At 39.8% G+C, this 72,089-nt stretch overlaps 1 long non-coding RNA gene and 1 pseudogene across 1 annotated transcript; both read left to right on the top strand.

Annotated features, from left to right (window-relative positions):
- Positions 1 to 26,168: 26,168 nt before the first annotated feature.
- On the top strand, positions 26,169 to 28,493 carry LOC109640163 (uncharacterized; annotated as a pseudogene).
- Positions 28,494 to 29,129: 636 nt separating this feature from the next.
- Positions 29,130 to 30,194, top strand: LOC138407665 (uncharacterized). The gene is made up of 2 exons (XR_011240995.1): positions 29,130 to 29,226; positions 29,846 to 30,194. It is a non-coding gene; the product is annotated as an uncharacterized lncRNA (long non-coding RNA).
- Positions 30,195 to 72,089: the final 41,895 nt, after the last annotated feature.

A 72,089-nucleotide genomic window follows, 5' to 3' on the forward strand; every position in this document is an offset into this window, starting at 1 on the left:
ATATTACCAGGAACATGTAATGGGCCTTTATTTTGAAAATAAGCCCCCCCCCATTATAATAGAATGTTACTAGGAAGTCTATACAGAGCCTATATTTTGAATATAAAAATAAACAACCCTCCCCCATTGTAATATAATGTTATCAGGAAGTCTGTACAAAGCCTTTATTTTGAAAATAAGCCCCCCCACCCCCCATATTACAAGGAAACATGAACAGAGCCTATGTTTGAGTGTATAAATAAGCCCCCCCACCCCCCCCCATAGTAACTGGATATTACCAGGAAACATGTAATGAGCCTTTATTTTGAAAATAGCCCCCCACCCATTGTAATAGAATGTTACCAGGAAGTCTGTACAGAGCCTTTATTTTGAAAATAAGCCCCCCCACCCCCCATATTACAAGGAAACATGAACAGAGCCTATGTTTAAGCGTATAAATAAGCCCCCCCCATCCCCCCCCATAGTAACTGGATATTACCAGGAAGTCTGTACAGAGCCTTTATTTTGAAAATAAGCCCCCCCCCCATTGTAATAGAATGTTACCAGGAAACATCTAATGAGCCTTTATTTTGAAAATAGCCCCCCCCATTGTAATAGAATGTTACCAGGAAAGCTGTAATGGGCCTTTATTTTGAAATAAGCCCCCCCATAGTGATAGAATGCTACCAGGAAAGCTGTACAGAGCCTGGTTTTTCAAAATAAAACCCCCAGATGGTTACAGGATGTTCCTAGGGAGCTGGAAAAATAGTGGATTTTCAAAATAAAACTCCCAAATAGTTACAGGATGTTCCTAGGAAGAGTAAAAAAAAGCTAGAATTTCAAAATAAAATCCCCAAATTGTTAAGGAATGTTTCTAAGAAGCCTAAAAAAAGCTGGACTTTCAAAATAAAATACCCAAATAGTTACAGAATGTTCCCAGGAAGCCTGAAAGACGCTGGATTTTCAAAAAAAAAACCCCAGATGGTTACAGTATGTTCCCAGGGAGCCGGAAAAAGAGTGGACTTTCAAAATAAAACTCCCAAATAGACACAGAATGTTCCCAGGAAGCCTGAAAGATGTTGGATTTTCAAAATAAAACCCCCAAATAGTTACAGAATGTTTCCAGGAAGCCTGAAAGACACTGGATTTTCAAAATAAAATTCCCAAATAGTTACAGAATGTTCCCAGGAAGCCTAAGAGATGCTGGATTTTCAAAATAAAATCCCCAGATGGTTAAGGGATGATCCTAAGAAGCCCAAAAAAGTCTGGACTTTCAAAATAAAAACCCCAGATAGTTGCAGGATGTTGTCAGGATGCTTGAAGGATTCTGGATTTTCTAAATAAAATCCACAAATAGTTACAGAATGTTCCCAGGAAGCCTGAAAGTGGCTGAATTTTTAAGATTAAATGCCATGGATGGTGATCAGACCTTATAACATGGTTTCTCTCTGTCTCTGAAATTGGTACAGTCTCTCTGTCACCGACCTGGATTCATGCATGATTATAAAATCAAGCAACATTTGGAAATGTCTTTCGCTCTCACCGTCTCTCATGTAAACCTGGATAATATGTCTCTCTGTACGCGAGCATCGGCGACGAGCACAAGGCACCCATTCAAAATGTCTCGGCAGGAGAGATTTTCTAGTTATGGGTGCCTTGCCAGCTGGGGGCTCCGCCCCCAGCTGGCAATGCATTGCATGGGGCAAAGCCCCATGCAATGCATTGGCACTTATATTATTATTCCTCGAACTTTCGGGTTTATTATTCTTCGTTCTTCTTCCGCCGTTTTTTTGTCCTACTACTCCTCCCACAGATTTCATCGCACATACTCGAGACCTATAAAAATACATGCGGAAATACGTCGAATCGTGTGCTATGACTTTTCTAAGAATTTCGTCCAATAATTCGCTCAAAAATCTCGAAAACGTGGCCGAAATCGACGAATGGGACTCAAGGTCTCTCGCCCTAAAGAGAGAATCGGCCAAAACGGGCGTTTTTCAGCCACTTTTTTTGTCTTTAAACACTTCTCCTAGCCACAAACGGAGTCCGACAGACATGATTTTTACATCTGGTGAAAGTAGAGTTTGTTTCCTACGCACACATGCCACTCTGACATCTCTCGGTCCAGTAGTTTAGGCTGAGTCAATTTACCGAGAAATCTTTTCCGGTCTCACCTCTCCATTGACTCCCATGTTAATTTTGGGAAAAAAAGTCAGAAAGGAGAAATACAGAAAAAAATTTCTAACTCGCTCCCACGGCCTCATTTCCGAACTCTCCCCCGCCAAAACATATCTGTACGTTCGTGGAAGTCTTGGGATTCTCAAAATGTTTTCATTTCTCAGATAGGACCTACAGTTTTTGAGTTACAAGCTTTTGTTTGAAGAGTGGCGCTAGAGCAGCGCCCTCTACCGTTTTCATTGACTTCAATGGAGATCACCAAAAAAGATTCCTGATGAGAAAACTAAATTTCTAAATCGCTCTTACGGTCTCATTTCTTAACTCTTATGAAATAAAAACATATGTGGACGTCGGCCAAAGTCTTGTGATTCTCACAATGTGTTCATTTCTCAGATACGACTTATAGATCTTGAGTTAGAAGCTTTTGTTTGAGGGGTGGTCTGAAACCAGTTTTTGTCTCCAAAGTGTGCGCGCAGCAGGTGTTCCTCATCTAATCAGTGAGTAACCATAGCAACCCCATAGACTGTCAGAGGTCAAGTCTCCTCTATAAATTTACTAGATTCAAAGTTTTTGCCACCATCCGCTTTGGCCCAGTGGTTAAGGCACTCGGATCATGTGACGTAAGTCTGGGTTCGAATCCGGGTGTGGCTGGTGGTTTTTGCTAAATTTTGGAGCATATGAATAAAAGTAAAAATAAGCCCCCCCACCCCCCCCATAGTAACTGGATATTACCAGGAACATGTAATGGGCCTTTATTTTGAAAATAAGCCCCCCCCCATTATAATAGAATGTTACTAGGTAGTCTATACAGAGCCTATATTTTGAATATAAAAATAAACAACCCTCCCCCATTGTAATATAATGTTATCAGGAAGTCTGTACAAAGCCTTTATTTTGAAAATAAGCCCCCCCACCCCCCATATTACAAGGAAACATGTACAGAGCCTATGTCTGAGTGTATAAATAAGCCCCCCCATCCCCCCCCATAGTAACTGGATATTACCAGGAAGTCTGTACAGAGCCTTTATTTTGAAAATAAGCCCCCCCCCATTGTAATAGAATGTTACCAGGAAGTCTGTACAGAGCCTTTATTTTGAAAATAAGCCCCCCCACTCCCCATATTACAAGGAAACATGTACAGAGCCTATGTTTAAGCGTATAAATAAGCCCCCCCATAGTAACTGGATATTACCAGGAAACATGTAATGAGCCTTTATTTTGAAAATAGCCCCCCCCATTGTAATAGAATGTTACCAGGAAGTCTGTACAGAGCCTGTATTTTGAAAATAAGCCCCCCCATAGTAATAGAATGTTACTAGGAAACATGTAATGAGCCTGGTTTTTCAAAATAAAACCCCAAGATGGCTACAGGATGTTCCCAGGGAGACGGAAAAAGAGTGGATTTCCAAAATAAAACTCCCAAATAGTTACAGGATGTTCCTAGGAAGCGTAAAAAAAGCTAGATTTTCCAAATAAAACCCCCAAATAGTTACAGAATATTCTGAGGAAGCCTAAAAGATGCTGGATTTTCAAAATAAAACCACCAGATGTTTACAGGATGTTCCCAGGGAGCCGGAAAAAGAGTGGACTTTCAAAATAAAACTCCCAAATAGTTACAGAATGTTCCCAGGAAGCCTGAAAGACGCTGGATTTTCAAAATAAAAACCCCAAATAGTTACAGAATGTTTCCAGGAAGCCTGAAAGATACTGGATTTTCAAAATAAAACCCCCAGATGGTTACAGGATGTTCCCAGGAAGCCTAAAAGACACTGGATTTTCAAAATAAAACCCCCAAATAGTTACAGGATGTCCCTAGGAAGTCTAAAAAACGCTGGACCTTCAAAATAAAATGTCCAAATAGTTACAGAATATTTCGAGGAAGCCTAAAAGATGCTAGATTTTCAAAATAAAACCCCCAAATAGTTACAGGATGTTCCCAGGAAGCCTGAAGGAGGCTGAATTTTTAAAATGAAATCCCATGGATGGTGATTAGACCTTATAAAATGGTTTCTCTCTGTCTCTGAAATTGGTAAAGTCTCTCAGTCACCACTCTGGATCATGTGATCAAAATGCATCTTTTATACATGTCTTTATCTCTCACTGTCTCACTCTCTCTCCCAGGGTCTCTCTCCTTCCTCTCGAACTATTACAGTCTCTCTCTCTCTCTCTCTCTCTCTCTCTCTCTCTGAAATTGGTCAACTCTCAGGGTCTCTGTCCTTCGTCTTAAAGGAAATGTCTCTCTGTACGCGAGCATCGGCGACGAGCACAAGGCACCCATTCAAAATGTCTCGGCAGGAGAGATTTTCTAGTTATTCTTATTTCTTCTTCCCAAAATTTCGTCCCGCTACTCCTCCCGCAGATTTCATCGCACATACTCGAGACCTATAAAATACGATGCGGAATTACGTCGAATCCTGTGCTATGACTTTTCTTAGAATTTCGTCCAGTAGTTCGCTCAAAAATCGCGAAAACGTGGCCAAAATCGACGAATGGGACTAAAGCTCGCTTTCTCAAAAGAGCGAGTGGCCAAAAACGGGCGTTTTTCAGCCACTTTTTTTGTCTTTAAACACTTCTCCTAGCCACAAACGGAGTCCGACAGACATGATTTTCACATCAGGTGAAAATAGAGATTGTTTCCTACGCACACATGCCACTCTGACATCTGTCGGTTCAGTAGTTTAGGCTTGAACATTTTTTTGAAAAATCTTTTCCGGTCTCACCTCTCCATTGACTCCCATGTTAATTTTGGGAAAAAAAGTCAGAAAAGGAGAAATACGAAGAAAAATTTCTAACTCGCTCCCACGGTCTCATTTCTGAACTCTCTCCCGCCAAAACATATCTGTACGTTCGTGGAAGTCTTGGGATTCTCAAAATGTTTTCATTTCTTAGATAGGACCTATAGTTTTTGAGTTACAAGCATTTGTTTGAAGAGTGGCGCTAGAGCAGCACACTCTAACTTTTGAATGGACTTCAATGGAGATCTCCAAAAAAGATTCCTGATGAGAAAACTAAATTTCTAAATCGGTCTTACGGTCTCATTTCTTAACTCTTATGAAATATAAACATATGTGGACGTCGGCCAAAGTCTTGTGATTCTCACAATGTGTTCATTTCTCAGATACGACTTATAGATTTTGAGTTAGAAGCTTTTGTTTGAGGGTTGGTCTGAAACCAGTTTTTGTCTCCAAAGTGTGCGCGCAGCAGGTGTTCCTCATCTAATCAGTGAGTAACCATAGCAACCCCATAGACTGTCAGAGGTCAAGTCTCCTCTATAAATTTACTAGATTCAAAGTTTTTGCCACCATCCGCTTTGGCCCAGTGGTTAAGGCACTCGGATCATGTGACGTGAGTCTGGGTTCGAATCCGGGTGAGGGTGGTGGTTTTTGCTAAATTTTGGAGCATATGAATAAAAGTAAAAATAAGCCCCCCCACCCCCCCCATAGTAACTGGATATTACCAGGAACATGTAATGGGCCTTTATTTTGAAAATAAGCCCCCCCCCCATTATAATAGAATGTTACCAGCAAACATGTAATGAGCCTTTATTTTGAATATAAAAATAAACAACCCTCCCCCATTGTAATAGAATGTCACAAGGAAGACTGTACAAAGCCTTTATTTTGAAAATAAGCCCCCCCCACCCCCCCATATTACAATGAAACATGTACAGAGCCTATGTTTGAGTGTATAAATAAGCCCCCCCATCCCCCCAATAGTAACTGGATATTACCAGGAAACATGTAATGAGCCTTTATTTTGAAAATAGCCCCCCCCATTGTAATAGAATGTTACCAGGAAGTCTGTACAGAGCCTTTATTTTGAAAATAAGCCCCCCCCATAGTAATAGAATGTTACTAGGAAACATGTAATGAGCCTGGTTTTTCAAAATAAAACCCCCAGATGGTTACAGGATGTTCCCAGGGAGCTGGAAAAATAGTGGATTTTCAAAATAAAACTCCCAAATAGTTACAGGATGTTCCTAGGAAGAGTAAAAAAAGCTAGAATTTCAAAATTAAATCCCCAGATTTTTAAGGAATGTTTCTAAGAAGCCTAAAAAAAGCTGGACTTTCAAAATAAACCCCCCAGATGGTTACAGGATGGTCCCAGGGAGCCGGAAAAAGAGTGGACTTTCAAAATAAAACTCCCAAATAGTTACAGAATGTTCAGAAGAAGCCTAAAAGATGCTGGATTTTCAAAATAAAACTCCCAAATAGTTACAGGATGTTCCTAGGAAGACTAAAAAAAAGCTAGAATTTCAAAATAAAATCCCCAGATTGTTAAGGAATGTTTCTAAGAAAAATAAAAAAAGCTGGACTTTCAAAATAAAATGCCCAAATAGTTACAGGATGTTCCCAGGGAGCCAGAAAAAGAGTGGACTTTCAAAATAAAACTCCCAAATAGTAACAGAATGTTCGCAGGAAGCCTGAAAGACGCTGGATTTTCAAAGTAAAACCCCCAAATACTTACAGAATGTTTCCAGGAAGCCTGAAAGACACTGGATTTTCAAAATAAAACCCCCAGATGGTTACAGGATGTTCCCAGGGAGCCAGAAAAAGAGTGGACTTTCAAAATAAAACCCCCAGATGGTTACAGGATGTTCCCAGGGAGCCAGAAAAAGAGTGGACTTTCAAAATAAAACTCCCAAATAGTAACAGAATGTTCCCAGGAAGCCTGAAAGACTGGATTTTCAAAATAAAACTCCCAAATAGTTACAGAATGTTCCCAGGAAGCCTAAAGGACGCTGGTATTTCAAAATAAAACTCCCAAATAGTTACAGAATGTTCCCAGGAAGCCTAAAAGACGCTGGTATTTCAAAATAAAAGTCCTGGATGGCGACAAGACCTTACCAGGAAGCCCGAAGGAGTCTGGATTTTCAAAATAAAAACACCAATTATTTACAAAATGTTCCCAGGAAGCCTGAAAGATGCTAGATTTTCAAAATAAAAACCCCAAATAGTTACAGGATGTTCTGAAGAAGCCTGAAGGAAGGGGAATTTGGATGGTGATAAGACCTTACATCATGGTTTCTCTCTGTCTCTCTGAAATTGGTCAAGTCTGTCACTGACCTGGATCATGTATGTTTATAAAATCAAGCAGCTTTTGGAAATGTCTTTCGCTCTCACCGTCTCTCTCTCTCTTTTAAACGTAATGTCTCTCTAAAATTGGTTTTCACGTAAACCTGGATAATATGCGTCTCTGTGTTCGAAGCAACGCCGGCATCGACGAGCACAAGGCACCCATTCAAAATGTCTCGGCAGGAGAGATTTTCTAGTTTTTCTTATTTCTTCTTCCTAAAACTTTGTCCCGCTACTCCTCCCACAGATTTCGTCGCACATACTCGAGACCTATAAAATACGATGCGGAATTACGTCGAATCGTGTGCTATGACTTTTCTAAGAATTTCGTCCAATAATTCGCTCAAAAATCGCGAAAACGTGGCCGAAATCGATGAATGGGACTCAAGCTCGCTTTATCAAAAGAGCGAGTTTCCAAAAACAGGCGTTTTTCAGCCACTTTTTTTGTCTTTAAACACTTCTCCTAGCCACAAACGGAGTCCGACAGACATAATTTTTACATCTGGTGAAAGTAGAGTTTGTTTCCTACGCACACATGCCACTCTGACATCTCTCGGTCCAGTAGTTTAGGCTGAGTCAATTTACCGAGAAATCTTTTCCGGTCTCACCTCTCCATTGACTCCCATGTTAATTTTTGGAAAAAAGTCCGAAAAGGAGAAATACGGGAAAATATTTCTAACTCGCTCCCACGGTCTCATTTCTGAACCCTTTCTCGCCAAAACATATCTGTACGTTCGTGGAAGTCTTGGGATTCTCAAAATGTTTTCATTTCTTAGATAGGACCTATAGTTTTTGAGTTACAAGCATTTGTTTGAAGAGTGGCGCTAGAGCAGCACCCTCTAACTTTTGAATGGACTTCAATGGCAAGGGCCAAAAAAGATTCCTGATGAGAAAACTAAATTTCTAAATCGCTCTTACGGTCTCATTTCTTAACTCTTATTAAATATAAACATATGTGGACGTCGGCCAAAGTCTTGTGATTCTCACAATGTGTTCACTTCTCAGATACGACCTATAGATTTTGAGTTAGAAGCTTTTGTTTGAGGGTTGGTCTGAAACCAGTTTTTGGCTCCAAAGTGTGCGCGCAGCAGGTGTTCCTCATCTAATCAGTGAGTAACCATAGCAACCCCATAGACTGTCAGAGGTCAAGTCTCCTCTATAAATTTACTAGATTCAAAGTTTTTGCCACCATCCGCTTTGGCCCAGTGGTTAAGGCACTCGGATCATGTGACGTAAGTCTGGGTTCGAATCCGGGTGAGGGTGGTGGTTTTTGCTAATTTTTGGAGCATATAAATAAAAGTAAAAATAAGCCCCCCCACCCCCCCCCTAGTAACTGGATGTTACCAGGAACATGTAATGGGCATTTATTTTGAAAATAAGCCCCCCCCCCATTATAATAGAATGTTACTAGGAAATCTATACAGAGCCTATATTTTGAATATAAAAATAAACAACCCTCCCCTATTGTAATAGAATGTCACAAGGAAGACTGTACAAAGCCTTTATTTTGAAAATAAGCCCCCCCACCCCCCATATTACAAGGAAACATGTACAGAGCCTATGTTTAAGCGTATAAATAAGCCCCCCCATCCCCCCCATAGTAACTGGATATTACCAGGAACATGTAATGGGCCTTTATTTTGAAAATAAGCCCCCCCCCCCCATTATAACAGAATGTTACTAGGAAGTCTATACAGAGCCTATATTTTGAATATTAAAATAAACAACCCTCCCCCATTGTAATAGAATGTTATCAGGAAGTCTGTACAAAGCCTTTATTTTGAAAATAAGCCCCCCTACCCCCCATATTACAAGGAAACATGTACAGAGCCTATGTTTGAGCGTATAAATAAGCCTCCCCATCCCCCCCCATAGTAACTGGATATTACCAGGAAACATGTAATGAGCCTTTATTTTGAAAATAGCCCCCCCCATTGTAATAGAATGTTACCAGGAAGTCTGTACAGAGCCTTTATTTTGAAATAAGCCCCCCCATAGCAATAGAATGCTACCAGGAAAGCTGTACAGAGCCTGGTTTTTCAAAATAAAACCCCCAGATGGTTACAGGATGTTCCCAGGGAGCTGGAAAAATAGTGGATTTTCAAAATAAAACTGCCAAATAGTTACAGGATGTTCCTAGGAAGAGTAAAAAAAGCTAGAATTTCAAAATAAAACCCCCAGATTGTTAAGGAATGTTTCTAAGAAGCCTAAAAAAAGCTGGACTTTCAAAATAAAATGCCCAGATGGTTACAGGATGTTCCCAGGGAGCTGGAAAAAGAGTGGACTTTCAAAATAAAACTCCCAAATAGTTACAGAATGTTCCCAGGAAGCCTAAAAGATGCTGGATTTTCAAAATAAAACCCCTAAATAGTTACAGAATGTTTCCAGGAAGCCTGAAAGACACTGGATTTTCAAAATAAAACCCCCAGATGGTTACAGGATGTTCCCAGGGAGCCGGAAAAAGAGTGAACTTTCAAAATAAAACTCCCAAATAGTTACAGAATGTTCCCATGAAGCCTGAAAGACACTGGATTTTCAAAATAAAAACCCCAAATAGTTACAGAATGTTTCCTGGAAGCCTGAAAGACACTGGATTTTCAAAATAAACCCCCCAAATAGTTACAGGATGTTCCAAAGAAGCCTGAAGGAGGTGGAATTTTAAAAATTAAATGCCATGGATGGTGATGAGACCTTACATCATGGTTTCTCTCTGTCTCTCTGAAATTGGTCTCTCACTGACCTGGATCATGTATGTTTACAAAATCAAGCAGCTTTTGGTAATGTCTTTCGCTCTCACCGTCTCTCTCTCTCTCTTAAACGTAATGTCTCTCTGAAATCGGATGTCATGTAAACCTGGATAATATATGTCTCTCTGTCCTTCGTCTGAAAGGAAATGTCTCTCTGTACGCGAGCATCGGCGACGAGCACAAGGCACCCATTCAAAATGTCTCGGCAGGAGAGATTTTCTAGTTATGGGTGCCTTGCCAGCTGGGGGCTCCGCCCCCAGCTGGCAATGCATTGCATGGGGCTTCGCCCCATGCAATGCATTGGCACTTATATTATTATTCCTCGAACTTTCGGGTTTATTATTCTTCGTTCTTCTTCCGCCGTTTTTTTGTCCTGCTACTCCTCCCACAGATTTCATCGCACATACTCGAGACCTATAAAAAAACATGCGGAATTACGTCGAATCCTGTGCTATGACTTTTCTAAGAATTTCGTCCAATAATTCGCTCAAAAATTGCGAAAACGTGGCCGAAATCGACGAATGGGACTCAAGGTCTCTCGCCCTAAAGAGAGAATTGGCCAAAACGGGCGTTTTTCAGCCACTTTTTCTCTGTTTAAACACTTCTCCTAGCCACAAACGGAGTCCGACAGACATGATTTTTACATCTGGTGAAAGTAGAGTTTGTTTCCTACGCACACATGCCACTCTGACATCTCTCGGTCCAGTAGTTTAGGCTGAGTCAATTTACCGAGAAATCTTTTCCGGTCTCATCTCTCCATTGACTCCCATGTTAATTTTGGGAAAAAAAGTCAGAAAGGAGAAATACAGAAAAAAATTTCTAACTCGCTCCCACGGCCTCATTTCTGAACTCTCTCCCGCCAAAACATATCTGTACGTTCGTGGAAGTCTTGGGATTCTCAAAATGTTTTCATTTCTTAGATAGGACCTATAGTTTTTGAGTTACAAGCATTTGTTTGGAGAGTGGTGCTAGAGCAGCACCCTCTAACTTTTGAATGGACTTCAATGGAGATCACCAAAAAAGATTCCTGATGAGAAAACTAAATTTCTAAATCGCTCTTACAGTCTCATTTCTTAACTCTTATGAAATAAAAACATATGTGGACGTCGGCCAAAGTCTTGTGATTCTCACAATGTGTTCATTTCTCAGATACGACTTATAGATTTTGAGTTAGAAGCTTTTGTTTGAGGGTTGGTCTGAAACCAGTTTTTGTCTCCAAAGTGTGCGCGCAGCAGGTGTTCCTCATCTAATCAGTGAGTAACCATAGCAACCCCATAGACTGTCAGAGGTCAAGTCTCCTCTATAAATTTACTAGATTCAAAGTTTTTGCCACCATCCGCTTTGGCCCAGTGGTTAAGGCACTCGGATCATGTGACGTGAGTCTGGGTTCGAATCCGGGTGTGGGTGGTGGTTTTTGCTAATTTTTGGAGCATATGAATAAAAGTAAAAATAAGCCCCCCCACCCCCCAATAGTAACTGGATATTACCAGGAACATGTAATGGGCCTTTATTTTGAAAATAAGCCCCCCCCGCATTATAATAGAATGTTACCAGCAAACATGTAATGAGCCTTTATTTTGAATATAAAAATAAACAACCCTCCCCCATTGTAATAGAATGTCACAAGGAAGACTGTACAAAGCCTTTATTTTGAAAATAAGCCCCCCCCATATTACAAGGAAACATGTACAGAGCTTATGTTTGAGTGTATAAATAAGCCCCCCCCCCCTTCCCCATAGTAACTGGATATTACCAGGAACATGTAATGGGCCTTTATTTTGAAAATAAGCCCCCCCCCATTATAATAGAATGTTACCAGCCAACATGTAATGAGTCTTTATTTTGAAAATAAGCCCCCCCCCCCATTGTAATAGAATGTTACCAGGAAGTCTGTACATAGCCTTTATTTTGAAATAAGCCCCCCCATAGTAATAGAATGCTACCAGGAAAGCTGTACAGAGCCTGGTTTTTCAAAATAAAACCCCCAGATGGTTACAGGATGTTCCCAGGGAGCTGGAAAAATAGTAGATTTTCAAAATAAAACTCCCAAATAGTTACAGGATGTTCCTAGGAAGAGTAAAAAAAGCTAGAATTTCAAAATAAAATCCCCAGATTGTTAAGGAATGTTTCTAAGAAGCCTAAAAAAAGGTGGACTTTCAAAATAAAATGCCCAAATAGTTACAGGATGTTCCGAGGGAGCCGGAAAAAGAGTGGACTTTCAAAATAAAACTCCCAAATAGTTACAGAATGTTCCCAGGAAGCCTGAAAAACGCTGGATTTTTAAAATAAAACCCCCAAATAGTTACAGAATGTTTCCAGGAAGCCTGAAAGACACTGGATTTTCAAAATAAAACCCCCAGATGGTTACAGGATGTTCCCAGGGAGCCGGAAAAAGAGTGGACTTTCAAAATAAAACTCCCAAATAGATACAGAATGTTCCCAGGAAGCCTGAAAGATGCTGGATTTTCAAAATAAAACCCCTTAATAATTACAGAATGTTCCCAGGAAGCCTAAGAGATGCTGGATTTTCAAAATAAAACTCCCAAATAGTTACAGAATGTTCCAAGCAAGCCTGAAAGATGCTGGATTTTCAAAATAAAACCCCCACATGGTTACAGGATGTTCCCAGGGAGTCGGAAAGAGAGTTGATTTTCAAAATAAAATGCCCACATAGTTACAGAATGTTTCCAGGAAGCCTGAAAGATGCTGGATTTTCAAAATAAAATGCCCAAATAGTTACTGAATGTTTCCAGGAAGCCTAAAAGATGCTGGTATTTCAAAATAAAAGTCCTGGATGATGACAAGACCTTACCAGGAAGCCCGAAGGAGTCTGGATTTTCAAAATAAAAACCCCAAATAGTTACAGAATGTTTCCAGGAAGCCTAAAATACACTGCATTTTCAAAATAAAACCCCCAGATGGTTACAGGATGTTCCCAGGGAGCCGGTAAAAGAGTGGACTTTCAAAATAAAACTCCCAAATAGTTACAGAATGTTCCCAGGAAGCCTAAGAGATGCTGGATTTTTAAAATAAAATCCCCAGATGGTTAAGGGATGTTCCTAAGAAGCCTAAAAAAGTCTGGACTTTCAAAATAAAAATCCACAAATAGTTACAGAATGTTGCCAGGAAGCCTGAAAGTGGCTGGATTTTTAAGATTAAATGCCATGGATGGTTATAAGACCTTACAACCTTACAACATGGTTTCTCTCTCTCTCTGAAATTGGTACAGTCTCTCCGTTGCCAACCTGGATCGTGTGATCAAAATGCAGCTTTTATACATGTCTGTCCCTCTCAGGGTCTCTGTCCTTCGTCTTAAAGGAAATGTCTCTCTGTACGCGAGCGTCGGCGACGAGCACAAGGCACCCATTCAAAATGTCTCGGCAGGAGAGATTTTCTAGTTTTTCTTAGTTCTTCTTCCGTAAATTTTCGTCCCGCTACTCCTCCCACAGATTTCGTCGCACATACTCGAGACCTATAAAAAAACATGCGGAAATACGTCGAATCCTGTGCTATGACTTTTCTAAGAATTTCGTCCAATAATTCGCTCAAAAATCGCGAAAACGCGGCCAAAACCGACGAATGGGACTCAAGGTCTCTCGCCCTAAAGAGAGAATCGGCAAAAACGGGCGTTTTTCAGCCACTTTTTCTCAGTTTAAACACTTCTCCTAGCCACAAACGGAGTCCGACAGACATGATTTTTACATCTGGTGGAAGTAGAGTTTGTTTCCTACGCACACATGCCACTCTGACATCTCTCGGTCCAGTAGTTTAGGCTGAGTCAATTTACCGAGAAATCTTTTCCGGTCTCACCTCTCCATTGACTCCAATGTTAATTTTTGGAAAAAAGTCAGAAAAGGAGAAATACGAAGAAAAATTTCTAACTCGCTCCCACGGTCTCATTTCTGAACCCTTTCTCGCCAAAACATATCTGTACGTTCGTGGAAGTCTTGGGATTCTCAAAATGTTTTCATTTCTTAGATAGGACCTATAGTTTTTGAGTTACAAGCATTTGTTTGAAGAGTGGCGCTAGAGCAGCACACTCTAACTTTTGAATGGACTTCAATGGCAAGGGCCAAAAAAGATTCCTGATGAGAAAACTAAATTTCTAAATCGCTCTTACGGTCTCATTTCTTAACTCTTATGAAATATAAACATATGTGGACGTCGGCCAAAGTCTTGTGATTCTCACAATGTGTTCATTTCTCAGATACGACTTATAGATTTTGAGTTAGAAGCTTTTGTTTGAGGGGTGGTCTGAAACCAGTTTTTGTCTCCAAAGTGTGCGCGCAGCAGGTGTTCCTCATCTAATCAGTGAGTAACCATAGCAACCCCATAGACTGTCAGAGGTCAAGTCTCCTCTATAAATTTACTAGATTCAAAGTTTTTGCCACCATCCGCTTTGGCCCAGTGGTTAAGGCACTTGGATCATGTGACGTGAGTCTGGGTTCGAATCCGGGTGTGGCTGGTGGTTTTTGCTAATTTTTGGAGCATATGAATAAAAGTAAAAATAAGCCCCCCTACCCCCCCATAGTAACTAGATATTACCAGGAACATGTAATGGGCCTTTATTTTGAAAATAACCCCCCCCCATTATAACAGAATGTTACTAGGAAGTCTATACAGAGCCTTTATTTTGAATATAAAAATAAACAACCCTCCCCCATTGTAATAGAATGTCACAAGGAAGACTGTACAAAGCCTTTATTTTGAAAATAAGCCCCCCCACCCCCCATATTACAAGGAAACTTGTACAGAGCCTATGTTTGAGTGTATAAATAAGCCCCCCCAATAGTAACTGGATATTACCAGGAAACATGTAATGAGCCTTTATTTTGAAAATAAGCCCCCCCCAATAGTAACTGGATATTACCAGGAAGTCTGTACAGAGCCTTTATTTTGAAAATAAACCCCCCCCCCACCCCCCCATATTACAAGGAAACATGTCCAGAGCCTATGTTTAAGCGTATAAATAAGCCCCCCCACCCCCCCATAGTAACTACATATTACCAGAAAACATGTAATGAGCCTTTATTTTGAAAATAAGCCCCCCCAATAGTAACTGGATATTACCAGGAAGTCTGTACAGAGCCTTTATTTTGAAAATAAGCCCCCCCATTGTAATAGAATGTTACTAGGAAACATGTAATGAGCCTGTTTTTTCAAAATAAAACCCCATGATGGTTACAGGATGTTCCCAGGGAGACAGAAAAAGAGTGGATTTTCAAAATAAAACTCCCAAATAGTTACAGGATGTACCTAGGAAGCGTAAAAAAAAGCTAGATTTTCAAAATACAACCCCCAAGTAGTTACAGAATATTCTGAGGAAGCCTAAAAGATGCTGGATTTTCAAAATAAAAACCCCAGATGGTTACAGGATGTTCCCAGGGAGCCAGAAAAAGAGTGGATTTTCAAAATAAAACTCCCAAATAGTTACAGAATGTTCCAGGGAAGCCTGAAAGATGCTGGATTTTCAAAATAAAACCCCCAAATAATTACAGAATGTTCCCAGGAAGCCTTAGAGATGCTGGATTTTCAAAATAAAACCCCCAGATGGTTACAGGATGTTCCCAGGGAGTCGGAAAGAGAGTGGATTTTCAAAATAAAACTCCCAAATAGTTACAGAATGTTCCCAGGAAGCCTTAGAGATGCTGGATTTTCAAAATAAAACCCCCAGATGGTTACAGGATGTTCCCAGGGAGACGGAAAGAGAGTGGATTTTCAAAATAAAACTCCCAAATAGTTACAGAATGTTGCCAGGAAGCCTGAAAGTGGCTGGATTTTTAAGATTAAATGCCATGGATGGTGATCAGACCTTATAACATGGTTTCTCTCTGGCTCTGAAATTGGTACAGTCTCTCCATTGCCAACCTGGATCGTGTGATCAAAATGCAGCTTTTATACATGTCTCTTCCTCTCAGGGTCTCTGTCCTTCGTCTTAAAGGAAATGTCTCTCTGTACGCGAGCATCGGCGACGAGCACAAGGCACCCATTCAAAATGTCTCGGCAGGAGAGATTTTCTAGTTATGGGTGCCTTGCCAGCTGGGGGCGGAGCCCCCAGCTGGCAATGCATTGCATGGGGCGAAGCCCCATGCAATGCATTGGCACTTATATTATTATTCCTCGGGTTTATTATTCTTATTTCTTCTTCCCAAAATTTCGTCCCGCTACTCCTCCCACAGATTTCGTCGCACATACTCGAGACCTATAAAATACGATGCGGAATTACGTCGAATCCTGTGCTATGACTTTTCTAAGAATTTCGTCCAGTAGTTCGCTCAAAAATCGCGAAAACGTGGCCAAAATCGACGAATGGGACTAAAGCTCGCTTTCTCAAAAGAGCGAGTGGCCAAAAACGGGCGTTTTTCAGCCACTTTTTTTGTCTTTAAACACTTCTCCTAGCCACAAACGGAGTCCGACAGACATGATTTTTACATCTGGTGAAAGTAGAGTTTGTTTCCTACGCACACATGCCACTCTGACATCTGTCGGTTCAGTAGTTTAGGCTTGAACATTTTTTTGAAAAATCTTTTCCGGTCTCACCTCTCCATTGACTCCCATGTTAATTTTGGGAAAAAAAGTCAGAAAAGGAGAAATACGAAGAAAAATTTCTAACTCGCTCCCACGGTCTCATTTCTGAACTCTCTCCCGCCAAAACATATCGGTACGTTCGTGGAAGTCTTGGGATTCTCACAATGTTTTCATTTCTTAGATAGGACCTATAGTTTTTGAGTTACAAGCATTTGTTTGAAGAGTGGCGCTAGAGCAGCACCCTCTAACTTTTGAATGGACTTCAATGGAGATCACCAAAAATGATTCCTGATGAGAAAACTAAATTTCTAAATCGCTCTTACGGTCTCATTTCTTAACTCTTATGAAATAAAAACATATGTGAACGTCGGCCAAAGTCTTGTGATTCTCACAATGTGTTCATTTCTCAGATACGACTTATAGATTTTGAGTTAGAAGCTTTTGTTTGAGGGTTGGTCTGAAACCAGTTTTTGTCTCCAAAGTGTGCGCGCAGCAGGTGTTCCTCATCTAATCAGTGAGTAACCATAGCAACCCCATAGACTGTCAGAGGTCAAGTCTCCTCTATAAATTTACTAGATTCAAAGTTTTTGCCACCATCCGCTTTGGCCCAGTGGTTAAGGCACTCGGATCATGTGACGTAAGTCTGGGTTCGAATCCGGGTGAGGGTGGTGGTTTTTGCTAAATTTTGGAGCATATAAATAAAAGTAAAAATAAGCCCCCCCACCCCCCCCCCATAGTAACTGGATATTACCAGGAACATGTAATGGGCCTTTATTTTGAAAATAAGCTCCCCCCCATTATAATAGAATGCTACCAGGAAGTCTATACAGAGCCTTAATTTTGAATATAAAAATAAACAACCCTCCCCCATTGTAATAGAATGTTACCAGGAAGTCTGTACAAAGCCTTTATTTTGAAAATAAGCCCCCCCACCCCCCATATTACAAGGAAACATGTACAGAGCCTATGTTTAAGCGTATAAATAAGCCCCCCCATCCCCCCCCATAGTAACTGGATATTACCAGGAAACATGTAATGAGCCTTTATTTTGAAAATAGCCCCCCCCCATTGTAATAGAATGTTACCAGGAAGTCTGTACAGAGCCTTTATTTTGAAATAAGCCCCCCCATAGTAATAGAATGCTACCAGGAAAGCTGTACAGAGCCTGGTTTTTCAAAATAAAACCCCCAGATGTTTACAGGATGTTCCCAGGGAGCTGGAAAAATAGTGGATTTTCAAAATAAAACTCCCAAATAGTTACAGGATGTTCCTAGGAAGAGTAAAAAAAGCTAGAATTTCAAAATTAAATCCCCAGATTGTTAAGGAATGTTTCTAAGAAGCCTAAAAAAAGCTGGACTTTCAAAATAAAATGCCCAAATAGTTACAGGATGTTCCCAGGGAGCCGGAAAAAGAGTGGACTTTCAAAATAAAACTCCCAAATAGTTACAGAATGTTCCCAGGAAGCCTGAAAGATGCTGGTTTTTCAAAATAAAAGTCCTGGATGATGACAAGACCTTATCAGGAAGCCCAAAGGAGTCTGGATTTTCAAATGAAAAACCCCAGATAGTTACAGGATGGTCCCAGGAAGCCTGAAGGAGGCTACATTTTAAAAATGAAATCCCATGGATTGTGATTAGACCTTATAACATGGTTTCTCTCTGTCTCTGAAATTGGTCAAGTCTCTCTGTCATGGATCTGATCATGCATGATTGTAAAATCAAGCAGCTTTTGGAAATGTCTTTCTCTCTCACTGTCTCACTCTCTCTCCCAGGGTCTCTCTCCTTCCTCTTGAACTGTTACAGTCTCTCTCTCTCTGAAATTGGTCAACTGTCAGGGTCTCTGTCCTTCGTCTTAAAGGAAATGTCTCTCTGTACGCGAGCGTCGGCGACGAGCACAAGGCACCCATTCAAAATGTCTCGGCAGGAGAGATTTTCTAGTTTTTCTTAGTTCTTCTTCCGTAAATTTTCGTCCCGCTACTCCTCCCACAGATTTCATCGCACATACTCGAGACCTATAAAAAAACATGCGGAAATACGTCGAATCCTGTGCTATGACTTTTCTAAGAATTTCGTCCAATAATTCGCTCAAAAATCGCGAAAACGTGGCCAAAATCGACGAATGGGACTCAAGGTCTCTCGCCCTAAAGAGAGAATCGGCCAAAACGGGCGTTTTTCAGCCACATTTTTTGTCTTTAAACACTTCTCCTAGCCACAAACGGAGTCCGACAGACATGATTTTTACATCTGGTGAAAGTAGAGTTTGTTTCCTACGCACACGTGCCACTCTGACATCTCTCGGTCCAGTAGTTTAGGCTGAGTCAATTTACCGAGAAATCTTTTCCGGTCTCACCTCTCCATTGACTCCCATGTTAATTTTTGGAAAAAAGTCCGAAAAGGAGAAATACGAAGAAAAATTTCTAACTCGCTCCCACGGTCTCATTTCTGAACCCTTTCTCGCCAAAACATATCTGTACGTTCGTGGAAGTCTTGGGATTCTCACAATGTTTTCATTTCTTAGATAGGACCTATAGTTTTTGAGTTACAAGCATTTGTTTGAAGAGTGGCGCTAGAGCAGCGCCCTCTACCGTTTTCATTGACTTCAATGGAGATCTCCAAAAAAGATTCCTGATGAGAAAACTAAATTTCTAAATCGCTCTTACGGTCTCATTTCTTAACTCTTATGAAATATAAACATATGTGGACGTCGGCCAAAGTCTTGTGATTCTCACAATGTGTTCATTTCTCAGATACGACTTATAGATTTTGAGTTAGAAGCTTTTGTTTGAGGGTTGGTCTGAAACCAGTTTAAGTGTCCAAAGTGTGCGCGCAGCAGGTGTTCCTCATCTAATCAGTGAGTAACCATAGCAACCCCATAGACTGTCAGAGGTCAAGTCTCCTCTATAAATTTACTAGATTCAAAGTTTTTGCCACCATCCGCTTTGGCCCAGTGGTTAAGGCACTCAGATCATGTGACGTGAGTCTGGGTTTGAATCCGGGTGAGGCTGGTGGTTTTTGCTAAATTTTGGAGCATTTAAATAAAAGTAAAAATAAGCCCCCCCACCCCCCCCCCCCATAGTAACTGGATGTTACCAGGAACATGTAATGGGCCTTTATTTTGAAAATAAGCCCCCCCCCCATTATAACTGAATGTTACTAGGAAGTCTATACAGAGCCTTTATTTTGAATATAAAAATAAACAACCCTCCCCCATTGTAATAGAATGTTATCAGGAAGTCTGTACAAAGCCTTTATTTTGAAAATAAGCCCCCCCACCCCCCATATTACAAGGAAACATGTACAGAGCCTATGTTTGAGTGTATAAATAAGCCCCCCCCATCCCCCCCAATAGTAACTGGATATTACCAGAAAACATGTAATGAGCCTTTATTTTGAAAATAGCCCCCCCCCCCCATTGTAATAGAATGTTACCAGGAAGTCTGTACAGAGCCTTTATTTTGAAATAAGCCCCTCCATAGTAATAGAATGCTACCAGGAAAGCTGTACAGAGCCTTTATTTTGAAAATAAGCCCCCCCCATAGTAATAGAATGTTACTAGGAAACATGTAATGAGCCTGGTTTTTCAAAATAAAACCCCAAGATGGTTACAGGATGTTCCCAGTGAGACGGAAAAAGAGTGGATTTTCAAAATAAAACTCCCAAATAGTTACAGGATGTTCCTAGGAAGCCTGAAAGATGCTGGATTTTCAAAATAAAACCCCCAAATAGTTACAGGATGTTCCTAGGAAGCGTAAAAAAAGCTAGATCGTCAAAATACAACCCCCAAATAGTTACAGAATATTCTGAGGAAGCCTAAAAGATGCTAGATTTTCAAAATAAAACCCCCAGATGGTTACAGGATGTTCCCAGGGAGCCGGAAAAAGAGTGGACTTTCTAAATAAAATGCCCAAATAGTTACAGGATGTTCCCAGGAAGCCTGAAAGATGCTGGATTTTCAAAATAAAACCCCCAAATAGTTACAGAATGTTTCCAGGAAGCCTGAAAGACACTGGATTTTCAAAATAAAACCCCCAGATGGTTACAGGATGTTCCCAGGGAGCTGGAAAAAGAGTGGACTTTCAAAATAAAATGCCCAAATAGTTACAGGATGTTCCCAGGAAGCCTGAAAGACGCTGGATTTTCAAAATAAAACCCCCAAATAGTTACAGAATGTTTCCAGGAAGCCTGAAAGACACTGGATTTTCAAAATAAAATCCCCAGATGGTTACAGGATGTTCCCAGGGAGCCAGAAAAAGAGTGGACTTTCGAAATAAAACTCCCAGATAGTAACAGAATGTTCCCAGGAAGCCTAAAAGACACTGGATTTTCAAAATAAAACTCCCAAATAGTTACAGAATGTTCCCAGGAAGCCTAAATGACGCTGGTATTTCAAAATAAAAGTCCTGGATGGCGACAAGACCTTACCAGGAAGCCCGAAGGAGTCTGGATTTTCAAAATAAAAACACCAATTATTTACAAAATGTTCCCAGGAAGCCTGAAAGATGCTAGATTTTCAAAATAAAAACCCCAAATAGTTACAGGATGTTCCGAAGAAGCCTGAAGGAGGGGGAATTTGGATGGTGATAAGACCTTACATCATGGTTTCTCTCTGTCGCTCTGAAATTGGTCAAGTCTGTCACTGACCTGGATCATGTATGTTTATAAAATCAAGCAGCTTTTGGAAATGTCTTTCGCTCTCACCGTCTCTCTCTCTCTTTTAAACGTAATGTCTCTCTAAAATTGGATTTCATGTAAACCTGGATAATATGCGTCTCTGTGTTCGAAGCAACGCCGGCATCGACGAGCACAAGGCACCCATTCAAAATGTCTCGGCAGGAGAGATTTTCTAGTTATGGGTGCCTTGTCGGGCATTGGGGTTCGCCACCATCCGCTTTGGCCCAGTGGTTAAGGCACTTGGATCATGTGACGTAAGTCTGGGTTCGAATCCGGGTGAGGGTGGTGGTTTTTGCTAAATTTTGGAGCATATAAATAAAAGTAAAAATAAGCCCCCCCACCCCCCCCCATAGTAACTGGATATTACCAGGAACATGTAATGGCCCTTTATTTTGAAAATAAGCTCCCCCCCACCCCCCCATAGTAACTGGATATTACCAGGAAGTCTGTACAGAGCCTTTATTTTGAAAATAAGCCCCCCCCCCATTGTAATAGATTGCTACCAGGAAGTCTGTACAGAGCCTTTATTTTGAAAATAAGCCCCCCCAATAGTAACTGGATGTTACCAGGAAGTCTGTACATAGCCTTTATTTTGAAATAAGCCCCCCCATAGTAATAGAATGCTACCAGGAAAGCTGTACAGAGCCTGGTTTTTCAAAATAAAACCCCCAGATGGTTACAGGATGTTCCCAGGGAGCTGGAAAAATAGTAGATTTTCAAAATAAAACTCCCCAATAGTTACAGGATGTTCCTAGGAAGAGTAAAAAAAAGCTAGAATTTCAAAATAAAATCCCCAGATTGTTAAGGAATGTTTCTAAGAAGCCTAAAAAAAGCTGGACTTTCAAAATAAAATGCCCAAATAGTTACAGGATGTTCCGAGGGAGCCGGAAAAAGAGTGGACTTTCAAAATAAAACTCCCAAATAGTTACAGAATGTTCCCAGGAAGCCTGAAAAATGCTGGATTTTCAAAATAAAACCCCCAAATAGTTACAAAATATTCCCAGGAAGTCTAAAAGATGCTGTACCTTCAAAATAAAACGCCCAAATAGTTACAGAATATTCCGAGGAAGCCTAAAAGACACTGGATTTTCAAAATAAAAACCCCAAATAGTTACAGGATGTCCCTAGGAAGTCTAAAAAACGCTGGACCTTCAAAATAAAATGTCCAAATAGTTACAGAATATTTCGAGGAAGCTTAAAAGATGCTAGATTTTCAAAATAAAACCCCCAAATAGTTACAGGATGTTCTCAGGAAGCCTGAAGGAGGCTGAATTTTTTTAATGAAATGCCATGGATGGTGATCAGACCTTATAACATGGTTTCTCTCTGTCTCTGAAATTGGTAAAGTCTCTCAGTCACCACTCTGGATCATTTGATCAAAATGCAGCTTTTATACATGTCTTTCTCTCTCACTGTCTCACTCTCTCTCCCAGGGTCTCTCTCCTTCCTCTCAAACTGTTACAGTCTCTCTCTCTCTGAAATTGGTCAACTCTCAGGGTCTCTGTCCTTCGTCTTAAAGGAAATGTCTCTTTGTACGCGAGCATCGGCGACGAGCACAAGGCACCCATTAAAAATGTCTCGGCAGGAGAGATTTTCTAGTTGTAAAATACTGTTAAATATTCTTCCATCACATGTAAATTAACAGTTAAATCAGTAATTTAACAATACCAGTAGATAACTGTAATTTAACAGCATAAAACAGTATTTGTAATGAACTGCTGTAAATTTACGGTGGATTAAAACAGTATCTTACTGTATTTTAAAATAATTGTAAAATACTGTTAAATATTCATGCTTACATGTAAATTAACAGTTAATGCTCAGTTAACAATAAGAAACTGTAATTTAACAGCATAAAACAGTATTTTCTGTCAAGCAGTGGAAACATCCCTTTTAAAATCCAATCATTATCCATCAGCATCTTACTGATGATTGCAGGCTTTTGTTTCTATCTTCATGATATCACTTCTTTTCTGATTAAACTCCTCAAACTCATCATTTTTGAGTGAAAATGTACTAACTGGCTATTCCAGCACATCTCCATCATTTGAGGAGTCCATGTGGAGTTCATCAGAGCAGGTAAAGTAAAGTTATGCTTATCTCCTGAAATTGGTAATCCAGTCCAGTGTTGCTTTGTCTGCATGATTATTGAACTGTTGACATTTCAGATGTTTAATTAGGTCTGTTTCATTAGTTCAGGTTGCCTGGCTAAGTGAAAGCTAGCTCTGTAGCTAGCTCTGTAGCTAGCTTGAGCTCAATTAGCTGTAGGTGTTGCTGACCTTCAATCCAGTTCTTAAACGCCAGAAGTTTTTTTTATCACACTAAAGCTGAAAATAATTTTTTGTTGTCAAAGAAAGAAATTTTACTAAAGCAAGATGATATTGTGTGACATGTGTGCTAAGACATACACAGATATGTTAACATATGTGAGGCACATGTGGACCCACAGTTGCACACCAATGCTTCTTTTAAGTGTGTTTTTCCTGGATGTCATAGAATTTTCCAAAAGTTCAGAACATTTAAATCTCACAGCTACCGCCCCTGTCGTGGCCAGTCTAGGTCTACATTGTATGGTGTGGTTGATTTAACTTGTCATGTTGGCTTGTGCAGTACTAAATGTGACAATACTCAGAACTTTTTCTCACATTTGAAAGTGCATATCATAGAGGGGAAAGAGGTGGCATGCCCTTTCAGAAACTGTGACAAAAGATTTAAAGTCCAGTCTTCATTCACACCACATATTTCAAGGAAACATAAAAAGTTCTCCTAAGAGGGTTTGATGGACTGCATTGTGAATCGATCCAGTTCCCGAGATATTGATGAAGATAGTGATATGCAGATTGATGAGCCAGGTCAGTTGAGAAGTGAGCAAACAGAGGTCTGCCCAGAGGCTGTGGAAGAAAATCAGTTCTTCAGAAATTTAGCAATGTTTTATCTCAAGTTGCAAGCCAAATTCCTCCTTCCAGCCTCTGTGATTCAGACTATCATAGAGGACTATCAACTGATGCATGACATTAGTCAGTCAGACCTGCTTTTCAAACTCAAAGAAAAGCTTGTAAATCTTGGTCTTGCAGAAACTGACATAGAGAATGTAATTGAGACTGTTAAATGTGAAGATCTTTTCAGAAAATGTAATACCCAAACACTGAAAACTGACCAGAGGAGGAAAAATGTCTTTAAGAGAAGCTTCCATTATGTTGAGCCAAAGCCCATTTGCCTGGGCCAGAACGAGTCAGGCAAGGAGTGTTTTGCGCAATATATCCCTGTCAAACAGACCGTTGCATCTCTTCTGCAGTCTAACGTTTTGGAACACTGGCATTCAAACACTAATGTCAACTCAGAGCAGGTGCTCAGAGATGTGTGGGATGGCACAAACATTGAAAACAACACGATGTTTGAGGCGAAAAACTCCTCCTTAGGCTTAATTCTCTATCAGGAGGCCTTTGAGGTTGTAAATCCGCTTGGTTCAGGGAAAAAAAAACACAAAGTCCTTGCAGTATATGCCACCCTTGCCAATATTTTGCCCCACAACAGGTCAAACATTGACTACATGCAACTAGTGTTACTATGTAAAGAGCAGGACTTTAAGTATTTTGGTCAAGACCTAGTGTTCGGCTCTCTGATAAAGGATCTAAAAGATCTTGAGACAAGTGGCATCACCATGCCTGATGGTAAGACCTTCAAAGGAACTGTGTGCGCCATTGCAGGTGATAACTTAGGGTCACACTGCATTGGAGGCTTTACTGAGAATTTCAGCAAGAGCTTACACTTCTGTAGATATTGTGAGATTGACCGTAAGACATTTCTGGAAGATCCTCTGGCCAAGGGCCAAGGGCGTACAGAAAATTCATATCAGGAACATGTCCAGACACAAAGTGTAGGGGTCAAATTTGACTCACTTTTCAATGAGTTGACTTATTTTCATGTTTGCCAGCCTGGGTTACCTCCCTGCCTTGGCCATGACCTTTTTGAGGGCATAGTTTCCTTTGATTTGGCAATCTACATTAAACATCTTGTCATGGTGGAGAAACATTTCACATACCTTGATTTGAATCGCCGTATTACTCAGTTCAAATATCTTGGTAGTGATGCAGGCAATAAACCCTGTGAGGTGAACCCAGGAGTGGAAAAACTGTCTGGACATGCGGTTCAAAACTGGTGCTTTCTCAGAATGTTACCTGTGTTGATCGGGGACAAAATGGTGAACACTGTTGACAGTGAGGTATGGCAGTTAATTTTGCAGCTCAGGGAGATTGTGGACCTTATCACTGCTCCAGCTATTTCCACAGGTCAGGTAGCCTATTTAGGTGTCCTAATAGAGGAGTATTTGGATTCTAGAGGACAAACATTTCCTTATCACCCACTTAAGCCCAAGCACCACTATATCCTCCATTATCCTGAACTCATCTTTCACTTTGGACCACTCATCCGCTTGTGGACATTAAGGTTCGAAAGTAAACATACATACTTCAAACGATGTGCAAGAAAACTGCAAAACTTTAAAAACCTGTGTGGTACCTTAGCGGAGAGACATCAACTTTTGCAAGCTCTTCTAGGTGCTGGCCCTCGTTTCCCACCAGATGTTGTGGTGGAAAGATGCACAGAGTTTGTCTTGGAAGACCACAATGATAACATCAGACAATCAGTGGCACAATACAACTTTGATCCTCTGAACACTCTAGTTACCCATAATGTGTCAGTAAAGGGGACTGAGTACAGGAGCAAAATGTTTGTTGTGATAGCTCATAATGACGATGGCCTTATTGTTGGGAAAATTAAACAGGCTCTTATTCATAAGAGTTCTTGTGTTTTTTTCATCACTGAACAGTATCAAGCTGTGCGTCTGCCAGAATTTGGTGTTTATTACATTACACGACTGAAGACAGAATACTGCTGTGTTGCTCATGAGAACTATTATCCATTGACAGAATACACTGTTTGGGGAATGTCACTCCTAATTCTTCATCATTCTATCCCAAACTTTTAGAACAATGTCTTCACTGGAAGAGAGTATCAAGAGGATTCTCCTTAACACTTTGCCCAGTCTCTCTGTGGAGACACAATTAGAGATAGTTTCCAAGCTTCAGACATCTGGTGTCGAGTCTGTGGATGACCTGAAATACGTCCAACAGGAGGACCTCAATGACTTGCTACCTGTTATACAACAGAGAAAGTTACTGGAGGCCTTCAAATTAGGTAATTAATAATTACCAAGCCATAGATTGATATGCACATTTTATTTTTCATTCAGTATAATCATTGCTGCATAATGACTGTATAAGTATTGAGAATATTGATTTTCTTCTTTAAAGGGGACCTATTATGCTTTTCCTTGTCTTTGTCATATATATATATATAAAATCAAGCAAAGCTACTGTAGTGGAGTCTGGAAAATGAGCAAACTAGATGTCTTTGTTGTTTCAGAAACCGAGACCATCACTCTGGATCTCCAAGTTATCCACGATGATTCATCAAATTCAACTGCTTCAACTCATCATAACTCCTCATTCTCATTGTCATCCACCTCGTCCTCACTCTCCAGCTCCCCCTCCTGCTCCCGCTCATCACCACACCCACTACCAAAAGGTGCCAGTGGTGTACCTCCAGATGACACGATATGGCCTGATGTATTTGTGGTACCATGGGACAAAATGCCTCAAGAAATAGTTTCAGCCATTACAAATGGTAGAAGACCTTCCTCCAAGTGGCGGCTCCAGATGATCCGAGTGCTGGTAGATTAAATTCGAAAATACAACACCAACCCCTCTCGCGCCCAGTGCCGGACAATTTGCCAGAACATTATTAGGTAACACCCAAAGAGTTTCGCTGACATGACAAGAAAAGGAACCCTAATTGCTGGAGGGTTTACCTCACTGCTTCAGCAGGTAAAAACTCGCATTGAGAATATCAACAGGGGGGGGCTGTATCGGCAGCGCTCGATGGGATGCCGTGAGGGAACAAGACCTCAGCGAGGACCGATTGATTCCTATGGCTCCACACAATTCCAGCCAGAGGTCCCGTCAGGGGAGACTACTGACACTTTGGAAGGGAAATGTTACCGAATTGAAAACATTTACAAGCAAGAGGGCTTGAATGGAGGACAGAGGGCAGAGGTGATACATCTCATGGAAACTACATACAGCCTTCAACGTATCCACATAAATCAAATGCCAGCATCCTCCATTGAGGATCTAAGGATGAAATGGCCATACCTTTTTACACAGAGGGGCATCTATGCTCATTTTGAGCTGCTGACAGATATCAAAGTCCTGCAAGTCTTGGAGCTTTCCATGGAGGAATGTGGACGAGCAGTTGTGGAGTACTTCAGGACAAAATCAAACCACCGTGATGTCCAAGCTCTTGTTTCCCAGGGTCTGAATGGAAATTTGAATCTCCAGGTAGTTAAGCTTGTTATGGCTCATTTTGGTGAGAGCCCAGATGGACTGATGATTCATACTGATGTGAGTATTGATCAATTATTGTTAAATGATTCTTGTGATTGTACATGTATTATAACATTATTATTTTGTTGTACCTTCTCTTCACTTTTCAGGTGTCTGCCACTGCCGCTGACATTGAGGGAAGCTTCACTCTACCAGCCGGTCCTCAGCTCATTTTGCTCGGTATGTATTTTTGTGTACATTTTGAAAGAACTACTTTTTCTAATGAGAATGAAGTAACTATATAAAGTGCTTGTGCAGAATCCATGTCAATCAGTGTAATGGCAGGTCATACTGAAAAACAGTACAATAATTGTATTTTGCCCATCTGACAATTCTGGCAACTGCCTTTTTCCTGTTTTTGAGAAATACGGCAGTCAAACAAAATGATGTCAGATGGCCCTGGACAAGGTAAATACTTTTGGAACTGGAGATAATACCTCATTCCACTCTCTATATTTGTAAATGTCTATATTTCATAGGAAATGAGCCCAGGACAAACAGCCAGTGGATGATCAGCATCGAGGGGCACGTGGTCTGTGAGGGCATTCAGCCAACCTTTGTGTCCGGATTGGCTGCACTGTTTGCGGTTTTCTACATTTTCAACCTCCGGTACCCAGATGTGGCCTCCCGAACCCTGGAATTCATTCAAAGGTAGCTATTACTGGTGTAAATGACACAAGTAATGTATTAGGCTCCATGCTTTTGATTGAGACACAAGTAGTGATAGTTAAGATGTATTAGATGTCTATTGGATGACAGGAGGATGAGGATTTCCACTAGATATTGGCCAATATCAAGGCAACAATCACAACATCTCAAAGTGCTAAATAGAAAACACACTCTTGCTCATGTTAATCTTGCCTCTCTCTCTCTCTCTCTAGGAACTAAAAACCTTTATGAATTATTTTATTTTTAAATTTAAAAGATATTCATCATTACAAACTCAAGAAAATAACTTTCTGGATCTGCACACTTTTCACTGAATTTGGATGACAACTCTGTGTGTCGGTTTAATCCACTTCCAATGCAATAGTTTAGGGATAGGATGACCTAATGTTTTCTGTGACAGTGAAGTTCCACACAATTTGATTCATTGTAAATAGTTTTTATGTGTTTTTTCGCCCCATTTAGCACTTTGATGTGTTGCAATTGTTGCTTTGATATTGGTCAATATGAAATGGGAGCTCCTCCCCCAGTCATTCAGTAGGCCTTGAAGTTATCTTAACCACCTGTGTAACATACAGTAGGCTGGTGTTATTATATCACCTGTGTCATTTTCAACTGTTTATCCATTAAAATTCCAGTTTCCAGAAGGACCTTCATCAGACAAGAGAGTTTTCCAAAAATGAAGGAATCGTAGATACATTTCCTGTCATCAGACCAATGTGACAATTATGCATTTGCAGTATTTATTTTCTTTATTCCTTTTTTTTCTTTTAAAAGACGGTTCATCGGTATAAATCCGGAAAGAGGCAGCAAGGCCACCCATGGAAAGGTTATCTCGAAGAGGACCGGCAAGGTGGTTCAGAAAAGGGCTGAAAGTGTCAACCCCCACGTTGCCACACTGTTGAAGAACTTGCTGGACTTCGAGTGGGACTTCATCTAGGTAGGTCACAGATGTCTTGTCACTCTTTATTATTTGCTTGCTCCAGCTCCATTAAAATGGTATACTAAACATTCTTCTTTGCTTATAAACTTGATAAATTTGGCAAAGCAACATCCTAGAATACTGCAGTCTCGACAGGATCACTGCGCTTGGTTGAGAAGAGCAGCAGGAACGTGTGCAAATAATTTCATCTGGTTTTATCATTGATCAGAGGAACAGTCTGATTTCAAATGACCACATTGTTTTGCCTGCTATTTAAACTTCTTGAAATACATGAAGTACTGTATCAGCTTGTTCAACTACTGCCTCAAGAACTGATGACTACATCAAGTACTGATTAAAATACTTAAAACTCAATTTTGCAAGTACATGTCTTCTGAAAATGTCGACGTTTCTAGTTTCTGCTTGACTCCATTCCTCCCACTAGTCCTTCTTAACATTCCAACAAAAGCTACTCTACTGACCTAGCCCATAGTTTAGGGAGGTAACCCTCCCTAAACTAACTACCCTCTCTCCTTTCTGTCTCTTGCTTTTCTCTTTTTTGAACTTTTTGTCCTGTCTTTAACCATTTTCTGCAAGAAGTTGTGTTGCTAATTTTATTTTTTAATTTTTTTTCAAGGCACTTGTCAGTGACTGAGGAGACCAGCCAAACGCTGCTGACAAGTACTGACTCTTTCTTTCTCCCCCTCTTTTCTTTCTCCACGCAAACTGTTATCGTTCACATGCCAAAGACTTGTTTTCAAGTTTAGTTACACTATTCTAGATTGCATTTTAATTCAGCGTATGAGGTTTTGCTCAAGAGTTAAGTAAAGTTTGTCCCAAAAGTTTGTAATGGAGACAGTTTGTTCAAAATATGGTTATGCAATACCTGGTCATTTTTGTCATACAAATTTTCTAAATGTTACTAATCCTACAAAGCCTGCTGTTCAAATGAGCACTTTCTAATAAACTACAGCAATGATATGGAATGTATATTCTCTTGTGTTTTATACCAGGGTTCTCAAACATATTACTTAAAGGTCTGCATCTGATTTTATTCAAGGTCAGAGGTTAGGAATGATTGGCAATAACAGCTAAATTTAATCAATAGTTATGATTATGTCTCTTCATTGAGCCAGCATGCATAGAAACCCTATGTTAGATAGATACTGAGGCAGAAACAGCTCAGACACTAGCCTGCACACAGCAGTAGAAGGCAAGACATTATTAAAATACAAGAAAAGTCAAGCTGTGTGTTATTGTAGGACTTCTGGATGTTGACTGGCTGTCGGGATGAATGTGGTAGCCTGGGGCTGGGTATTTAAAAAGCCCTGCATACTTTGGTTTTAAATGGGTGAGGATTTATAAAAATGCAAAAATAGCAGATTTTATAACACACTGGCATCTACTGTAAAATTAAAATAACCCACAGTTCTCCTACTGTCATGTACTGTAATCCAAAATACAGAAATATACTGTTAAATAAATTACGGTAGATGCGCTGTTAAATTACTAAAACACAGTTATCCTACCATCATGTACTGCAATCCAAAAAACGGTAATATACTGTTAAATAAATTACGGTAGATGTGCTGTAAAATAACCACCAAACACCCGCCGTTATTCTACGGTCATATACTGTAATCCAAAATACGGTAATATACTGTTAAAATAAATAACAGTAGTTGCACTGTAAAATAACAGTAAAATACTGGCGTCCCTGGTGTCACTGGTGTCATCTTTCCTGGCAATGATCTCTCTTGTGCCCCCACCAGTTGGTCGTCTAACCTGCCTGAAATAACCATCTTGATAATTCATCCAACCCAGTTCTATTTTTCTTGTTTTTCGTGCTGCATTCTTGTTTCCCAAACCAAGTCCAGAGCAAGTATGATTTGATGAGCTTGCTGTTGCTTGGCCAGAGCTTGGAAGTTTCATTTTAGCTCGTATGCGTTCTATAATTTTCTTTTTCTTATCTGCATTGCTCCCAGCTTCTGCTGAGGCTGAGCCTGTCCAATTTTTGGCAAACACACAGTCTCCAAAATGAGGAATGTACTTTGACAGGGTTTCCTCATCCATCATACTGACAACATCTTGGTCCACCTGCCAGGGTGAAAAAAAACAACAACAACAAAAAACTCATTAGTATCAACATTAATATGAGATTAAGACAGGTGATCTTCAACCTAAAAATGGTTAGGTTACTGTCTTTAAGGAATAGTTCACTTTAAAACTCACTGTATGGCATGGTTTAGGCTCTATGTCAGTCAAAAGCCAACTAAAATGTTTCAATCTACATAATATTCACAGAGTTACAACATCATTGTCTTCACCAATTCAATGTCTGGACACCATAGAAAGGGGCTGCTTATGGCCATAAAGTGAGTTTTTAAGTTAACTATTCCTTTAATGTAGACCAATAAGGGGTATTTTCACAACCCATTGGCAAGATTCATATTCTTAGGGTATGTGTTTTCAGAAGGATTTTCTAAACTGGAATTTTCCAATTAGAACATGTCACATTTAAATAGCAGTTTCATCACTTATATCTAAGGATAAGCAAACCATAATGAGAAATACATTGGGGCAATGCGAGTTGTCAGTGGTTAGCAGGATTTAGTTTAGGCTATGTGAGAAAAAGAATGCAAAACAGAAATATGTGTTTCTCTTTCTATAGCGACAGCATCCTTATTGATGTAGGGCATGCAATATTAACATGTTTCCTTTTTTTCTACAATTAACTGCACAACTGTACAAAACGGTTTTTGACATGAGCTCAAGGACTTTTGGCTGTCTTGTAGATAATCATTGAAAATTGAAAAAGAAATAAGCTCACTGCACATAACACAATAACACACCCAATTTACCAGGACAGCAAATATTCCCTTATCAAAGCAGGTAATTTCTCCTTTATCATCAGTCTTACTCATTTTACAGCTTGACCAGGTAAGTAAAAACGTTTCTCATCTATTAATATTTCTCTTACAGAAACATCAGGTAAGTACATGGTCTTTTAATAACAAAATCATCATCAACATCATATTTAACTAGAAGTCCAAGGCATCCATTGGTCCCATGTCATGATAGCTTGTTGGGAAGTGTTATTGTGTTGTGTTGATGTTATTTACCTTGTCCTGTGACATTTTCTCAAGGTTTGCATCAGGTATCCCTCTTTGCCTCAAGGCAGCAAGGAACGAATCATCCATTTTTGAGCAGCTGAATGAATGACAGAAGTGTTAGCACTGGGAGGTTTAGAAAAAAAAAATATTACTTTTCGTGGAGTTTATTTTCTATTATACAACAACTAGGTCCAACCGAGCAATCGGATTGGTCAACTAGACGTTTAGAATGTGCTCAAATCAGCATGACAGCAAACCTGACTAATCACTAAAAATATTACTCCACATTGTCACGTCCTGAAAATATGTAGCATGTAAACAAATACGAATAAGTCCACTGGAAGTCAACTTTAATAAAGTAATACATCTGAATTTACAATTTCAGCTTTCTTTAATGAATTATGTGTGTTACGGAGATGTTAGACCGCCTCGTTAATACAGGTGTGTTCCTCGTTAATACAGGTGTGTGCCTCGTTTGTGTGCAGCACGTCAGAGATCAAACAGTTCAGTCACAGAGAAAATATTTATAAGACTAAAGGTGGACTAATCTGGACTGAAGAGGAATATTACGTTAGATAAAAACATGCTGTTCATTTTGATTACATCGATCTTTGTTCAACACGTTGTGACTTCTGGACTTTAACGCTGCGGAGTTACTGGAAATGTCTGGATCATCCTCCATCAGCTGTGCAGGTGAGTTGCTGAAACGGCGCGAGCTTCATAATAAACGTGAAGTTAGGAGGCCAGTCTGTCCATGGAAATCTGTTTGTCAGCAGATATCTGAGTCACTGAGACTGAACTAACAAAGCAATTTAGAGTTTATATGTGAGTTTGGGAAACTCCACGATCTCCATCAGCTTTGATGGGACTAGAAAGCGTCTCTGTTGCTAGGTCGTTACTAAGGCTTGGGCTACTTGCTGGAGTAGTGAACTGGGTTCCAGTACACACAGGAGTCTACTGCTGTGACTGATTGTTTTCCAGGTATTAGTCAGGCCCCGTGTATCTCCATAGAAACGGACATCAGAACAGAAACGGCGAGCAAAGAAATTTGATTTTGAGAGCAAATTGCCCCAAAACATGAATATCTTTTGATTATATATTTTATTTAAGTTAGTCATTGTTGTATAATCGCAATATTACACTTGAGGGTGTGCTTTAACGTCATTTGAAGTGCTCAAATGACGTTAAAGCACACCCTCTCGGGTAATATTGCTTAAACATAATAACCTAACGTTACGTTAACTAAATGGGAGCATATTGCTAGCAAGCTCACGTAACGTTAGGTATTGATACACAACACAGTATCCATTGAGAAGCTAAACGTGGGTGACTTACGGGATGGTTATTTGTGTCCAGTTTCTCCTGAGTGAGAGGAGCAGACACGCTGCACGCAAATGAATTATCTCGTTATCACGACAAAACGGAAGGATTATCTCGTTATCACGAGAAAACGATCTTTGTTATATCGAGATAACGAGATAATAAAAAAAAATCGATGGCCGTTCTCGGCTTCCGTAGTTACTCACTGATTTGATGAGAAACACCTGTTGTCCCCTCACTTTAGAGAGCCGAACAAGCTTCAGACCACCCCTCAAACAAATGAGTCTAATTCAAAATCTATAACTCCTATCTGAGAAATAAACACATTGTGAGAATCCCAAGACTTTGGCCGATTACTACATATATATGTGTATATATGTATGTATATATATTTTATTTAATAAGAGTTAAGAAATGACACCGTGAGAGCAATTTAGAAATGTAGTTTTCTCATCAGGAATCATTTTTTGAGATTCACATTGGACTCAATGGGGAAGTCAGAGGGCTGTGCTCTAGCGCCAGTCTTCAAACAAATGTCTCTTACTCAAAAACTATAAGTCCTATCTGTGAAATGAAAACACCGTGAGAATCCCAACACTTCCCCGAACGTACAGATCTATTTTATTGGTGAGAGTTCAGGAATGAGACCGTGGGAGTGAGTTAGACATTTTCTTCTGTTTTTCTCCTTTTCTGACTTTTTTCCAAAAATTAACATGGGAGTCAATGGAGAAATGAGACCGGAAAACTTTTCTCAGTAAATTGATCCCGCCTAAACTACCGCACCGAGAGATGTCACAGTGACATGTGTGCATAGGAAACAAACTCTAGTTTCACCTGATGTAAAATCATGTTTGTCGGACTCCGTTTGTGGCTAGGAGAAGTGTTTAAACACCAAACAAGTGGCTGAAAAACGGCCATTTTTGGCCACTCGCTCTTTTGAGAAATCGAGCTTGAGTCCCATTTGTCAATTTTGGCCACGTTTTCGCGATATTTGAGCGAGTTATTGGACGAAATTCTTAGAAAAGTCAGAGCACAGCATTCGACGTAATTCTGCATCGTTTTTTATGTGTCTCGAGTATGTGCGATGAAATCTGTGGGAGGAGTAGCGGGACGAAATTTTGGGAAGAAGAAATAAGAAAATTAAACAAGAGCAATAGTAATATAAGTGGCAGTTATGGGTGAAAATCTCTCCTGCAAGACATTTTGAATGGGTGCCTTATGCTCGTTGCCGACGCTCACACAGAGAGACACATATTATCCAGGTTCACATGAAATACAATTTCAGAGTGTCACGGTTATGTATTCAGTGTCCCTCTCCTGTGTTCCCCTCCTTGTCCCTCGCTATGTTTCACCCTGTGCCTCTTCTGTGTTCATCCCTGTCTTGGTTATTGTATTTTGTTCTTGTTAATAAGTTTGTTCAGTGTTTCCTGTTTTATTTTGTAGTCCTTGCTCCCTGTGTGTTTTCATCTATTGACTTCCTGCCCTCATCAGGTTCACCTGTTTGTCTTGTGCCACCTGTCCCCAGTTACTAATTAGTTCCAGTCGGTATATAAGTCTTTGTGTTTCCCCCATGTGGTTGTTGGTTCGTCGTCGTCATGGTTCTGTCTGTTCATGTGTCATCGTCATTTCGGGTCAGTCCTGTCCGTCAGCTCAATTCTGGTTCTATCTGTTCATGTGTCCCGTCAGCTCTCGTCACGTTTTCCCCGTAAGTTTGTTTCCTGTCCTTCCTGTGTTCCACTCCTGTTTTTTGAGTGCGACTTTTGTTTCTTGGAGATTTCTTTTGTTAAGTTTACCCTTGTTAAATAAAATACACTTTTTGTTAAACCTTATTTAGTTTCTGCGTTTTGGTCCTCCCCTTCTCACGTCACCCTCCACTCGCAGTCCTGACAGTACGAACCAACCAGAAATGGACCAAGCAGAGCTTTATGGTTTTTGTAGGAAGGTTTTTTATTTTGACTCCTTGGTGGATGAGCTGAGCACCGCAGGCACCAAGGAGCGTGAAGAGCTCCTGGAGAAAATGGCACCGGTGCGGGATTGGCTTAAGGACAGACCCTGGGTCAGCCACTTTGTCCCGCACCTGGTGACCGTAGAGAGGAGACTAAAGGACTTCCTCTCATCCCCAACTCCACCTGCCGATCCCTACCTCGGCACCCGCCTGGCTTTTGGGGGCCCCCGCAGTCTGCATAGAAACGCTACGACGCGGGGCGGGCGCCGGAGGGGAGCTCCCTCACTCTGTTTCCATCCATCTCCACCAGTTAACAAGCGGCAACCTCAATACAAGATATCGTGGATTCTTGCAGAAGCAACCCACGTTCCAGCGTCGGGGGTCCCGGCTGACGTCACTCATGTTCCGGCGTCGGGGATCCCGGCAGATGCTACCCACGTTCCAGCGTCGGGGGTCCCGGCTGACGTCACTCATGTTCCGGCGTCGGGGATCCCGGCAGATGCTACCCACGTTCTGGTTTCGGAGGTCGCCGTTCCTGTTCCTGCCCCACGGTCGGGGGTTCAAGCAGTCGTCTCGCCAGTTCCTGTCCCTCGGCTGAGGGTTACGGCGAGCGGCTCTCCAGTTCCTGTTCCTGCCCCACGGTGGGGGGTTCAAGCAGTCATCTCGCCAGTTCCTGTCCCTCGGCTGAAGGTTACGTGAGTGCGACTTTTGTTTCTTGGAGATTTCTTTTGTTAAGTTTACCCTTGTTAAATAAAATACACTTTTTTTTTAAACCTTATTTAGTTTCTGCGTTTTGGTCCTCCCCTTCTCACGTCACCCTCCACTCGCAATCCTGACACAGAGAGACATTACGTTTAAGAGAGAGAGAGAGAGAGAGAGAGAGAGACGGTGACAGCGAAAGACATTTCCAAAAGCTGCTTGATTTTATAATCATGCATGATCCAAGTCGGTGACAGAGAAACTTGACCAATTTCAGAGAGACAGAGAGAAACCATGTTGTAAGGTCTTATCACCATCCATGGCATTTAATCTTAAATGGAAACATTCAGTAACTATTTGAGCGTTTTATTTTGATAATCCAGCATCTTTCAGGCTTCCTGGAAACATTCTGTAACTATTTCGGCGTTTTATTTTGAAGGTCCAGCATATTTTAGGCTTCCGAGGGACATCGCCCCATGCAATGCATTGCTGTGTGTGTGTGTGTGTGTGTGTGTGTGTGTGTGTGTGTGTGTGTGTGTGTGTGTGTGTGTGTGTGTGTGTGTGTGTGTGTGTGTGTGTGTGTGTGTGTGTGTGTGTGTGTGTGTGTGTGTGGGTATACATGGAATTCAGGGACAATTGACCTGACTACACACCAGCAAGCCGCGGACCTTAGGGTAATTTGAGGACTATGCCAAGGTCCCCGAATTTCAAACAATTTATTTGCATTTGTTAGTGTCTGAGGAACATCCTCTCTCATTTTTGTTCAAAGTCCTTTTTTACCACAAACCTGTTTTTCTGTGTATCCGTGTGTATAAAATAGCACAGCCTATGGGTGGTTCCTGTATTGCACTTTCATACACATTTCTCATACACACGGCTTGATTTTTGCGCCCTTTTCACTGATTGGTTGGTTTGAATACGTGGGTGGCGTCTACAGGAAGTTTGCTCCAAGGACCGCCCCGACTGATGGCATTTAAAAATTAAATCCCATTTGAAGCTTCTGGAGACCTAATGGAAGCCCTAAAGGATTAAAAACATACAGGTAAGCATTAAAACTTGTAAACAAAGTAGATATTTGCATGAGGAAGGATTTTACACAGTAACAATAACTTATTAAGTCAAGTTATTTTTTATTTTTTTAATAATGCATAATTTAATGGCAATAAAGTTAGGTTAACTTCTATGCATATTGGCATTAGGTAGTTTATACAGCAGTGCTCATGCATGTTGTTGATGCCTGTGTTACCTGCACAAGCCTGCACTGGTAGTAGAGCTGGCAGCTAACAGCTCTCAGCTGCAGCAGCTTCAGAGCAGGCAGGAGAGGATACATTTTATGTTTTGGAGGAATGTGCCTCATGCAGTGTCGTGTGACCAGCTGTGTTGTGGACAAGAGAAGGTGAGGATGTTTAATGCTTGTTAATTTTAAGCCATTTGAGCCACATTTGGTTTTCATGTTCGTGGAAGCTCTGTGTCAGGGAGCGGCGACGCCCCCTCGTTGAGCCGTGCATGCTTCGCACAGGTGGTGGGGATGAGGACAGAAGCTTTGAGCAGTAACATAGTGGCCCGGTTGGTGTTGGTGTGCTGAAAACAGCCAAAAACAACTAAGGTAATGTGGAGTTGTTAGTTTAAACAAGCTGATGATCACACTAGTGGTTACACTGTTCTTGTTAACTTGTATTGTTAGGTCTGCTTGTGTAAAATCTTCTCATGTGCCTAAAAATGTAAGCTATCAGCGTTTCCACAGAGGTTATTTGGCTGTTATTGTTATTATGAAAGTGTAAAGTACAATAGTGAGGAGCAACAAAGCTGTGGTACAGTATCTGGTGCAGTGTGTGCCATTTAAAAATGCTGTTTAATGTTGATGTTGATTATTTAACTATTCCATAGCTAAAGCAAGGATGAAATGTGAGCATGTTTTTATTTCTATTTCATGTTTTGCTCTGAGACTGGGTTCTATCTATGATCTATGATAGAGACTCACAGCGCTCATGTTGTCTTACATAGTCTTTTTAAGTTAAGATCTTACATCTGGTAGCTAACAGGTTGAGCAGTTTATTGTTTTGGGTTGTTATTTGAATTCTAACAAAATGATGACAAACTAATCATATGTCAGAAACACTGATGTGAAAACATCCCAAATCCCGGTCCTTGTTAATGTCATAAGGGACCTTGGATCAGAAATGTCAACCCAGTAGTGTGCTATCGCGCAATAGTCAAGTCATGCTGATGCTGCTTTAAATATACCTTAACGTTAATGTAAAGTTATATATGTAGGTTAAGTTCTTGTTTGAAGAAGCAGGACAAGGACAGTGAGTGAGGAGGAGATACAGAGACTGAGGATGATCATTCAAGCAGATGAAAGACTGCATTTATTTGTGTGTTTGTTCCTTCTGGGTGCTAATGATGGTTAATCAATCCCACAAGAGGTTCAATGGAGTTGATGTAGTTATAGAATCTCTTTACACTGAGATTATATGTTACATTCAATTGTAGAGGCAGGATTAAGTTCAGTCTGTGTCCAACACAACTCTACACTGGAACAGACATCATCCTCCTGTTAATGTTTAGTTCATGTGCAGCCTATTTCTGTTGTAGAAAGGGGTTAATACCCTATTTTGCATTTTGCATATGTAGAGAAATGATTTTCGTTAAAACATTAAGTCCTTTTTATTAAATATAAATGTGAATGTTGAGTTATGAGCTCAGAATATGGCTTCTGCTCAGATGCCACATGTACATTACTGGATTTCTAGTACATAATAATCCTAACAACAATCTTCTTTTTATTATGTTACTCTGGCTTTTGACACAGGCCAGTGAGTCATGCAAAGGCGAAGGCGCCTAAATCCAAGAGATGATGCCCACTCTTTTGCTCATACTGGAAGGGATAAAGTTGGACTGGACATCAAATACATTAATGCTTTCAAAGGTAAATTGAATCTTAAACTTATATATGTGTCCTAACTTTTTATCAATTATTTGTTATTTGGTAATGATTTATTTCTTGTTTGGTTTTGTGTATTAACTAGGTCGTGGTATCTTCACCTGTGCTGCCTTTGAAAAAGGCGACTTTCTTTGCGAATATCGAGGTGACCTTATAGCAAAAGAGGAATGTGAAAGGAGACAGAGAATTTACCATGACAGCCTTAAGGTGTTCATGTTTGAATTCCATTTTAATGGAAAACTGTGGTGGTAAGTATATTATTTCAGTGCTAACTCGTCTAAATCTGAATTCCATGACACATTGCTTTTGGTGCTGAACATATTCAAATTATTGATATCAAGGCTCTTAAATCAGATTAATATATACTGCTCTTGTATGTGTATAAATGAAAAGATTCGTAATTAAGTGTTACTTGTCTTTTTGTAGTGTTGATGCAGCAAAAGAGGATGGGTCACTCGGAAGACTTGTAAATGATGACCATATCAACCCTAATGCCAAGATGAAGTACTTAACTGTGCAAGGGAAACCCCATCTGTGTTTGTTTGCAATACGAGACATAGGTCCAGGAGAGGAGATCACCTATAATTATGGTGACTCAGACTGGCCATGGAGAAGCAAGGTAGTCAAAATTTTACTTTGTGATGTTGATCCTCAGAAAGAAATGCTGTAGGAAACTTCAGTACACAAACACTATATATCCTCAGTATAGTTTTGGTTTGAGCATGCTTTTTACCTCGTGTCTGCATATTAGTTGTTTGTTTGTTCTTACTGCTTCAGCTACACTGAACCCACTTTCACACATGCAGTGCACTCTGGACTTTGTCCAGACATCAGCTGGCAGAGCTGGAAGTGTGAACGCAAATATCCAATTCAGTCGCACTAGACATTAACCGGTCTTTAACCTGCCAGCTCCCTAAAACAATTGTGCAGTGTGGATTCACAGTGTGCTAGTGGTTGTGTTCATGATGTTGATGCAGTTACATGTACTTTAACTGCTTCTTACTTTTTTCTGCTGGCCTGTATGTTATTTTTCCCTCTTGCTGATATTTGATAAGTTCAAATACCCGTAGTTTCGTTATTAACAAAAAAAACAGTCATTTTTAGTGATAAGTCCTTCTGCTGCATGCTGTGATGGTGCTGCTCCTCTCACCTGATGCAATTTTGCAGTAGTGAGAGTGCATCTGACAGTCTCACGTCGTGAGCTGCATATGTAATAGTGCAACACAGGAAAATGATCGGACCAGATTTTCCAGATTTTTGTCCTAATCAATACAAATCTAGGAATGTTAGAGGCAAGCAGTGATACAGCAAAAAGCTCACAGCCACCACTCCCAGTTAGTGTGCCCATTGTAGAAAATAGGTTGTCAATATACAAAGAAGGAACCAAAAGTCAAATTCATCCGTCACAATGAACTAAAATTATGATAGTTGTAATAGCTTGCGTGCTGCAGTCATTAGACACCTAAGTGACTACAAACACTTCCAAAGTGCATTTTCCTCCCCACAAAACACGCATAACCACTGTCATGTTGACTGATACACTGTTACTAAGAGAACATCATGTCTTCAACATATTTGTAATATTGTCTTGTTTTCTTTGGCAGGATATTGATGAGGAAATGCCTCAGAGAAGTCCTGAGAACACAAATTCCCCGTTCCCAGATGAAGATCGTGTGCAGGTATGAATATGTAAAACTATCTAGAGAGTTTCCTCTTGTGCTTTTTGTGAGCAGTATGTGTTCTCTTTTATCCAGACCTCAAATATCACTTTTCACTGGTGCATTCTCGCTATATGACTTTTTATTTAACTTTTCCTCCATTCATTATCTGCCACAGGAGACGACAGAAAGAGGCCAGATTGAGATTTCTGCAAGCAGCCTGAACCAGACAAGTCCAGTGCTTGATCCACACTGCAGAATCGGAAAGGTAGGTGAAATGTGATGTGTGCTTCATGACATTAATTGTGGCAAAATGTAATGTCTACTGACGTGTTTATTAGTAGTGTGTGTGTGTGTGTGTGTAGTCACCGGAGTGTAATATGGTTTATAAGGACAATGGAACGTGAGGACAATCTCAGAGGATGTCTCTCAGAGAGAAAGTCAGTATAAGATTTGAGGTAGTGTGTGTGTGTGTGTGTGTGTGTGTAGCCACCAGAGTGTAATATGGTTTATAAGGACAACGGAATGTGAGGACAATCTCAGAGGATGTCTTTCAGAATGTAAGTCGGGATAACATTTGAGTGTGTGTGTGTGTGTGTGTGTGTGTGTATTAAGCTCTGACACCAATATGACTTTGGTGGACCATATGTTATTTGGGGTCCCTCCCGTAGGTGGGGTTGATAGTGGCATTACTTTGGTACTTAAGAATACTTGTACAACCTGCATTTGATCTTTATGTTAGTTTAATGGGAGTTGTACGTTTTTGTATTCATGTTGTATGTCACAGATGTTGACCCAGTCACCAGTAATGCATGACATGCAAGACAAGATCATATTTAAAATCAACCAAAACAAATCTAGAAATGTTAGAGGCACAGAGTCAGACAGCAGAAAGCTCACAGCCACCACTCAGAGGTAGAGTGAGACCAAAATGGGTTGTCAGAATACAAAGAAGGAATCAAAAGTCAAATTCATCCATCACAATTAACTGTGATTATTATAGTTTGAACAGCTTGCCGTCTGAAGTCATCTGACACTTCAGGTGACTACAAACACTTCCAAAGTGCATTTTTCTCCCCCACAAAACACTCAGAACCACAGTCATGATGACTGTCACATAATGTTACACAGAGAAGATCCTGTCTTCAACATATTTGACATATTGTCTTGTTTTCTTTGGCAGGATATTGATGAGGAAATGCCTCAGAGAAGTCCTGAGAACACAAATTCCCCGTCCCCAGATGAAGATCGTGTGCAGGTATGAATATGTAAAACTATCTAGAGAGGTTCCTCTTGTGCGTTTTGTGAGCAGTATGTGTTCTTTTTATCCAGACCTGAAATATCACTTTTCACTTGTGCATTCTCACTATATGACTTTTTATTTAACTTTTCCTCCATTCATTATCTGCTACAGGTGACGACAGAAAGAGGCCAGATTGAGATTTCTGCAAGCAGCCTGAACCAGACAAGTCCAGTGCTTGATCCACTCATCAGAATTGAAAAGGTAGGTGAAATGTGATGTGTGCTTCATGACATTAATTGTGGCAAAATGTAATGTCTACCGACGTGTTTATTGGTTGTGTGTGTGTGTGTAGTCACCGGAGTGTAATATGGTTTATAAGGACAATGGAACGTGAGGACAATCTCAGAGGATGTCTTTCAGAGAGAAAGTCAGTATAAGATTTGAGGGTGTGTGTGTGTGTGTAGCCACTGGAGTGTAATATGGTTTATAAGGACAACGGAATGTGAGGACAATCTCAGAGGATGTCTTTCAGAGAGTAAGTCAGTGTAACATTTGAGTCTGTGTATATTAAGCGCTGACACCAATATGTCTTAGGTGGACCATACGTTTTTTGGGGTCCCTCCCGCAGGTGGGGTTGATAGTGGCATTTATTTAACAATCAAAGTCTACCAACATCTTATCATGAGGGAAAGATTAAAATACAAATGACACCTTTTTGTAATGTTAGTAAGGTGAGCTATTCAGAGAGCTGAACAAATATACTGGTGTTTCAAATGGGCCGTCTACAAAGTAACACTGAAAAGAGATACTGTATTACAAATATATTCAAAAATATTCCCTTCAATTTACATCAAAGATATTTAAATGTTTACTCATAAATATTAAGAGTAAAACAATATTTGCTTAATTAGGGCTGTAAGGGGATGTATGGTGGTTCCAGGTAATAAGATGAATACTATGGGTGTCTGGTCAGGTAGAACACCGGAAGAATCCAATCCACTTCAGTTGTGGTTTATTCCAGTCTTTGTGCAGAGCAATGGCAGGTTATATGGCTTATGCAGACAGGTGGTAGCTGGTCGAGGAGTCTGGTTTTATTTAAACAGAAAATATATGTCATGTGTTATCACTAGACATTCAACTTAATACATAGTAAGCAAATGTGTATGGCTACCATGTAACTATTAAGAGCTAATTCAGTGTAATCATTCTAACCCAACAAGTCAAGTATCAGAATACTGCAACATGTACTAGGAACAAAGGAACTCACATTTCCAATCAAACAGTTGTCGTTAGTAGAGCACAGGGCTCTTCTGCAGGTCAGGGCTTATACCTGAACTCAATCCTATATATTGTTGTTGGATTGAGTTCAGCTCCCCCTCAGACAGCTCTTCCTCCAAACATGATCCTCACGATAGCAAATTATTCCGAACTCAGTGATGTAGTATAACCAATAAGTGACCGCTGATGTGTGAAGTGATTTTGGCAATGGTGTATAAGATTGAAGAATGTCCTCCAAGTACAGTATCTTTTTTCTGTGTTGCACTTTGTAGCTGGTTCCTGTGCTCTTTGTTTTAATGAAAATTAGGTTGTAGCTCATTGTCTACCTTTTCTACAATTGGGAAGGGCTGTTTGTGTTTTAAGAATGTTTCTCCAAGGAGCTATTTATCTCACAGTTGTGGATATTTCCAACTGTACTGAAGAAGCATGTACAGTGAACTTCATGCGTCATGGAGAAAGTCTGTTCTTCTGTTCTGGCGCTCTGTACCTACATTAACTTATCCTGTGCGCAAAAACGTAATGGTTAATCAAAACTTGTATCTCATTCAATAGCATATTGAGTGCTTAATTTTAAAAAGCATTGTCTCAATGCCCATCTCTAAGGAATCTAAACCAATTCAGAGCAATACAAATCCTGCAAAACTAGTGTTTTTAAATTGAATTGTAAATGGATTTTTCTTGACCTGCTGCCCAGCTTAGATGCATGTGCATTTTATCTATTTAAAAGGGTATGTCATTCATGATTACAGCACTTTATAAATACATAGTATATTTAATCTTCAGCCCTGCTTTTTATACATTTTGTTAATTGTTACTGATGAGTATCTTGAAAGATTTACGAATACATTGTTTTCTTTTCTCAAAGGAAACAAACTAATACAGATTGTGAAATATCTTGCTTTTCAAATGTTAGACATAAACAAGTGTTTCACTTTTGTTTTAGTGTCTGAAACATCGCCTAGTGTGCGCAACAATAGCCTCCTTGGACAAGTGCGTTCAGTGTGTGGGACCTGTGTCCTCCTTCAAGTGGCTTGGCTATCAATGCAAAGATGAGTTTTTAATGGATTGGAATATTATGTGGCAAATGGTAGTAGGTGGATGTATGTGCAGTCTTCTAATGTATGACTGACCACACTGTAAAGAAAAACGGGTAAAAGAGATTTCATGATGAAATCAAACACTGCAACATCACTTTGGCAGCTAGTGATTAATTGCATTGTCTATCATATTAAGATTACTTGAAGATGTTAATTTTGCCTCTTAGTCACTGACAAAGACTGAGCTAAATGGATCTAACTGATCTTTTTAGATGTGTAGTCAAGCGTCCAGAGCGCAAGTGATTCCTTGAGACAATGCCTTCCTGTTTGCAAATCATTTAACTCTATATTTATTAAAAAACATATAAAGAAAACACATCAAATTTTGAAACTGAGAAATGTTGTTTGGACAAGGCAGAAAAATAAAATAGACTTGCTGCGATTTTCAGGTCCTCAGGATCACTGTATTAAAAACAGACATGATTCTGTAGTAGAAATCACTGCATGGGCTGAGGATAACACTTCTGAAAACCATTGTCAGTGAAGACCATTCATCACTGCATCCACAAATTAAGTTAAAACATACATAAACAAGATTCAGAAACAGTGCCGCTTTCTCAGGGCCCAGGCTCATTTAAGATGGACTGAGGTGAAGTAGAAAACTGACCTGTGGTCTGACCAATCAGAATTGGAAATTCCTTTTGGAAGCTGCATCGTCCGGACAAAAGAGGAGAGGGACGTATCAGTTATAAAAACACCATCTGTAATGGTATGGGGGGCATTTGTGCACATCTGTAAAGTCACAACTTTTATTGAAAAGTAATATTGACTTCAAATTCAAAATGAGCATCTCAAAAGAAAGTTTTATGGAAACATGGTTGTATTCCCAATTACTGCAGTGTTATGATAGAACAACTTAAATAGACTTGCATTGTTGAAAGTAATATATTCAAAATGTGTTGCAGTCTGTTCAGGAGTCTGGCATAAATCCTGCCTCAGACGAATAAATGATAACCTCCAACACCAATTAAAGGTGAGTACCCAATTAACTCCTACACTGTTTCACATAACCATCTGGTAAGTCATCCCTAGAAACTGTAGAAAGGGCAGGCAAAAAAATACCACCAATAAGTTTGCGTCTCGATTTCTTCATCATAGACAGTCGTCACACCTTAAAACGCATCACACTGATTGGTCTTAACCACTGGGTTTCAGCCACTAACACATAGCTTGAAGCCTGGCAAGATTGATTGCAGTGTGATCTCACTAATTTCCTGTGAATCAAGCTGCCATCTATAAAATGTAGATCACCACTCAAAACAAATTGTTTTCTCACCATTTCAGGAGCAGCAGTTTTCTGAATGTACTGAGGGTGAGCTGTCGTCAGATCAGGATAACGCACCAAGTTCCGAACCGGACCAAATATCGGATGTTGATCAGAATATGTCTGATAAGGAATACATACCAGACTCGGAGTCACAAGAAGATGAAGAAGACGAAGACTCAGATGCAAGAGTGCCCTTTATGTCTCATCATTCAAAACAAGAAAAGATTCAAGTAAATCCAGCAATGCCCGATTTCAGAACATCTAAAGTGTCAGACACAAGCTTTCCAGTTGTACCCAGCACGTCAAAATGTTGGAAACCTCTTGAAGATGACATGGGTGCCAAGGCTGCTAAAATGTCGAATGATAAGCCAGAGGGTGAAGCTGAGTTACACAAACCAGAATCTACACATCTGATATTGAGCAAAAAAAATTACTGTTATGTTTGTGGTAAGCCACAAAGTAAAATTTCACGCCACTTGAAAACACACAAGACACATGCTGAAATTGTGCATGCATTTTCTCTCCCTGAGCACTCCAAAGAGCGCAAAAAAATATTAGTAAAAATGAGGAACAAAGGAAATTTTAGACATAACGCTGAAGTTTTAAAAGAAGGAACTGGACAACTGAAAGTGAAGAAAAAACCAAAAGCTGAAGCTGTGGCAGGAAACTTTATTCACTGTATGTACTGTCAAGGGATGTACATTCATAAGGAACTGTGGAGACATGTCCGCAGATGCCCCTGCAAGCCAGAAAATGAAGATTTGGATAAAGAACCTGGAAGAACCAAAGTACTGGGTTTGGCTGTAGCTCAACAGTCTGTGTCCTGTCAGCAGATCTCAAGTGGAGTGTGGAAGCTGCTTAGTGTCATGAAACAAGATGAGGTTGCCTCAGTTGTGCGGAATGACTTTTCTATTATTCAGTTTGCCCAGTCACTCTACAACAGGCACGGACAAGACCCTACAAAGTATGAGTACATACGACAGAAGCTTCGTGAAATGGGACGTCTGTTGTTGTGTTTGCGCACAGAATTCTCAATACATAACCTAGAGGAGGCTGTTAAACCTGCAAACTTCCAGAGAGTTGTGCAAGCAGTAAAAAAAGTTTCAGGATTTGATGAAGAAAAACTCACATACCAAACACCCAGCCTTGCGCTGAAATTGGGACATACTCTAAACAAAATCTGTGACATCGTTCATTGTCGGGCCCTCATGGCAGAAGATGAAGAACTGATCAAGTCCACGAGCATTTTCAAGAAATTGTACACGTCCAAGTGGACTGAGTTGGTGTCCCACAGTGCCCTGAACACACTGAGTGATGCAAAGTACAACAAACCATCAACATTACCCTTCACTGAAGATGTTCAGATGCTTCATCGGTTCCTTGAGAAATCTGCGGAAAGTGCCTTTTACAACTTGAAGGAGGAAGACACGGCCCAGAATTATGCTCGACTTGCACAGGTTACGCTTTCCCAAATCATTGTGTTCAATCGTAGACGTGCTGGGGAGGTTTTAAAAATGCGCCTCAAAAGTTTTAATGAGAGAGACTGCTCAAAGCTTCATGAGGATGTTGCTATGGGACTGTCAAATATTGAAAAGAAGCTCTGCAACTATTTTAGCAGAATGGAAATCATGGGAAAAAGAGGTAGAAAGGTTGCAGTTCTGCTCACCCCAAGTGTGGTAGATGCTTTGTCACTCTTGACCAGTAAAAGATCTGAATGTGGTATTTGTGCCACAAATGTCTTCCTGTTTGCAAGACCCAAATCCATGAGCCACTACAGAGGACAGGACTGTTTGCGTGTTCATGCAAGCCAGTGTGGAGCAAAGCACCCCGAGCACCTCAGGTCGACACAACTCAGGAAGCATGTTGCCACACTTTCACAAGTCCTCAATTTAAAAAACAACGAACTTGATCAGGTTGCAGATTTCCTTGGTCATGACATCCGTGTTCACAGGGATTTCTATAGATTACCAGTTCCCACCACACAACTGGCCAAGATTTCCAAACTGCTTTTGACCATGGAAAAAGGACATCTCTCTAGCCTGCAGGGGAAATCTCTGGATGAGATTGAAATAGAAGGTACGTACAGAAATTAGCACGTAGGGATATTATCTTAGGGTTGTATGCTTTTTATTCTGAACATCAAGTCAAAGACATCTGGACTTGCCTTAGTTCATTGGTCACTAACTTTTTCTTAGCACAGATCACATTTCATGTCCAAATATATGGAATGTCTACTGTTCAGAATCAAAAACTCTACTGCTGACTACTGTAGAGCTAGGAAATAAATCAACATTGTGGTTTATCAACTTGCACTGCAATAGTATTATGATAATGCTGTATGATCATATTGTGTGAACGTTTTACAAAACTCCATTGTCCAAATCAGTATTACTACATAGCCTTGGAAGTCCTATCATATATTTTGTGTGCACACAATGTATTAAATCCATTTTGTTTGCACAATATAATGGCTTTTTCACAGCAATTGAAAGTCTGCTTCAGATTTGTGAATTTTGGCATCTCATTCCAAAGCCTTTTTCTGATTATCCTTACCTTTACCCTTGTGGATTTACCTAACACTACTATAGTGAGCTAATATATAATTTCCAATTGTAAACTGATTAATTGTTAGCTTTTCATGTAATGATGAGCTACTCATGTTAGTTTTAATACCTTTTCCCAGAGGAAATTGCATTGAGTGACACTGAGGCCAAGGACAGTGAGGGGGAGTCGGATGACAGTGACACAGCCGTCACAGCATCAGAGGGTGGAAGTGGTGAGCATGTGGGTGCTGCATTACCTTCTACAGTCAAAGCACAGGTCCAGGAAACTGCAGATTTAGGTAAGTTACCACACCCTAAAGTTATGTTTCTATTGCTAAAATTGACCTTTTCCTGTGAAAAAAAAACTTTTGTTGCCTTGTGTTTAGCAGGAACTGCTTCGTCAGTGTCGTCCACAGTACATGAGACTGCTTGTCTATCTGAAGGTAAGGCAAGTTTGAAGGTATTTAGGAACGGTATTAAAGAGGAAAAAAATGCAATAAATGTAGACACAGCAGATAAATATAATGATTTAATGGAATAAAACAAAAAATTATACAGTTGCTGGTTAAGAAGGATACTACATAACTGCAATGTTGGATTCTTGGTGAGGACCTCTGTTGCATGTCATACTCCTCTCTACCCCTGCATCTGTGCATCTCAATTTCTCTACTTTACTTCAATTTCATTCTATAAATGGCAGTGGCAAATTTCTTTGCTTTTGTCCAAAAATTACTCCTAATTAATTATATAAAGAATATACAGAAAAATACACAGTACTGTGCAATCGTTTGGACATTTAGATGTTGAGAATCTTATCCATCACCCAATACCATCAGGGAGGCATCTGTCCCAAAGAACTATCCTCTGCCATTTTCGGCTTTTGTGCAAATATACACTGTTAGTGTGAATCCTACGCACTGTGTTATACATATGGTTCCTGATCTCAACATAATGATGTCAATCTGGGATAACATGCAGAGCCAGAAGAGACGTTGAGAGAGTTTAAATCCACAGCAGAACTGTGGAAAGTTACCAAGGATGCTGAACAACCTACTTGCCAAGTATACAGGAGAACAGGTGCTCATACCAAATATTGATTTGACTTGGGGTTTTTCTCTTAACAGTTAATATATAAATAATTCTCAAACTATTAATGGTATAACTCTTATAAGCATCCCAGATTTATCTGCCTAAAACTTGTGCAGAGTACAGTATATACAATATGCACCAATCATCCACAACATAAAAAACACTGACGGGTGAATGAATAACATTGTTTGAATATGAATAACTGAGTTAGACAAATCTAGTTGGGAAAATCATATCAAGTGCAACTAATAGTCTCCTCATCAAAGAGACTATTAATTAGTGGAGTTAGTTGGAAGTTTTGATAGATCCAAGTAGCCAACAAATTTTTTTTTCTGTTTGTGTGACAAATGTTTTCTACATATTTGCCTCTATATCTTTCAGGCAAAAGTAATCAAGGAAAGGATTCCAGAAAAGGGAAAAAGAAGATGTGGTCCAAGGCTGAGGTGGCTGCAGTAATGCGGCACTTCAAAAGTCACATAAACAAAGGAAGTCTAGCCTCCAAAAATGAATGCAGTCACTGCAAGATTGTCGAAGGCTCCGTGTTAGCACAACGAACAGTGCAAAATATAAGGGACTTTGTGAGAAATCGGGGAACAACTGCAAAGAGGCAGGCACAGCAGCAGAAGCTGTAAATCCACTGACTTATGTTCATTTGTTTTTGTTTGCATTGTGGTTTGGCTGATGCCTCAACGTTTGAGAAGGCACTATGCTTCTAAAAATGTGTCATTGTAAAAATGGATACAAGTAATATTTCAGCAGACAAGCGAATGGAAGTTCAAAGTGGATTTGTTTTTTGTTTGTAGCGTGTGTGAAAGCTAAGATATTATGTTTTTGCTTTATACAAATCCTGTTTAAAATTGCAATAGTTATTTAAAGTTCGCTGCCAAGAAATGCAAAAAAACCCTCAAGTTCTGTTATTCTTCATTATGTGGTTTAGCTCCGAATTGAGATCACTTATTTTTAAGTGATCTATGTTTTATTTATATACATACCGTGTTCTTATTTGAAACAAATATCTAAGGTTTAACCTAATTTTATGGTGATAAAATGGTGGTCCCCCTTATGCTGTGTTCTGTCAGGTGTGTGTGTTTATGTTAATGAAGTGCTATTTACAAGGTGACATCATTGTCCCTTTAAAGTCCCAACATTGTTTGTTGTGTCCTCAAACATAAACAAAGGAAGTCTAGCCTCCAAAAATGAATGCAGTCACTGCAAGATTGTCGAAGGCTCCGTGTTAGCACAACGAACAGTGCAAAATATAAGGGACTTTGTGAGAAATCGGGGAACAACTGCAAAGAGGCAGGCACATCAGCAAAAGCTGTAAATCCACTGACTTATGTTCATTTGTTTTTGTTTGCATTGTGGTTTGGCTGATGCCTCAACGTTTTAAAAGGCACTATGTTTCTAAAAATGTGTTATTGTAAAAGTGGATACAAGTAATACTTCAGCAGACAAGCTAATGGAAGTTCAAAGTGGATGTGTTTTTTGTTTGTAGCGTGTGTGGCTGCTAAGAAATTATGTTTTTGCTTTATGCAAATCCTGTTTAAAATTGCAATAGTTATTTAAAGTTCGCTGCCAAGAAATGCAAAAAAAACCTCAAGTTCTGTTATTCTTCATTATGTGGTTTAGCTCAGAATTGAGATCACTTATTTTTAAGTGATCTATGTTTTATTTATATACATATCGTGTTCTTATTTGAAACAAATATCTAAGGTTTAACCTAATTTTATGGTAATAAAAGGATGGTCCCCCTTATGCTGTGTTCTGTCAGGTGTGTGTGTTTATGTTAATGAAGTGCTATTTAAAATGTGACATCATTGTCCCTTTAAAGTCCCAACATTGTTTGTTGTGTCCTCAAATGTCACACATTTGTCAAAAAGAGCGATGTCTGCAAAAACCACCACCCAGTCAGGGTCGTGTGTATAGAGTTCTGTAGCTCGTATCTTCAGCCTAAAGTGAGCTGAATTTTTTTCAGATTTTTTGCAGTGTGTTGACCTGTCTCCCATTGCTCTAGGACCTCGGGAAAGGGTAGTCCCCGTAAACCACCACCGGGCTGGTTTGGAGAAAAAGTGTGTGCGCGCGCGCGCATGTGTCTGTGTGTGTGTTTGTGTGTCCATGTCACATGACAAAGCAGGCAGTCCTCTAATCCTTTGATGTCACATTTAGACCTCTGGATTCTAGATCAAAGCCAATTGCCTCTCATATAAAGATTAAGATCATTTTTATTAAGATTCCTTTGTATTAAGGAGAAACAATTCTCAGCAGAATCAGACTCTACCACCATTAGTAGAGGACAGCTGCACGAGAATCTTTTCTCTAACAACTTTGTTAAACTGTCACAGATTGACAGTCAGTAGACCAGCGCTTCACAGCAAAAATACTTTTAAAGAACTTTGTTCACAGTTTTGTTCTTAGCAGGAAAGACTTCAGGTTAAACTGTTTTTAGTTTTTTTATCCACAAAACACAATTGTCATTTCTTTCTTCATCTTACTTTACTGTAGTTTTACAGACTTTAAAAGCAGACGTGTGTAAATGACAAAAAATCATCCAGCTCTGTATCTTTGAATATTTCTGAAGTTAGTGTGTTTTGTGTTTTTACCTGTTATATGTATATTTTTGTCTTTCAGTCATTTGAACAAATGCAGTCTCATGATACTGCCCAAAATAATGGGTGCAGCGTCACCAAAATGCTGAAGGCCCTCCGCCAAGCCCTGCTGGACTCAAAGAGGGAGAACAAGGAGCTCGCTGCTGAGAATGCAGCTATGAAGGAGAAGGTGGCAGAGATAACTGCTCTGCACTGACAGAAATGACTCTGGGGTATAGTAAAATATATTCCTTGAAAAATAGTAATGTTTACACTGTAATATTAATTTTGGGTGGAACTCAATAAAAACAAAGAAAATTACACAATTCATTTGTGTAATCAATTTACTGAGTGGGACAAGTAAATCTTACAAGAGATTTTCAAATGTTATTTAAATGAATTTCTGTCAAGGCACTACACCTGACAATACTAAGTAACTTTTATTTAGAAATTTGGGTCTTAATTTGCACATGCGCAGTGAGTCAGAGGACATGTCGAGGCAACAGACAAGTTCAACAAGAAGACGTTAGTGGAGAGTGAGTCGATAGCGGGAATCGCCATTTTGCCTAGATTCTAAAGTTGTTACGCGTAAGTATTCCCTTTCTATTTTCTGGTTTGAGTTCATTTATTGCTTGCTGTACACTTTGAAAGTCGTATTTTTGGTGTGCTTATACAGTAAGCAGTTGTTCGTAGTTAGCCTCAGTAACAAAGGATGTAACGTTAACTGCCTCATCTCTTTGGTCAGGTGAAACAGCTTGGCTTAACGTTAGCTTTAGGAGTTTGATTTTCATGTCACGACGATGGCTAACGTTTATTGCTTTTAACGCCAGTGCATTTTTATTTACATGGTAACAACTTGCTCCAACAGAGCCTACAGACAGTTTTAAAAGTAAATTTGGCTCCATGTAATGGCGGCTTGCGTGCTAATGGCTAAAATAACTTGTATGTTAACTGCATAAGCCTGACCTATGTGAGTGCTTCATTTAACTCGGTAAAAACATCAAAATCAGTGGTGACATGGCGCTGTTCCACTACGGGGTAACGTTAACGTTAAACACGGTTGTATGGGGTAAACTTTTTTTCTATCTCCATTATGGCTATCTAAGCTTAACTAGGCTGGGGCTCAAACGGCCTCAGGGCGGCCGGTGGCTGTAGAGTAGACCAGTGCCAAACCGGTGCTGAATCTGGGCAATGTGATGAAACAAAACTGGATAAATTTAGTTTGTTGAGGGCCCCAGTCCTAGTCCAACCTTGACAATGGAAATGAAAAAAGTCTTAGGTGAACAGCCCAACTTTATTTTATTTTATTTTTTTTCTAATGTAACAAAGAATGAGACATTTCCTTCAACATTTTCTTCAACAGGAGCTGGTGGAATAATTTGAACAGTGCTGCATCATTAGCTTTTCATGGGTGAGTAAAAGTTTTCTGGTTAATGTCCCAAATTCACTTTTAAAATGTTATATAAAAAGGTAGTTTCACTTTGTAGGTTATTGTTTTAAATGTCACGCACTATCTGTTTATACACAGGGAACTGCTTGCTGTTAGGATGAGCCAGTGCAGGTGACAGTTGAGGGAAGTGTACACTTCAACTGTTTTCATTGTGGACATCATCAGGGAGAGACAGTAGACTTATGAGATGGCCATGCAAGAATTGTGACTTCAGGGCATCTAAACGTTTAGAGCTCTTAAAGCATTATAGACTGAAACATTTGCACACCGGTCAAGGTCGGTCAGTACCCTGCTTGTTTGCAGATTGCCCTTGTTTATTCAAAAGTTGGGGGGCACTTCGTACACATTTATCTAGAGATCACATTCCAGCTGTTCAGTCACAGGAAACTGTTTAATTGTCATGCCTTATATGTAGTTCACAAAATTTTAACACTGAAAGGCGATATTTTGAACATTTAGGGGCACATTTGAAAAAATTTGAGAAAGTTCAATGCGTTTTCAAAGATTGTGAGCATAGTACTAATATATATTCAACTTTTGCCTCACATAAAAGTAGGAAAAACAATCCTCACAGCCTTGAAGATTTTAAAGATACAGTATTACATACACATACACTTCCTGTTCAGGATATTGAGGATAGTATATGGCCTGTAGAGGAAAGTGAAGTTACTTTTGATGAAGGAATCCTCAATGAGGGTGAGGATTTGGTCGAAGTCATACTGAAATTGGAATGCATATTCAATGTGCCTAGTAGGTGTGTAGATGAGATTGTTGAAGAGCTTCACTTTATTGTTGGTTCAGCATCTGCATCTGTTATCAAAAACATTGTTTGTGAGCCATTAGAAAATCATGGCTGCACTGTTGAAGAATTACTGATCACAGACGCACATTTGTCAGTTAAATCCTGTCAGTGTAGCCTTTAGTAAGGAAGGTACTCTCAGTACAGCGTACAGCAGAAATATTTATTTCAAGGAACATTTCTCTGTTGTTGAACCAATAGAATATATACTTGATGCTGAAGAGAACAGGTCATTCCAGTATATTCCAATTTTGCAATCCCTGTCTCATATTCTGAAAAATAGTGACATCCAAGAAAAGGTTTTGAAGAGTAGGTCAACAAGGCATTGTGACTCCTCATGTCAGTATACTAGTTTTCGTGACGGTTCTAACTTTAAAGAAAACACATTTCTGTCTGGAGAAGAGTTAAGGCTTTCACTGCTTCTCTATTCGGATGACTTTGAAATTTGTAACCCGTTAGGCACCTCTAGTAAGAAACACAAGGTGACTGGTGTTTACTGGGTATTTGCTGACATTCCATCAGTATTGAGGTCTAGACTATCATCTATTTACTTAGCGGTTTTATGCAAGGCTACAGATGTTAAGAAATTCGGTTATGTCAAAATATTGGAGCCATTATTGAATGATTTAAAAAGCTTCGAGGAAGACGGCATTTTTGTTTCATGTTTAGGAAAAATTGTAAAGGGCACTGTATTTGCTGATAATCTTGGTGCCCACTCAGTTGGAGGGTTTGTTGAAAGTTTTAGTGGGACATACGTTTGTAGATTTTGTGTTGGACAACGGTCCCAGTTTCAGGAGCAAGAAGTTAGGACAGGAGCTTTCCCTAGCAGAACAAAGCAGCAATATGAGTAGGACATTGAAACAGCCTTGGCTGGTAACACCCACAGTCGTGGAGTAAAAAGACCTTGTGCAATTATTCAAAGATTAAGTCATTTTCATGTGATAACAGGCTACCCACCTGATGTACTCCACGACTTGCTTAAGGGTATAGTACCTGTGGAATTAGCTTTGTGTCTAGATATCCTAATAAAGAGAAAATACTTTTCTTATGAAGAGCTCAATAGAATCATCAAACAATTCCCATACAAGTGGAAAGACAGCACAAATTCTCCTCAAGGTGTTCCACCAAACTTTGCCTCCAATAGAACCATTGGTGGCAATGCAACTGAAAATTGGTGTTTACTGAGGCTGTTGCCGCTTATGATCGGTGCCAAAATACCAGAAGAGGATCTCACCTGGCAGTTGTTATTGTCACTCAGAGATGTTGTTTCTTTGGTTATGTCACCTACTCATACAGATGAAAGTATTGGTTTCCTAGATAGTCTGATTGCTGAGCATAGAGAAAGATTTTGCAGTGTTTTTCCTCAAGAGAGACTGATTTCAGCACATCACTTTGTGGAGCATTACCCACAGCTCATCCAAGCATTTGGTCCGCTAGTGTCCTTATGGACGATGCGATTTGAAGCAAAACATTGCTTCTTTAAGAAGTTAGTTAGGCAGACTAATAACTGCACCATCTTGAAGTCTATGGCAAGAAAACACCAGTTCATGATTGCGTATCATCCCCATCAAATATACAAAGACTTGTTATTTCTGTATCAAAGACATCAACTGTCCCATTGGAAGTTGTAAATGAGAACATACAGGAATTTGTATCACAGAAATTTCCTGAAGAGACTGTTGTTCATTTGACAAAACAGGCAGAATTTCAGGGTACCAGTTACAGTATTGGCATGATCTTGGTGTATGGCTCCACTTCTGGATTGCCCGACTTTGTTGAAATATGACAAATCATTGTTATTCGTGACCACTTACTTTTTGTGGTGAAGTTGCAAAGTGCATGGTACTTGGAGCATTTTGGTAGTTTCAAGTTGGAGGCCACAAGGGTAGTGAAAGTGATTGAGCACTCCCAACTAACCGACACATACCCATTGGCTGCGTATGCTGTGCAAGGGCATCGGATGGTTTCTCTGAAACACCACATCTGCTTGTCAGACTAGGTAACATATAACCTTAAATTGTGTGAATCTAAATGAATCTAAATTGTGCTGTATTATAACAGGTAACTTATTTACCCAATAGCTATTGGGTAGTAACCTTACGAATGTGAACTGTCTCAATGGTCTGGGGAAATGCAATATTTGCTCTTGTCTAATCTGTTTTTCATTTTTCTTGTAGATGCCCCTACACCAAAGCCATTATGTCTGCCCCAACTCAATTGCGTGTCACTTTTGAAGATGCTCAAGCCCACAAGTTAATATTGCCAAATGGAGTCCCTGGTACTGTGAACGAACTTCTAGCAGCTGTGCAAGATCAGTTTCATCTCCAAGGAAGCTTTGCTATTATGTATATGGACAAAGATTTTGATAACCAGTTCTTCACACTAACATCAACAGATGTGATTAAGGACAAAGATACAATCACACTTGTTAATACAGAGCCGGTTCTTCTCACACTGACCCCCATAGGCCAGGACAATTTTAGCAACTTCCTCTTCTGCCTCGTCTTTAGTGCCACTTGATCAGTCTTCACAGGATAACACCTGCTCAACAGGCTCAGCTGACACGGTCATATTACCAGAGTCTCCAGAATGTAGAACAGCAGCATGGCCAGCAAATTTTCAGATTCCTACATTTTCGTATGATGTTGAATTGCTCCTTCAGGACGGAAATCAGGCTTATGAAAACAATGGTTCGCTCCTTAAAAATTCTAGCCTTAAGTCAAAGATACTTGAGACACTTGCTGACACCATATTCTCCTAGACTGCTTATCCCAATTGTCTTTAAAGATTGGCAGTTGTGGAAGCTCTGTTAAAAAAGCATCCATGCCTGAAGGAGCCTGAAACCTCAGTTTCAGGCATGTATGGATGGCTGCAGCGTCTTCGAAACAAGATGGGCAATCACCGTTCTAAATTGAGAAAGAATGACGTTCCTTGTCCTGAGCTTAGTGTCAACTCCTTGAAAAGGAAGCTCCCAGGTGAGTAAACACCTGCAAAAAACTGCAAGAGACCAAAGAAAGCAGAGGTGAATTACCTTCCCCCACATCCAAAAGGAGAAAAGAGTAAGAGTTTGGAGATGGAGAGACTGGAACTTCTCAATGAAGTGAAGAAGAAGAACACCAAAGTCATTCAAGAAAAAATGGCCAAAACATTCTCCATTCGAAGGCTCGAGGTTGTGAGTGCAAATCTACCTACAGATGATTTCAGAGAGAGGTGGCCTGCCCTGTTTGTGTGTGAAGATGGGGTAGGTGAATCTGTAGACACTTATAGTACTTTATCTAGCATACGATTTTCAATCCAATATTAAGATGAATTAACATTCTATGTTAAGTTGAATCCTCTCAGTTCACTCATTTCATTTTGCATTTAATAATGGTTCCTGATATTTGGTTTTGTTGATGCAGATCATGCAGGAATTCAAGAGAATAACAACAATTTCACTGGAGCAGAGGTTCATGGACAAACTCGACTACTATACTCCAAAACTCATCACCTTGATGAAGGCTAAAGGCGGAGTAGTGGGTCACAAGTTGAGACCATTTGTGGACTCAGGTTTGTTGTGTTTGTGTAGCTTTTGTGGCGAGACATGTCGTCTTGTTTTGTGTGTTAATTTGATTTTACTCTTACCTCCCCTGCTACTTGCACTTGATGGCTTCAACACTCCATGTGCTCATGTAACAATAAGATTTCAGTATTTTAGTTCTTGTTAATCTGTCCACAGAATCAAAGCATTGAGGGGAGACGTGACGCAGTCATCCGTGGCCTCATTTTGTATCTTGGAGAGAAAGAGGAGGACCTTTATTAAGATTGCCAGGTAAAATGAGTAAAATATATTTATCATATTGTCCGAGCCTTCTGCTGAAGTATCAGATTTTACCTCTCAATCAATATCATGTAACTCTGAAGCCTTTCCCTGCAAAATGACTGATTGCTACTGCACTCTTTCTAACAAAAGTGTTGGGACAGTTGTGCAGAGGCACAAGATTTAAAGAACAGACCGTATTATTGATAGGCAGCTAAAGCTAACCTATTGAGGCATAGAGCATTAAGTTTCAGTACTATGCCCCATTAGATTAGCCTCTGCCTGTTCATAGCTTGGCCCACTTGGCAAATGCGGTCATTCTTCTACCTAACTCATAGTGATCTTGAGCAACAAGATCCTTAAAAGTCCCTTAGGTTGAAAGTCTTGTGCTGTGTTCTATGCTTAGTGATCCTTTTTTTACCCCAATAATGAAGTCACCATAAACATGTTCCTTATTTTTTTTTTTCTTTATTATTGTTGTAAATTGTATGCAGGACCTGCTATGATCCTGTGAAAGCATGTGCTTTGGTCATGGGGGTAATTTATGCCCTGAACTTAGCATACCCCAAAACACTGCAGTACACTTTTGAGACATTTCAAAAAGTTTTCCTTGAACTTGACGGCCTGAAGCTGTCCCCAAAAATAGCCGGATTGAAATCCAAAACACGTTAATGCTTCCACCTTGCGTAATTGAGCATTCTGTTACCTTCTCTTGACTGACTGTTCAAATTGTTATCAAGTGTTACATATTTGCAAAAAAAAAACTAATTGTGAAAAGATCTTAATGTAGCTTTTATTGACTGCCTTTTTGTATTTTTTTTTTTGTGGGCTGTACTCAAAGTTTCTTTTTATCATTATTTGTCATATTTAGTATCTGGGCAGTATTAACTTTTAATTTGCTAAAGTTGACCTTTAAAAAAAAATGGTTTAAGAATGTAGCCATCCTCCATGAAGGCAAAGAGATTTTGCTTGGGTACGGGAATTCTGTGAAAGTTTTTTTTTTTTTAAGTTTTCCTTGAACTAGATAGAATGAAGCCCTGTTAAGCTGTCCCCTCTCAGTTGATATTACCAAGTTTGTTATAAAAATATGTGAAAGGGTCTTAATGTACAATTTGTAGACTGCCCCCTTGCACTTTTTGTTCTTATTTGTGGGCTGTGGTCCAAGTTTCTTATCATTTATCATCATTTGTCATTTTGATTATTATTTCGGCAGTATTAACTGTAATTTGCTAAAGATGCCCTAAAAAAAGAAAATGGTTAAGAATCTTATTGTGATTTGTGGTACAATTAACATTCATCACAGAAAATTAATTAACATTTACATAAATAGTTACTTAATATTTAATTAATTGTTATTTTCCAAAATGAAAATAATTCATTAAAATTTACTCAATATTTCTGACTGCTCATATATATTTAGAGGTACATTTTACTTCATTCTCATAAGTAAGTTGCACTCAAGATTATAGCATTAAAATTTATTCAAAAAAATGAGTGCAAATTGTTACTCAGATTTTTTTAAGTAAATTCTATGAGTTATTTTTTTCAGTGTGAGGAAGAAGGCAGCAAAGAACACTGCTCTGACTGCAGAAAACGCTGCATTGCAGAAGCTGACTGCAGAGAGGCTGGCAGCTATGGAGGAGCAGGCAGCAGAGATAACTGCTCTGAGGAAGGAGGCAGCACAAAACACTGCTGCAGCTGCAATACAGTCTGCTCTGAAGAGCCAGCTGACTGTTGAGAAGGCTGCTCTGGATAAAAGCCTAGACTCTTCCGTCTCACAGCTGTGTCAGGTCAAAGACGACTTGGCCAACATGATGGAAGAGTTGGAGAAGGAGGTCAAAGATCTTCAGCTCCAGCACGTGGAGAAGCAGAAAGTGCATAAGCAATGGAAGGTCAAATTCCAAGCTCTGCAGAAGAACTGTGACAAGTGGCTGAGGTGCAGAGTCCTGAAACAGGAGGCCAGCTTCCAGGAGAAGGACAAGAAGAAGAAGGCAAAGGAGGAGAGCAAAGAACTGAAGGAGAAGGAGGAGAGAAAAGGGACAGAGAGAAGGAATATATTCAGTTTTCTCTTTCCATGCTGGCGCTCATCATAATCTCCTCTCATCTTTCCTCTACCTCAACCATCCCCTCATCCTGACTCCACCCCATGAGACATGAGAGTAGATTCTATATTGAAGGTGCTGTAACTGATATATACTTATTTCAGTGTTTATGTACTGCTGTTGGAAATGTAATTATTTCTTCTTTGGGGAACAAATTGTTGTCTCGAAAGCTGGAAGATGTTTGAACTCAGGTCCTGACAGAACATTAACCTGAGGACATTTCCTGTCTCATCGAGTGAGGCCTCTCTGATTGGGGAATTACTTAAAAGATACATTTTCACAGTGTCTACATTGATCAAATAAAAAGACTTGAAAAAACAAAGTTGTCTGGAATCTTTTTCTAATCTCGTTTTGTTCTTGAGTCTGACAAAAACTCACCTGACGATTTTCGCATTCTAGAAAAGGACAAGTCAGCACACAGTCCTTCAGTGGGATCTTCCCTCGCTGACACGAGTCTCTTCTGCCTCCCTCTTATTTATAATACAGCAGCTTGTCTGGCATCAGCACAAACCAGCGAGCCTTCCAGTTGTGCACAATATGAAAATCTCCTGAGGATTTTCTTGTCTTGACATGTACTTTCTCTTGTCGTCAGATCCTGCAGTTGAGTAAAAACCACCTAGGAGTTTCACCAAGCAACATCTCAGACTTTTAGGACCCATTTGATACCACATAAAATGTAATCAAACATATATATTCCAGCCAAAGTATGAAACTATGATGTAATAGTGGAACAGGCAATTATAATATCACTTTTTCCAGTGCTTAAAATTTGAAATAACGAATCCATTCATAAAGTCAACACATTACATTATTGAGAGTGTTAGCTCAGGTCTGATGTATATTAAGCTATAATAAGTATATTGAATAAGTTCTGCGACACAGCTCTGTTTGAAGTGCTGGTTTTTAGAAATATTGGATAATTGGATAATTTCAACATTTTTTCTAAATTTCTAAACTTTTATTTAGAAATAGAAATGGAAATTTGAAATTAAGAAAGAGCCCTCCTAACAAAGTGCTTTTTTTGTAAGCATTCACAAGTGAGAAATTGAGAACCATACATTGAGTATTAAACAATATATTTATAAGCTCATTACTTACTTTACATCATCATTTTCTTACAGCTATAAGTAGGATCAAATGGAATTTGATTTTCAATTCATGATTTTCAAATACAGAATTATTAGTTTTTTATTTGGGAAGATCAGATCAACAGCTATGTTATGTAATTTAAAATCATGGGCCCAGTTTGTTGCTACAGTACATTCATGGAATGTGTAATTTCAGTTTTCTTCATAACAGATGAAACGTCAAAATGAAATGTGGACATCTATGTCTGCTCTCTGATGGCGTCTATCCAGGCCATCTTCTCCTGATGGGTCAGAGCCTGGATGAAGTAATGAGTGTCGGACTGAGTGATGATTTTAAAAAGGTTTCCTTGAATGTTTCCTTTCACATCTTCATTGCGGAGCCCCCAGCTGGCAAGGCACCCATAATAAACATGGAATGTTCGAGGAATAATAATATAAGTGCCAATGCATTGCATGGGGCTTCGCCGGAGCCCCCAGACTCCTTTGGGCTTCCTGGTAAGGTCTTGTCATCATCCAGGAGTTTTATTTTGAAAAATCAGCATCTTTAAGGCTTCCTGGAAACATGGAAACATTCTGTAACTAGGCTTCCTGGGAATATTCTGTAACTATTTGGGAGTTTTATTTTGAAAATCTACTCTTTTTCCGGCTCCCTGGGAACATCCTGTAACCATCTGGGGGTTTTATTTTGAAAAACCAGGCTCATTACATGTTTCCTAGTAACATTCTATTACAATGGGGGGGGGGGCTTATTTTCAAAATAAAGGCTCATTACATGTTCCTGGTAATATCCAGTTACTATGGAGGGGTGGGGGGCTTATTTTTACTTTTATTTAAATACTAGAAGGTGATGGTCCTGCTCAGATGACATAGTTTTCCCCATTAAATGCTGTTATTTTGGCAGCTGTAAGCTCATTCGTCAAACTGCATTGACACCCAGAGAGAAATGTTGTCAATGATTCCTCTTGTCTGTGATCATGTGTGATACAATAAAGAATGCATGGTGCCTATTAGATTCTCATTTTTCCAGACAAGGTTAATGTTAATCGTTCTACGCTGCTGGGGTCAAAGAATATGGAGGAAAGAAAAAGTATTTTTCAGCAGTGGAGAGTGGAGCTGCTGGAGGAAGTAGACACCTGGAGCCAGAGTCTGGAGGATAGAGCTTTCAAAACGTGTGGTCAGTGTGAAAGTACTGTTTATTTACGTGATTGAAATGAGAAGGAAATGCATCTATTTGTTCTCAATGTGTTTCTCCCAGTCTCTGAACTCATTATGAAAGTCATTCAACTGATTAAGAAGTGGGAGTGGGGAACAACCAGAAACCACCTCTACCAACACAAAGATGAGAAGACAGACCTCCTCAGCAACTCTAAGAAAGAAGTTGAGTAATGCTCTAGTTCAGTCACTGTCATCACCATGGTTTCCATCAGCTGTTTTCAGTGAAAAAGATACAAAACACTGCTCAAACCTAGCACAGCACTTAAGAGCAGAAGTTAGCAGACACCTAGACAGAGTAAATATTAAAATATATAAAATTTACATTGATGAAGTGCCTGGAAACAGGACTCCAGCTAAATGCTAATGTTGCTATGTGTCTACTGGAAGTGGAAAAAACTGTTAGCTTTCTTCCATCATGATCCCTCCGATGGAGGTAACGTTTACTGGTGACCATACACTGTAAATGAAGATGGAAGACACATCTCCACTTCCACCCACTATTCAGAAATGAAGCCAAAATGTCCTGTATTTGAACCCTGCCATCGTGGTGTTGGATCGTGATCGTGGTGGCAGCTGATCATGGACTATAATTACAAGACTGCTTGATATACAATACTCTTGCACACCTATTTTTCATTACTGGCAATAACTCCATTTCCATTATCATCGCTGCTCGGTTCATTTCTATCAGACAGTGTATTATGTATAAATACTTCAAACGACACACTTTTCTATTATGTCACAAACTTTCAATTTTAACTATTGTAATTTTGTTGATGTGTTCAGTTTCATGCTGCCTCTATTGCATTGTTTTATTTTGGTCGTTTTTCCGTACTCTTGCTGATTGTTAAGGACAGAGGATGTCGCACCTTGTTAAGCCCCATGAGACAAATGTATTTGTGAATATGGGCTGTACAAGTAAAATTTGATTGATGAGTTTGCACAGTAGTGATCGGGGGATGGTCACAGTAGTAGGGTCCAGCTGATACACTCCCTCAACCAATCGCAAGTCAGTCTTAGCTGTCATATATGAATATGAAGTTTCACCCTGTTTGAATAGCATCCAATGGGTAATTATAACCACACGTAGCAGAAAAATGAACACATCAACAAATATTAGCGTAGCTTCATAACAACTACCTAAAATGACAGAAATCATGAGTGAGAAAAAAACGTATTTGACACGTACTTTGACTTTTTAGTTTGGTCCATATCCTATCCTCTAATGAGGAGGCAGCAGAGTTTCTGACCTATATTACAACCAGCCACCAGGTGGCAATTGAAATGCTTTGGCTTCACTTTTGGGGAGCAGTCCTGTCGTTAGTCTTTACATACAGTGGATGCTGGTGATATAGTTAGGAATAAAAAAGTAAAGAAACAAAGTGACATTGTCTTATAATGGTCCAATATGATAAAGACAAAATGCTAAGTATATAAATTAATAAATATATATATATAAATAGTGATTGCAAATGATTTTGCCGGTCAGATGTTCCACCTTGCCTTGGCACCAATGAAAGATTCCACCTGGTTGATGCAGGGCTGCTGATCAATGTTGCCTACCCTCCTTTTCTGGGAGAGAAGAGAGACATTGACCTCATTATTGTACTGGAGAACAGCGCTGGAAAAATGTTTGAGGTAAAGAGTGTGCATGTTTGGGCGTGTGTGTTCCTATACATTTCAGCCTGAGGCATTGTATTAAAACATGTAGCGGGTCCCGGCTTGGTCCCCGCTGACAGATGTATAGATAACCCTCTGGAAAAGTAATATAAACATCAGCGAGGCAGGACACTGTTGCTCCTTCTCCATTCATCACGATTATATTTATTCTCAAATTCATTTTAACTTTTTCACTGCAATCATGAATCATTTGTTATTCTGTCTGCATAACAGCACTGGGAGTTACCATTTGTAGTTAACATTCACGTTAAATGTCTATCTTTTCATATTTTCAAGAAATAAACATCAAAATTTGCATTAAACCAGAGATAAACCTCTTCCCTTGTAATCATGTCATCTCTCTAACATCAATCATGTGTGCACTTTACCCTTACACACATTATCTTTCTTCTCTCCTTTAAAGAGTATTATCTTTATATACTTGTACATAAAGTACGTTAAATACATTAAATGCTCACTTAATATAACAGAAAACCTCCCTTGTAGTTAAACTGTTTCACATTTAAACTATTTGAACATGACTAAAATAATAAACATGGCTGGCCCATAGTTAAATAAACACATTGTGAGAATCCCAAGACTTTGGCCGACGTCCACATATGTTTTTATTTAATTAGAGTTAAGAAATGAGACTGTGGGAGCGATTTAGAAAATTAGTTTTCTCATCAGGAATCTTTTTTTGAGATCTCCATTAAATTCAATGGGGAGGTCAGAGCGCTGTGCTCTAGCGACAGTTTTCAAACAAATGCTTGTAACTCAAAAACTATAAGTCCTATCTGTGAAATGAAAACACCGCGAGAATCCCAAGACTTCCCCGAATGTACAGATCTATTTTTTATCTATCCTTTTCTGACTTTTTTCCAAAAATTAACATAGGAGTCAATGGAGAAATGAGACCAGAAAACTTTTCTCTGTAAATTGACTCGGCCTAAAATACTGCATTGAGAGATGTCACAGTGACATGTGCGCCTAGGAAACAAACTCTAGTGACACCAGATGTAAAAATCATGTCTGTCGGACTCCGTTTGTGGCTAGGAGAAGTGTTTAAACACCAAAAAAGTGGCTGAAAATCGCCCATTTTTGCCCTCTCGCTCTTTAGGGCGAGAGACCTTGAGTCCCATTCGTTGGTTTTGGCCGCGTTTTCGCGATTTTTGAGCAAATTATTGGATGAAATTCTTAGAAAAGTCATAGCACAGGATTCAACGTATTTACGCATGTTTTTTTATAGGTCTTGAGTATGTGCGATGCAATCTGTGGGAGGAGTAGCGGGACGGAAATTTACGTAAGAAGAATAAAGAAAAAATAGAAAATCTCTCCTGCCGAGACATTTTGAATGGGTGACTTGTGCTCGTCGCCGATGCTCCTCCGCACAGAGAGACATTTCCTGTAAGAGGAAGGACAGAGACCCTGAGAGAGTGAGACAGTGAGAGAGAAAGACATGTATAAAAGCTGTATTTTGATCACATGATCCAGAGTGGTGACTGAGAGACTTTACCAATTTCAGAGACAGAGAGAAACAATGTTACAAGGTCTAATCACCATCCATGGGATTTCATTTTAAAAATTCAACCTCCTTCAGGCTTCCTGGGACCATCCCGTAACTATCTGGGGGTTTTATTTTGAAAATCCAGCATCTTTCAGGCTTCCTGGGAACATTCTGTAACTAGTTGGGCATTTTATTTTGAAAATCCAGCATCTTTTAGGCTTCCTGGGAATATTTTGTAACTATTTGGGGATTTTATTTTGAAAATCCAGCGTCTTTCAGGCATCCTGGAAACATTCTGTTACTATTTTGGGGTTTTATTTTGAAAATCCACTCTTTTTCCGGGTCCCTGGGAACATTCTGTAACTATTTGGGCATTTTATTTTGAAAGTCCAGCTTTTTTTAGGCTTCTTAGAAACATTCCTTAACAATTTGGGGATTATATTTTGAAATTCTAGCTTTTTTTTACTCTTCCTAGGAACATCCTGTAACTATTTGGGAGTTTTATTTTGAAAATCCACTCTTTTTCCGGCTCCATGGGAACATCCTGTAACCATCTGGGGGTTTTATTTTGAAAAACCAGGCTCATTACATGTTTCCTAGTAACATTCTATTACTCTGGGGGGGCTTGTTTTCAAAATAAAGGCTTTGTACAGACTTCCTGGTAACATCCAGTTACTATTGGGGGGGCTTATTTTCAAAAATAAAGGCTCATTACATGTTACTGGTAATATCCAGTTACTGTGGGGGGGTGGGGGGGCTTATTTTTACTTTTATTTATATGCTCCAAAATTTAGCAAAAACCACCACCCACACCCGGATTCGAACCCAGACTCACGTCACATGATCCGAGTGCCTTAACCACTGGGCCAAAGCGGATGGTGGCAAAAACTTTGAATCTAGTAAATTTATAGAGGAGACTTGACCTCTGACAGTCTATGGGGTTGCTATGGTTACTCACTGATTAGATGAGGAACACCTGCTGCGCGCACACTTTGGAGACAAAAACTGGTTTCAGACCAACCCTCAAACAAAAGCTTCTAACTCAAAATCTATAAGTCGTATCTGAGAAATGAACACATTGTGAGAATCCCAAGACTTTGGCCGACGTCCACATATGTTTATATTTCATAAGAGTTAAGAAATGAGACCGTAAGAGCGATTTAGAAATTTAGTTTTCTCATCAGGAATCTTTTTTGGTGATCTCCATTGAAGTCAATGGAAACGTTAGAGGGCGCTGCTCTAGCGCCACTCTTCAAACAAATGCTTGTAACTCAAAAACTATTGGTCCTATCTAAGAAATGAAAACATTGTGAGAATCCCAAGACTTCCAAGAACGTACAGGTATGTTTTGGCGGGAAAGGGTTCAGAAATGAGACCGTGGGAGCGAGTTAGAAATATTTTCCTGTATTTCTCCTTTCTGACTTTTTTTCCCAAAATTAACATGGGAGTCAATGGAGAGGTGAAAAGATTTCTCGGTAAATTGACTCAGCCTAAACTACTGAACCGAGAGATGTCAGAGTGGCATGTGTGCGTAGGAAACAAACTCTACTTTCACCAGATGTAAAATTCATGTCTGTCGGACTCCGTTTGTGGCTAGGAGAAGTGTTTAAAGACAAAAAAAGTGGCTGAAAAACGCCCATTTTTGCCGATTCTCTCTTTTGGGTGATCGGCATTGACTCCCATTCGTCGATTTTGGCCGCGTTTTCGCGATTTTTGAGCGAACTACTGGACGAAATTCTTAGAAAAGTCATAGCACACCATTCGACGTAATTCCGCATGTTTATTTATGGGTCTCGAGTATGTGCGACAAAATCTGCGGGAGGAGTAGCGGGACGAAATGTTTGGAAGAAAAGGTAAGAATAATAAACTCGAGGAATAATAATATAAGTGCCAATGCATTGCATGGGGCTTCGCCCCCAGCTGGCAAGGCACCCATAACTAGAAAATCTCTCCTGCCGAGACATTTTGAATGGGTGCCTTGTGCTCGTCGATGCCGGCGTTGCTTCGAACACAGAGACATTTCCTTTAAGACGAAGGACAGAGAGACATATATTATCCAGGTTTACATGACATTCGATTTCAGAGAGACATTACGTTTAAGAGAGAGAGAGAGACGGTGAGAGCTGCTTGATTTTGTAAACATACATGATCCAGGTCAGTGAGAGACCAATTTCAGAGAGACAGAGAGAAACCATGATGTAAGGTCTTATCACCATCCATGGGATTTCATTTTAAAAATTCAGCCTCCTTCAGGCTTCCTGGGAACATCCTGTAACTATTTGGGGGTTTTATTTTGAAAATCTAGCATATTTTAGGCTTCCTCAGAATATTCTGTAACTATTTGGACAATTTATTTTGAAGGTCCAGCGTTTTTTAGACTTCCTAGGGACATCCTGTAACTATTTGGGGGTTTTATTTTGAAGGTACAGGATCTTTTAGACTTCCTGGGAATATTTTTTAACTATTTGGGGTTTTTATTTTGAAAATCCAGCATCTCTCAGGCGTCCTGGGAACATTCTGTTACTATTTGGGGGGTTTATTTTGAAAATCCAGCATCTCTCAGGCGTCCTGGGAACATTCTGTTACTATTTGGGGGGTTTATTTTGAAAATCCACTCTTTTTCCGGCTCCCTGGGAACATTCTATAACTATTTGGGCATTTTATTTTGAAAGTCCAGCTTTTTTTAGGCGTCTTAGTAACATTCCTTAACAATCTGGGGATTTTATTTTGAAATTCTAGCTTTTTTTTACTCTTCCTAGGAACATCCTGTAACTATTTGGGAGTTTTATTTTGAAAATCTACTATTTTTCCAGCTCCCTGGGAACATCCTGTAACCATCTGGGGGTTTTATTTTGAAAATCAAGCAACCTTTAGGCTTCCTGGAAACATTCTGTAACTATTTGGGGGTTTTATTTCGAAAATCCAGACTTTTTTAGGCTTCTTAGGAACATCCCTTAATCATCTGGGGATTTTATTTTGAAAATCCAGCGTCTTTCAGGCTTCCTGGGAACATTCTGTTACTATTTGGGAGTTTTATTTTGAAAGTCCACTCTTTTTCCGGCTCCCTGGAAACATCCTGTAACCATCTGGGGGTTTTATTTTGAAAATCCAGTGTCTTTCAGGCTTCCTGGAAACATTCTGTAACTATTTGGGGTTTTTATTTTGAAAATCCTGCATCTTTCAGGCTTCCTGGGAACATTCTGTAACTATTTGGGAGTTTTATTTTGAAAATCCACTCTTTTTCCGGCTCCCTGGGAACATCCTGTAACTATTTGGGCATTTTATTTTGAAAGTCCAGCTTTTTTTAGGCTTCTTAGAAACATTCCTTAACAATCTGGGGATTTTATTTTGAAATTCTAGCTTTTTTTTACTCTTCCTAGGAACATCTTGTAACTATTTGGGAGTTTTATTTTGAAAATCCACTATTTTTCCAGCTCCCTGGGAACATCCAGTAACCATCTGGGGGTTTTATTTTGAAAAACCAGGCTCTGTACAGCTTTCCTGGTAGCATTCTATTACTATGGGGGGGGGTTATTTCAAAATAAAGGCTATGTACAGACTTCCTGATAACATTCTATTACAATGGGGGAGGGTTGTTTATTTTTATATTCAAAATAAAGGCTCATTACATGTTTGCTGGTAACATTCTATTATAATGGGGGGGGGGGGGGGGGGGTAATTTCACAATAAAGGCCCATTACATGTTCCTGGTAATATCCAGTTACTATGGGGGGGCTTATTTATACACTCAAACATAGGCTCTGTACATGTTTCCTTGTAATATGGGGGGTGGGGGGGCTTATTTTCAAAATAAAGGCTTTGTACAGACTTCCTGATAACATTCTATTACAATGGGGGGGGCTATTTTCAAAATAAAGGCTCATTACATGTTTGCTGGTAACATTCTATTATAATGGGGGGGGGGTTATTTTCAAAATAAAGGCCCATTACATGTCTGCTGGTAACATTCTATTATAATGGGGGGGGGGCTTATTTTTACTTTTATTTATATGCTCCAAAAATTAGCAAAAACCACCACCCTCACCCGGATTCGAACCCAGACTCACGTCACATGATCCAAGTGCCTTAACCACTGGGCCAAAGCGGATGGTGGCAAAAACTTTGAATCTAGTAAATTTATAGAGGAGACTTGACCTCTGACAGTCTATGGGGTTGCTATGGTTACTCACTGATTAGATGAGGAACACCTGCTGCGCGCACACTTTGGAGACAAAAACTGGTTTCAGACCAACCCTCAAACAAAAGCTTCTAACTCAAAATCTATAAGTCGTATCTGAAAAATAAACACATTGTGAGAATCACAAGACTTTGGCCGACGTCCACATATGTTTATATTTAATAAGAGTTAAGAAATGAAACCGTAAGAGCGATTTAGAAATTTAGTTTTCTCATCAGGAATCTTTTTTGGTGATCTCCATTGAAGTCCATTCAAAAGTTAGAGGGTGCTGCTCTAGCGCCACTCTTCAAACAAATGCTTGTAACTCAAAAACTATAGGTCCTATCTAAGAAATGAAAACATTTTGAGAATCCCAAGACTTCCACGAACGTACAGATATGTTTTGGCGGGAGAGAGTTCAGAAATGAGACCGTGGGAGCGAGTTAGAAATTTTTCTTCCTATTTCTCCTTTTCTGACTTTTTTTCCCAAAATTAACATGGGAGTCAATGGAGAGGTGAGACCGGAAAAGATTTCTCGGTAAATTGACTCAGCCTAAACTACTGGACCGAGAGATGTCAGAGTGGCATGTGTGCGTAGGAAACAAACTCTACTTTCACCAGATGTAAAAATCATGTCTGTCGGACTCCGTTTGTGGCTAGGAGAAGTGTTTAAAGACCAAAAAAGTGGCTGAAAAACGCCCTTTTTGGCCACTCGCTCTTTTGAGAAAGCGAGCTTTAGTCCCATTCGTCGATTTTGGCCACGTTTTCGCGATTTTTGAGCGAACTACTGGACGAAATTCTTAGAAAAGTCATAGCACAGGATTCGACGTATTTCCGCATGTTTTTTTATAGGTCTCGAGTATGTGCGATGAAATCTGTGGGAGGAGTAGCGGGACGAAAATTTACGGAAGAAGAACTAAGAACTAGAAAATCTCTCCTGCCGAGACATTTTGAATGGGTGCCTTGTGCTCGTCGATGCCGGCGTTGCTTCGAACACAGAGACATTTCCTTTAAGACGAAGGACAGAGAGACACATATTATCCAGGTTTACATGAAATCCAATTTCAGAGAGACATTACGTTTAAGAGAGAGAGAGAGAGAGACGGTGAGAGTGAAAGACATTTCCAAAAGCTGCTTGATTTTACAATCATGCATGATCACATCCATGACAGAGAGACTTGACCAATTTCAGAGACAGAGAGAAACCATGTTATAAGTTCTAATCACCATCCATGGGATGTCATTTTAAAAATGTAGCCTCCTTCAGGCTTCCTGGGACCATCCCGTAACTATCTGGGGTTTTTGGTTTGAAAATCCAGACTCCTTCGGGCTTCCTGATAAGGTCTTGTCATCATCCAGGACTTTTATTTTGAAAAACCAGCACCTTCCTGGCTTCCTGGATACATTCTGTAACTATTTGGGGATTTTATTTTGAAAGTCCACTCTTTTTCCAGCTCCCTGGGAACATCCTGTAACCATCTGGTGGTTTTATTTTGAAAATCCAGTGTCTTTCAGGCTTCCTGGAAACATTCTGTAACTATTTGGGGGTTTTATTTTGAAAATCCAGCGTCTTTCAGGCTTCCTGGAAACATTCTGTAACTATTTGGGAGTTTTATTTTGAAAGTCCACTCTTTTTCCGGCTCCCTGGGAACATCCTGTAACCATCTTGGGGTTTTATTTTGAAAATCCAGTGTCTTTCAGGCTTCCTGGAAACATTCTGTAACTATTTGGGGTTTTTATTTTGAAATTCTAGCTTTTTTTACTCTTCCTAGGAACATCCTGTAACTATTTGGGAGTTTTATTTTGAAAATCCACTATTTTTCCAGCTCCCTGGGAACATCCTGTAACCATCTGGGGGTTTTATTTTGATAAACCAGGCTCTGTACAGCTTTCCTTGTAGCATTCTATTACTATGGGGGGGCTTATTTCAAAATAAAGGCTCTGTACAGACTTCCTGGTAACATTCTAATGCAATGGGGGGCACTATTTTCAAAATAAAGGCTCATTACATGTTTCCTGGTAATATCCAGTTACTATGGGGGGGGATGGGGGGGCTTATTTATACACTCAAACATAAGCTCTGTACATGTTTCCTTGTAATATGGGGGGGTGGGGGGGGCTTATTATCAAAATAAAGGCTTTGTACAGTCTTCCTTGTGACATTCTATTACAATGGGGGAGGGTTGTTTATTTTTATATTCAAAATAAAGGCTCATTACATGTTTGCTGGTAACATTCTATTATAAAGGGGGGGGGGGAGCTTATTTTCAAAATAAAGGCCCATTACATGTTCCTGGTAATATC

This window comes from Paralichthys olivaceus, chromosome 5 (assembly GCF_024713975.1).
Source record: "Paralichthys olivaceus isolate ysfri-2021 chromosome 5, ASM2471397v2, whole genome shotgun sequence".
Classification (NCBI taxonomy): domain Eukaryota; kingdom Metazoa; phylum Chordata; class Actinopteri; order Pleuronectiformes; family Paralichthyidae; genus Paralichthys; species Paralichthys olivaceus.